We start from the raw sequence: 72089 nt of genomic DNA on the forward strand, positions 1-72089 counted from the left end.
CCAAGCAGCATCTCCAGTTACTCCCTTGAGAACCAGACCAAAAAAGTTATGTGCACCCCTGTTTATAATATTCTTTCTATGGAAAGAAAACGAGAAAAGAACGTTCAATGAAATACTAATGTGTTCAAACTTATCTAATGACCATTTGTTTCATTCATAGGTCTTTATTACCTGCAAAAAGACATGCATTGATCCATTCCACCAATAAAGCAGCTGCAACCAATATATGAAATCATCACAAGTATTCTAACAATAGATGTTAACAAAGATTAAGCACTCGAATCATCAGCTGAAAGTAGCACACAATTAACAGATAAAATTAAGCACCAACAAATTATCTTTACATATATTTACATATAAAGCTTTTTTTCATGCAAATGCTTTTTTATTTAAATGGTTTTAAATGCATTCATTGTTTGCATGTTTTGGTATGCTTCATCTCTCTTCAAATGCTATATTTTGCTATTTAGTGCAAATGAGACTTGGGACATGATGCAGGAGCTTCATTCGTTTATTCTGGGATGTTTACATGTCTATATCTTACAGTTTGGTTATAAATATGTATATCCAACATAACATCAATAACAATAAAAAATAAGATGAAAAAATGGAGAGAGAACAAAAGGCATTAGGTCGGATATTGTACTTTCTGGTCTAATTTATTTATCCTTCAATGTCTTTGTTCTAGCCTTTTTGCTCAAAACAGCAGATGTAGGTTAAAACGTTAAAACCTTATAACCAGAATATACATTGTGTGTGTGTGTTTGTGTGTTATATATATATATATATATATATATATATATATATATATATACATATACATATAACTTGCTGCAAAAATACTGCTTTTAATTTCCCATGACTTGTGAGAAATTTCACTACCTACTATACTTTCCTTTTCTTGCATAATTTAAGCATGATTCTTTCACTAATTTGAGACTTTAATTCTCTTAAATATCACGTTTTGAAATCTGTTTTTATCTTTTTGATAGCAAATGTAATCTATTTAGTAATGTTTTGATACCTGAGATTTTTTATTGTTGGTTTATCGTAGATGTGTTTCATCAAGTAATATCTTTGTGAGACCAATGCTGATGTTAGCAAGTCGGATATGCCGCTGAAATGTTGTTCTGTAACACCTAAAGCAAAATAGGCCAAGTACATGTTATTTTCTGCTCACAAAGCAGGATGTGTCTCTCGTTTTCATGCTCCATTAATAAAACAATGACAGTTTTCATAACTATAATACAAAGTTCAATATAAGATCCTACTCAATATGCTCTGAGGTGATGTATTGCATACTATAGCTCTATTTATAGGTTTTGGATTCTGCATCTAATGTGGCTTATGGCGACGACAATCTTCAACCTTCTTCAGATGAACAGGACTCTCTTTAGATGACCTCTTTAGACTGTCTCAACACATCCTATAGCTCTTATATATTGCATAAAACCATATGAGGGATGTGCACTATTTTTGCATGGCTCATCTCCTTACTTCAAATAGTGACCGGATAGTGACCTACTTTTCTGTCAGGATTACTATCATCCAAAATTATTTACAATTAGCATACAGTTTGGATTGGCGGTATGGTTCTGTTCTGGGCAAGAACTCCCTGCGCATCCATGCAGCCTACCATGTATTGCAGATATCATTAAAGTTCTTAATGACAATAATTTAATGTAACGACATAAATCAAGATAAATGACAATCTGATTCGAAGAGGAATATCAGAAGGTCAAGTCCTGACTGGTTGAGAGGAGAATAATTAGCTCCTGAGCAACATGATAAAGCTGCTTATAATACTGAATGGACCTTATACTGTATTGGGATGCTGTGATAGACTTTGTATTCCTATAGCTAGACATGGATCAGCTGATGTGAGCATGACTGGCATATTTATATCTGACCAGGAGTAACATTTCACGTGATTTGTATGAAATGTTGACAAATAACTGGTGCAACCCGAATGTGGAAACTTGTTCAAACAACCTCGTTTTGAATGCAGTCCCACATTTGGCTGTACTGTAACACTGAATGACAGTGACTTTGAACATTGAACATATTGACATTAGCAGTTCATGGGTCAGCCTCCAATGAAGTATTTTTGTGGTGAATCACTGGGGTGCTGCCTGAGGGTCTTCTAAGGAGATGAGATTATCAGTGGCCTTCTCTGTAACCAGAAATGTGTGCACATCACAGGATACAGAGCAAATGGCAACATCCAGACTACTGTTGTCTCTCTGTAGCTTCACAGTCTCTTCTGAAGCAAAAATGCCTCCTAGTTAAAAAAAAAAAAAAAAAAAAAAAAAAAAAGGATATAAGAACTCAGACAAAGCAGGTGGGTCAATGACATGACACTTTTTTTGGTCTGGATCTATTAATTTATTCAAAATAACATTCAAAATGCAATTCATAATATAATGACTTAAATACACCTCTTATCATTTTTTAATTTTGGGGGCATAACGTAAAATTTTTTTATCAGCAACTGTCCTGATATCATAAGAAAAAAAAATCATTATGATACCAAGACAATTGCTGATTTGTTTTTATAATTTAAATGATATTATGATATAATTTATCATTTTAAATCTTTGGCAATTTTTATTATTATTTAAAAATATATTCAAAAACCTTTTTTCATGCTAAACATGCTAAAGTTATGTGGTTCATACACACACACACACATATATATATATATGCGCGAATTTGTCATTCTTCCCATCTCTATCATGACTTCTAAAGATTATTTTAAAACAACTGAAACAAATATTTGGCTGTAATTTATGGGAGATGATTTTTTTTACCGGCATCTGAAGAGCAAGAGGGGCATATTGTTGCTCTGGGACACCCTACAACATGAAGGACCTTTTCATCACCGCAAGGAGAGGTGTCCAAAACCACATAGACCTACATACACACAATGTGCAAATCTACAATATTGTCCAATAAAAGCAAAGAAGTCACTTACAAAAAAAGCAAAAACTGACATTAGGAACAAGCATCTTACTTGTGGAGTGGTTGTTGTTGTCTCAGTGAAACTGTCCTCACTCATGCTTATGTCACCCACATCGTCCTCTGAGGGACATGTTGCAAAATGTCTTTTAGACCTGTTAAACAGTAAAACATTGACATTGTCTGGTTTAGTTATGAAGTCTGTAGATTCAATGACCTTTGAATACATTTCTTTTGTTTGCTTGTTTCTAAAAGGCTAAATGTCAAATTCATTGAACTGGCTCCTATGAAATGTATAATAGTCACATAACCCTCATATCTATGTAAATAGTAATCTGAGGTGTTTTGATTTTTTCCGTTCATGGATTGGCACCCTGCTAACTGACACCGAGGGCAAAACCAATCTCTAGATCCTGTTGAGTGAGAATGAAATATGAAGACCTGCAGTGAGACGTGAAGGTATAATAAGTAGCATTATTACAAACATGTGTATTTTATATGTGTGTCTCACCCCTACACCTGGGGCAATAATAGGCTTTGGGATAAACCAAACCAGTATTGTGTGTGTGTGTGTGTGTGTGTGTGTGTGTGTGTGTGTGTGTGAGTTAGTGTGTGAAGTTGATATAGATAGAAAAATGGAAGAAAAATAAAATGGAAACACGAGTAACCAAGTGAAAAACGCAATTTTAGACAGAAAAATTGCCACCCATGTAGCTTTTAAATAAGGTTATAGATCACTGAGTCCATTTTGGGGCATAGGAATGACCTATTTTGATGTGTAATTGCTGTAGTACAAGTTAAACCAAGCATGTAATTGAAAGTGTGCAATTGCTGCATTGAAGTGCAGGGGCCAGAGGAACCCGACATGAGTATGCTGCTTTAGAAAACACCACACCACGGCTCAATGTCACTAAACCCCCTAAACACAGGCATAGAGAATTAGATACTTAGCCAGGGCGAGGAAAATATCACCCAGCTGTTTTGATGTGTGTGTGTGTTTAAAGTCTTCTGACACATGCTCAAGGGGATGAAAACATCTTTAAATGTTTCATTGGTTTTGGCTCCAGCCTCCTCTGCTAATAAACAATTTAATGCCACTTTTACACGCTGTTCACCCGGTAAAGCAGGGAAATGAACCCAGACCAACAGCAATCGAACCATTACAGGTGTTTGATGAAACGGAAAAAGGCAGTTTTTGAGCCATTTTTATCACAGTCTTTATTTTCATCTTGTCCCTTGAATCCACTACAAATCTGAGGCATTAAGATTGAAAATGTGGCAGATGCTTTGGTTTTGTACCTTTTTCAATTTTATATTTTTAGTTTTTCTTGACCATGATACATTATATGGCAGGGTTGTGCACATTCAGAATTGAAGAACTCAGTCCCTTTAATTTGAACCATAAAGTTATAGAATTTAAAATTTTAATTCAATTCTTGAGGTGTCCACATACTTTTGGTCATGTAGTGAAGATATTATCTATTTCTAAATTAAAAATATATATATAAAATTTAGACTATTTATTATTTATTCTTTGAAAATCCATTGCCTCTATTAATTGCTGCCTATCACTCTCACCCATAGCAGTAAGTGATGCAGGCAGCGATGGACAGAAGAGTGATGAAGAGCACAATACACATTGCGATAGCCATATTCCTCCTCTTCTCTTCTTCAGCCTGCTGCAACTCCCACCATTCAAGATCACTGAACTGACAGCGCTCCCCCATGTAGCCTAATGCACAGCTGCAGCACACACACACACACACACACACACACACACACACACACACACAATCATTAAATGCAATATTGATTATTTCAGTCAGTGGACAGAGAGAACATAATATAATGATAAAATGGTCTATGGAATATGCTTAACGTACGTCCTTTTTGTCAAGGGCAAATGTTCAATAAAAAGCCAAATGATTTTTAGTACAAGACTGCCATCTACTGCTTATTACCTAAAGCCACATTTTAAAAATCAGCTTAGCTTTTAATCTTAAAAGGGAAATTGTGGAATATGCAAAAACAGATAATGATTATCTAAAAAAATCAGGTTAAAGTTTTTATGCATGACAAAAGCTAGAGTATATAAGCAAACACTTGCTTGCAGGCATAAGACTCCATCTCAGGGAAATAGAAGCACACTCCATCAGACAGACAGTAGGAGTCATGAGTGGAAGGGCAGCTCTGCACAACATTATTGTGTTGCCATGGGGATGTGACATCAAGTGGACTACCCGTACTCAGCCAAGAGGGGGCGCCCTTAGACTTCTCTGCAATGAAACGGAGCATGAAAATTAGGTCACTATTTCATTGCATCATACATTTCAGTGCATTAACTCAGATCAGCAGGTCCTATCAAACAACTGCTCATGGTCTCAAGCCATAACGGCACATAATACATAAATCATGTAGACAACTCAAACAAGAGCTACAATACATTTAAACATTCAAAAGATGAATCTTACCCTGACAGCTGAATCCAGTTCCTGTGAACCCAGATCGGCATCTACACTGATATTTTCCTACAGCATTCAAACACTCTGCGTTTACATCGCAGTCGTGCATATTCAGTCTGCACTCATCTATATCTGTAAAACACACATGCACACACACACACTCAATGATCTCTATATTTGGGAAAAATATGTACCGCATACTGTTCAAAAGTTTGAGGTCAGTAAATTTTTTTTAAAGAAGGCTCTTACGCTGACCGAGGCTGCATTATTTGATCAAAAAATACAGTAAAAACAGCAATATTGTGAAATATTATTATAATTTTAAAAAACTTTTTCTATTTTAATCATTTTAAAATTTTATTTATTTCTGTGATGGCCAAGCTGAATTTTCAGCATCATTACTCCAGTCACATGATCCTTCAGAAATCATTCTAATATGCTGATTTGCTGCTCAAGAAACATTTCTTATTATTATCAATTTTGTACTGCTTAATATTTTTGTGGAAACTCTTTGATGAATAGAAAGTTCAAAAGAACAACATTTATTTGAAATATAAATCTTTAGTAACAAATGTCTTTGACAATACACTTTTGAACGGTAGTGTATATCATAAATGTATAGTCATATACTGATATAGGATAAGGCCCAACGATTCGGCACGCATGTGATTCGCGGAGTAACTGCTAAGTTTAACCATTATAGAGGGAAAGTTTATCATTTGGACGTGTTTTGTCTCGCCAATTAACGCATTTAAATGATTTTAAAAGCAGAAAAGGAGGCGAATCTGTGCCACACCCGAAGCGTGCGCACGCAGAGCGAGAGTGAGAGAATGACAAAGACAGAGAGAGAGAGAGAGAGAGAGGCGCATTTCAGACAGCGCTCGAACACCGAATTGATACCTGTTTTGCGTTTACTTTCGCTTGAAGGGACACATACACACAAAATTATGTCAAAATACCTGTCTCAGAGAGTATTCTCTCCGTTATATCATTAGCGAACAGTTGAGAAATAAACCGGATGTGTGTCAGTATATTCGGTGCATGCATTTCATCTTAAAGTGACAGCAGCCTAATATTCTTGCTGTTGTCTGTGTCATTGATGTTAATTAATGTTAATTAATAAATGTTAACATTATCAATATCTACCATGTTTGAGAGAAAAGAAGATAGTGAGGAGAGCAAAGTGTGAGTACCCAGCAGCATCTCCAGGTGCTCCCTTGAGAACCAGACCAAAAAAGTTATGTGCACCCCTGGTTATATCAGTACATTTGGAACGCTTCTAGACCAGATTTGATGACCAAAACTAACTGTAATTTTATTTATATTATATTTATTTATTTATATATAATGTATTGAATGTATTTTGTCGTACCCATACAGTGCTGACCATCTCCACTGAATCCAGTCTTGCATTGGCAGAAATATCCACCTGCTGTGTTCATACACTCAGCCTCAGAAACACTACAATCTGCCAGGCCTGCTTTGCATTCATCAACGTCTGTGCGAACACACACAAACACATATTGTCAATACTGTATGTGCTCATCTAAACAAACCTAAATTTACATAAAGCCTGATCAATACATCCAATTACATGTGCATACCGCACCCACATACACATCAATATCCCTACACTCAAATTCAGTTTCACACATACATCACAAACCTGCTGCTTCAGTCTATACGAAATCAAAATCATCTGACGTAGTGCAAACACACACACAGACTTACACACTTACCCACACACAGTTCTCCATCTCCGGTGAAACCTCTCACACACTGACACACGGCTCGGCCCTCCCGCAGCACACACTGAGCGTTCACATCACATCTGAGAGAGTAGCAGTCATCCTGGTCTAAATGAAATGGACATCATTCTCAAGTTAATTTATGGAATACTTGATTTCGATTAGTTAATCATAGTATTCTGCGACCAAAATTTGTATAATGAAAATGAGAAATAAATATTTTGTCTATTATGAATGAATTAGTTGTGGATATTGTTCTACCTGAAATCATCTTCTCTGTGTAAAGCATGGCCAGCGGTGTGCTCTCATCATTCAGTGTTTTATTTCTCAGACGATCACTTGATTCACCATCATCTGATTCTATGTGGAAAAATACAAAAGTTATTTTTCAAATTGCTTTGATTGTTTAATGTGATTATTTAGGATTTCAAAAAAATATTTGTATTTTAACTTAAAGGATTAGTTCACCCAAAAATGAAAATTCTGTCATTTATTACTTACCCTCGTGCCGTTCCACACCCGTAAGACCTCCATTGATCTTCGGAAGACAAATTAATATATTTTTGTTGAAATCCGATGGCTCAGTGAGGCCTGCATAGCCAGCAATGACATTTCCTCTCTCAGGATCCATAAAGGTACTAAAAACATATTTAAATCGGTTCATGTGAGTACAGTGGTTCAATATTAATATTATAAAGTGATGAGAATATTTTTGGTGCACCAAAAAAACAAAAGCAAAAACAAAAACAAAAAACAAAAAAGGAAGCTTCGGAGCATAAATGAATCAGCGTGTCGAATCAGCTGTTCCGAGCGCCAAAGTCACATGATTTCAGCAGTTTGACGGTTTGACATGCGATCCGAATCATGATTCGACACTTTGATTCATAACGCTCCGAAGCTTCCTGAAGCAGTGTTTTGAAATCGGCCATCACTAAATAAGTTGTTATTTTGTTTTTTTGGCGCACCAAAAATATTCTCGTCGCTTTATAATATTAATATTGAACCACTGTACTCACATGAACCGATTTAAATATGTTTTTAGTACCTTTATGGATCTTGAGAGAGGAAATGTCATTGCTCCCTATGGAGGCCTCACGGAGCCATCGGATTTCAACTAAAATATCTTCATTTGTGTTCCGAAGATTAACGAAAGTCTTACGGGTGTGGAACGGCATGAGGGTGTGTAATAAATGACAGAATTTTCATTTTTGGGAACTAACCCTTTAATTCTCATTACACTGACCAGGGAATGATGTATTAATCGACAGACAGTCTTTTCCATCAGCTGAAAGAACGTGTGTTGAGTGACATGAGCAATGAGCCAATCCCAGTCTGCTCTCACACACTTGGGCACATCCTCCGTTTTCATGAAGACAAACATCTGCTCCTAGAAGATAAAAACATGAACTGCAACATAAGTGGAGTCATTCTAGTTATGTAGCATATGTCCCACTATACTGAATAAAATATCACAATTAAAAACAAAAAAAACACTTTATTTTATCACAATAAGTGAAAATTCAGTGGAATAATATAACTACATTGGTTTGAGCAGATGTTGCCATTTTTGTTTGTCAAACTGCCAATTTTTCAGATAAAAGAGTCAAAATAAGTAAAATAAATATTCCATCATAATGTTTCTTAATTTTTTTATTTTTTTATTATTGTGTAAATAAAGTTATTATTAACAAAGTTTACATGCCTATGCTTGACCAGAGCATATATCATATTTTGGTAGCAGTATATTTTACAATCCTTTTCCCCATGTACATATTATTATAGTAATGAGTAATAACTAGGTACTAACCCTTAACCTACCCCTAAACCTAACCTTAACCCATGTAGTTAACTTACATTACCCAGTACTTTCTTAGGTAAGTACACTGTACGTACACATAAGTGCATGTACTGTAAAATAAAGTGCAACCCATATTTTCATATATTTGGTGTACCCTTAACTAGAAATACACTAACGTTCAAAAGTTTGGGGGTCAGAAATAAGAAATTAAATACAGCAAAGATGCTGATCAAAAGTGACAGTAAAGACATTTACAAGTTAAACATTTGTATTTCAAAGAAATGCTTTCGATTCATCAAAGAATCCATGATTTCCACAAAAGTATTAAGCAGCACAACTGTTTTCAGCACAACAGACTTCTTTCAAAAACATTTAAACATCTTAATGATCCCAAACTTTTGAAAGAGAGTGTACTTTCAAAGACTAAAACAATGTTTTTTAAAATTATGGAGTTAAAGGGATAGTTCACCCAAAAATGAAAATTCTGTCATCATTTACTCCCCCTCAAGTTGTTCCAAACCAGTATACATTTCTTCGTTCTGTTGTACACAAAAGAAGATATTTTGTAGAACATTAGTAACCAAGCAGAACTCGCCCCCCATTGACTACCATAGGATTTATTTTTCCTACTATGGTAGTCAATAGGGGGTAAAATCTGCTTGGTTACAGACATTCTTACAAATATCTTCCTTTAGTAACAAGTAACAACCTCCATTTCCTTATGCCCTTACACACGCCAATAAAAACAATGGTTAAACACAAAGCAGATATACGAATAATGGGACACAGCATCCGTACCCGGTTTGGCAAGAGGGTGGACAACAGCCAGAGAAGCTGGTTGCATAGTGTCATCATGGACATGTTCAAGGTTTCGTCCAGTTCTCATGTCTAGCCGGTGAAGCAGGTGATCCTCCCAGTCACTGACCCAGAGTACATTCTCAAATACTGCAACGTCAAACGGGTGACCTGAGCCAAAGCAAAAATGATTAACAGAAAACATATTACACACAGAAAAGCATTTTGTCTATAGGGTGTTTTGTCATAAACTAGTATAAAATCAGGTTTATTTGCAATATTAGTTTGTGTGTGCTCACTTATTGTTTGTCTACTGAAGGTGTGTGCCTCACCTACTTGGTTTTCACTTAGTATATGGCGATTTGAACCGTCCAGCTTGGCCGACTCAATCACACCTCTGCTCAGGTCACACCAGTACAGACGCTGGGAGCCGTGATCCACAGTTACTCCACTAGGAGACACCAGACTGGTGCTGACCACAACTTCACGCATCTCTCTGTTCAGACCCGACCGCTCCACTGCAGGACGACTACCCATGTCTGTCCAATATACCTTCCTTCAGACACACAGACGAAGTTCATGTAATAACATGGGTTACTGGAATAACATGAGGGTGATTAAATAATGTAATAAATGTAATTTTTTTTTTTTGCTCAACTCTTCCTGGGGAAAAAAATATCCAGAATAAAATGGCTATGGCCACTGTACAATTTTAAGTTGACAGGATTTAGGCAAATTGCATAGAAGAAACATGCAGTTTCAAAGGTCTTACTGTGCCTGAGGATGTAGGGCAATGCCTCTGGGTTTCTGGATGTCTTTATCTATAAAAATCTCCCTGTCAAGGCCATTTAAACTGCTGCGGGAAATAGAGGATAATCTGAAAAGTAGAATGTTAAAGTCAGTTGTACAAATAAGTATGTTTTTAAGGAAGTGTGTCTGTATTCGTCTGCAGCCCACCCTCTATCAGTCCAGTACAGCTTGCGATGGACCCAGTCTACAGCCAGACCCTCAGGTGAGTCGAGACCAGTGGAGAACAGCATCTCTCTGAAGCCTCCATCCAGTGAAGCCCTCTCAATACGCTTCAGGCCTTTTTCTGCAAAATACACCTAAACAAACAAACCCAAGTGACTACTTCCATATGAGACGTTATAATTATTTGGTCAAAGAAAAATGAAACAATTATGTAAAAATCTGAAAAAAAAAAAATTGGTTCTGATTTGTAAAGAGTGGTTGGAAATATGAGTTTAATCCCAATAATTGTATTCTATTGATGACCACTATATATATATATATATATATATATATATATATATATATTTACTTTTTTAAAGTATATATACATGTATATTTCGATTCATCAAAATATCCACCATTAGCAGCTATCTGACCTGAACTGGTTTCTAATTGGTTCATTGTATTCTAAACTTATTTGGCAATCAATTGTTGAAGCTATTAAGGTTTGCTGACCCAAAAATCTTTTACAATCCTGGGCCAAGTATAAACCAGTAACCAGGCATCACAGCTGGCAAAGGGGCATGTCTGACTTTGACATGTATATATTGCCATTATTATGTAATCAAAATGAAAATTATTATTGCTGGTCTTCAATGATAATGTCAAGTTACTGTAATGTATTTGCACCAAAAAATGGTAAGGATTTATGCTGATATCGTCCAAAACCACATTTTGCCAGGGGTGTTTCCAAACTTTTGGAGGGCAGTGTATATATATACAGTGCCCTCTACAATTATTGGCACCCTTAGTAATTATGAGCAAAAGCAGCTGTGAAAATAAATCTGCATTGTTTATCCTTTTGATCTTTCATTAAAAAAAAATCACAAAATTATAACCTTTCATTTAAGGAAAATAATTTAAAGTGGGGGGAAACTCACATTATGAAATAAATGTTTTCTCCAAAACACGTTGGCCACAATTATTGGCACCCTTTTATTCAATACTTTTTGCAACCTCCTTTTGCCAACAGCTCTGAGTCTTCATCTATAATGCCTGATGAGTTTTTGGAGAACACCTGACAAGAGATCAGAGATCATTCCTTCATACAGAATCTCTCCAGATCCATCAGATTCCAGCTCCATGATGGTGCTTCTTCTCTTCAGTTCACTCCACTCATTTTCTTTAGGGTTCAGGTCAGGGGACTGAGATGGCCATGGCAGAAGCTTCATTTTGTGCTCAGTGACCCCATTTTTGTGTTGGTTTTGATGTTTGTTTTGGATCATTGTCCTAATGGAAGATCCAACCATGGCCCATTATTGGATTTCTAGCAGAAGCAGTCAGGTTTTGATTTTTTATCTGTTGGTATTTGATAGAATCCATGATGCCATGTATTTGAACAAGATGTCCAGGACCTCCAGCAGAAAAATAGGCCCACAACATTAAAGATCCAGCAGTATATTTAACCGTGGGCATGGGGTACTTTTTATCCATGTGTGCACCAAACCCATCTGGTGGGTTTGCTGCCAAAAAGCTCTTTTTTTAGTTTCATCTGACCATAGAAGCCGGTCCCGTTTGAAGTTCCAGTCTTGACTGACAACTGAATATGCTGGAGATTGTTTCTGGATGAGAGCAGAGGATTTTTCTTGAAACCCTCTTAAACAACTTGTGGGGATGTAGGTGCTGTTTGATACATTTTTTTAGGCTTTCTGAGACTCAAGACTCAACTAATCTCTGCAATTCTCCAGCTGTGATCCTTGAAGAGTCTTTGGCCACTCAAACTCTCCTCCTCACTTCACATTAGGACGATTTAGACACACATCCTCTTCCAGGCAGATTTGTAACATTTTTAATTGATTGGAACTTCTTAATTATTGCCCTGATAGTGGAAATGGGGATTTACAATGCTTTAGCTTTTTTCTTATAGCCACTTTCTATTTTGTGAAGCTCAACAATCTTTTGCTGCACATCAGAACTATATTCTTTGGTTTTACTCATTGTGATGAATGATTAAGGAAATTTGGCCTCTGTGTTTCCTCATGTTTATACTCCTGCGGAACAGGAAGTCATGGCTGGACAATTTCATGTTCATGATCACCCTGGTGTGCTAAGAAATGTAAATATGAATGGGAATATACTTCAGAGATATTTTACTCATAAGAATTTCTAGGGGTGCCAATAATTGTGGCCAACGTGTTTTGGAGAAAAACATTTATTTCATAATGTGAGTTTCCCCCCACTTTTAACTGTTTTCCTTCAATGAAAGGTTAGAATTTTGTGAATTTTTTGAATGAAAGATCAAAAGGATAAACAATGCAGATTTATTTTCACAGCCACCTTTGCTCATAATTACTAAGGGTGCCAATAATTGTGGAAGGCACTGTATATATATATATATATATATATATATATATATATATATACACACATACATAAAATGTCTTTTTACAAAGAATAAATGAAAAAAAAAGGGTTTTTTTGTTTGTTTTTTGCAGGATTCACCCTCTATAACTATAACATTGTGAAAAGCAAAAATGCTAAACTACATATAGAAATAAATTAAAGATTAAATATATATATATATATATATATATATATATATATATATATATATATTCATGATTAAATATGTGGGTTTAATTTGTATGAATTTATTTAATTGTTGTAGATTTATTTATTTACTATTTTTCCATGTTTCATCCCCACACTATTAAGCTTGGGGCAGAGAATTTTTTGAATGGGCCAGAAGACAGTCTTGAAAACATGTACTGTATAAAACGTGCAAATGAGTGAAAATACAAATGTATCTTCATGCACTTATACTCTGTGGCCACTAGATGACAGTAAATGCATTTTTAAACATTATTAACATGAGCCAAGATGTCCTCACTGCAATCTGTTCAAATCCAATACGTAGTCAAGGTGTGATTTTTTCTTTTCCCCAAACCAGGTTAAGGTTAGGGTGTAGGGTAAGTTTAGGGGTTAGTATTTGTTGTAGCACTGTGACTAACATACGTAATGAAATATTTTGAGCCCTACAGGCTTCTGAGAAAACAGTCTCACATGAGCGCTGAGCCCCTGAACATTCCTGTTTCCCTGCATCATCTGGCATTTACAATTTATGTCCACTAGATGGCAGTTATAGACACATCATAACTACAGTGGCCTTTTCAACCTGAGCAATCCATAAACTCTCACAGCCATGTGTGTGATTGTGTTTGTGTGATCTTTTACCCTTTTCTGCACTGGATCATAATCCACAGCAATGATAGTGCCTCTCGGTTCCTCCAGCAGTTTTCTGCTCTGTTTGCCATTTGTGTTAATCTTTCTTATATCCACTACATTGGCAAACAACAGGTACGATGGAGGTCCTGCTTGAAGAAAAAATAAAGAGATTCCAGAAGATTCCTAGGTCACTGGAAGCAAATGCACTTAAATACTGATTAACTACATGCTTAACCCAATAATTCTAGTAGACAAAGTGTGGGAGACAGACAGGCACCCTGGCAGAATGTAGAACATAAAGAAAGTTTGTAGGACTCGCCTGTGGCAGCACAGTGTTTACCATCGGGCTGTAGTTGGTATCCAGGCTGGCACTCACACACCCACCTGCCTGGAAATAAAGTCACACACAACTGACTGCAGCCCCCCCGATCCGCAGACAAACAGCCTGAAACACACAGGTGAAGAAAACAGATTTGCATCACTGTAAACCTGAACAGTACTATTAACTTACAAAGATTGAGAACACTGCAATTAAAGTCTGTTAAATCACTGATCCAACTTAAAACAATTACATTTTCTGAATGAGGAGTTTAGATTTATTTTTGTGTAGCTAAACATTTCTGAGTAATTCTTAATTCTTAAATTATACACTGAAGAATAGTGCTTAGGTCAGGAATGGGCAGCAAAACTTCAAGGCTATATACTGTATACTGAATGTTGATTGACAGTTCATGCAAGTAAATAGTGATAGTCTCTTTGATGGTTCCTTTAGCGCATGCTGCTGTGCTGTTGCTAACTAACACTTAACCATAAAAATTAGGTGTTAGATAATGTGATAGATAATGAGCAAGTTTGTGTGGTACAAAATAAATTTTTTAAGTTCTACTAAGATAATCTTTGAGTTGTTTACTTAAATGTTTTGAGTATTCTGAACTTACCGGGTTTTACAACTACTGCATCAAAATAATTGAAAAATGAAAAACATTACTTATGGTAAACAATAGTTTATTTAAACATTAAATTAAAAAAATAAAAAAATTAAGCTTTTCAGTTTCACTTATTGTTATTTATAATTATTTTTTTCTTTAGAAATATTTTGTTTAGGTAATCAGTGTCTACAAAAAATTGAGTATTCTAAACGTATGTGTTTTAAAGTGTGGCTTTCAACATAAACACACACACAAACCTGTGCATGAATGGCCATCAGAATTTAGCACAGAATCCTCTGGACAGACACACACATCTCCTTCTGCTGTGTGTACACATGCATGATCACAAACTGTACCATTCTCCACACATGGTTTAGTCTCTGCAGACACAGGGACAAAGGTAAGCAGGCCATTCATTCTGCCATTTACAACAATAATTACTAAAACAAATTCATTTTATCAAGTATATATATATATATACAAAAATGACCAAATTTGTATGAGTTTGTATGTTTGTAATAAATATATATAGTTGCAAGAAAAAGTTTGTGAACCCCTTTTCTGAAGAACAGAGCTCAGTTAACTGCTCAGAACAAACAAGTGACTCAGGGTCAACCATCACAAAACAAAAAACAGTTGTGGTTCATCCAGGTAACCACACACAGTATTAAAAATCAATGTTTTTATTTTAATAAATTCAGCTCTTTTTTTTCCCTGTCGACTATATATAAACATCTTTTTATGTAAAATATCTTACTCAGCACAGTACTAATCAAAAAATAACATGCATTTTGTATGATCTCTCTTATGTTGTTACAATTATTCACATTTTCACAGACTCTGCAAATGGTTCACCTTTTCTTGCAACTGTATGACCAAATAAATAAATATAAATTTTAGTTATTTTTCCACATGCATTTTTAGGCCATTTTATATATATTTAAAAAAAACCTTTTATATTTTCTAAAATATATTTTAAAATACAAAAAAGAGCATTTACTGGTGATGTATTTTCTAGCTCCTTGAAGTACATTTTGTAATATTTTGGAATTTGAAGGTTTAATATAATACTACATTTTACATTTGAATTTTTATACATGCAGGAAATTCTCACATGAACAGATTTTGTTTACTGTGTATTTTTCTACAATGCAAATTAGCCATGAAATTGACCCCAAACAGAACAACATTACTTGAATGGATACTGGATATCTGTCTACCATTATAATAAATAACATAGTGAATAGAAAGTCAATTTCAAAATTACTGTTATTATTTTACACATAAATCATTAGGATCTCTGGGACCCCAAACATAACAACAGTAAAATCAATATCAACTGTTAGGGTTTAAAATGTCCTTTTCATAACCCTGCCATTTCAATTTAATTGTCACTATATTCTTCTCAGACCAAGCATTAATAGGATGCCGTGGTCACTTCGGGAAATGGAACGACCTGTTGTTGGCTGAACAGCCGGCTGCTGGATGACAAGATAACGCAAACAAGTCTAAAGCTAATGGCCTCAATCTTTCATTTTATAAAAGCCCTGTCCTCAGATGATCAATTCTCACCTCAATGTTTCCATGAACACCTCTCAGTCTGTACCAACAGACCTTGTGGCACTGTGCCTATCAGAGAGTCCTTATTTTAACACCTAACAATCCCAAATCCAATCATCCTATATGTTTATTCTTATTTATTCAGGTTAACAACGGATACATATAAAAACATTAAATAATGGCAGCAATTAAAACAGATATAAATACAGATTTAATTCCAGAGAGCTACAGAATAAGAAGCTATTTTTATCCGGAAATGGGAATGGTACTGTCACCAGTGCCAATGATAGGTTTTGAAGAAGGCATATGGTGGGAAACAAGCTTCTTAACGGGACACTCTCTCCAATCCTGTTATGATGTCAGGACCATAATCCCACCCACAAAGGTGAAAGTGCGAAAGGGGTCCATCGTGAAAGCATGTGACGCTCAGAGACAGTTAACAAGATGATTATGTGACAATTTCACTCTCAAACTAAGCTTGAAAGAATGAAATCAAAATTTACCATTTCTATTTTTTATGCAGTATTGCAGTATCTATTATAAATGATTTATAAATTAATGAGCCCTCATAATCTTTCATCAAAATAACTTGCCCTCCCTCTTGCAGCGCCATCTCGTCTCTTCTCTGATGATGCGTTTACTGGCGTGAGGGTGGGACAACCTATCACTTACATGACATCACAGCAATAGCAAACCACAATCATCCAATCAATTCCCAATGGACAAAATCAAATCCCGCCCTACATTCTTTTTCTTGTTCGTGCAGCTGTTTCACTCAATATATGTCAAAAGACTGTCACAACTTCTGTTTCGTGATAAAATCATTTAAAATATTAAAATAACCTCCTTTTTTTGCACAAATTTACATTTTTTTCTGCATTCAAAACTTGAATGTATTTATTATCCTATATTAATTATTAACAATAAATAAAAATCTATTCCATTACTTATTTTATAATTCTTTTATTGTCATTTTCTCATCACTGATCATTCTGAATATTCTGACAGCCAGAAAACATGACAACATACTTGATCGCGTGTGCGTATGAGTATCCGATGGTGCACAAGGGTTAATCTCGCTGTTGCTTTGCTACTGACCTGCTTAGCAAGGCAAAGCTGCTGACTAAATATGTCCCTTATTACTGATGTCACCTCATTATCTTATCGCACAGCGCTGTCCGGTTCTGCCTCAGTGCACAATTAGAGCAGAAACAATGTCCAGAGATCATCTATGCCTCTTTCAAGCCCTTTTTGTTTCATAGTTCTCTCTCTCCATGACCCATGTCTTCAAGCTCATTGACATGTATTCTACTAGTGCTAGTGTTTCATTATCAATCCCCCATTCTCCCCCCAGTCCTACCTTGGCAGGTCTTCAAATCGGGCAGCAACACATAACCCTTAGGGCAGGTGCAGAAGTAAGAGCCCGGAACATTCTCACATCCCAGTGAGCAGCCGTGATTCCACAGGGCGCATTCATTGATATCTAAACGAGAAGGAGAGAGGTTTTTTTTTTTTTCAGACAAATACATTTTGAACAAAAGAAGAAGACAAAACGAAAAACGTAGGCTGTACCTTCACAGTAGTTGCCTTGTTTACTGAGGGAAAAACCATCCCTGCAGCGGCAAGGACCCGTGTCACTGCGACTGGAACACACTTTCACACACTCTCCTGTGTGTCGATTGCAGCCTGCACAAGAACAAACAGCCATGCACAGACCACCAATATGTTATAAAGTTGCTCTTTATGTGATGTTTAAGAACTTTTAATTACCTGATTTGATACAAATTGATTATAGGTAGTATGGTGGAATAATTGGAACAATTAAATAATTGTTATAAAATATTATAATGAATATTTAAATATGCATTATTTAGATATTTTGAATGCAAATACCTATATTTTATTAAAGCAATTAACTCTATTTCCGTGTTTTCACTATTATACGGTAGGGAGCATCTTTTGAAAATGTACAGATCAAAACACAGGCGAAAAAGAAGCAGAAAAAAGCGATAGCATATGTAAGCAGATGCATATGTAAAATAACGGGATCATCAAACATTAAAAAGCATATAAATCAAAACGGCCAAACTTTACTGAATGAAATGTCAACCAATCCACAGAGTTAAATCAACTCTGCTCAGAGAACATTTGGTCCTTCTCTAAATAGTGTTAAAATAACACTGAAGCAGAGTTAAAGTTAATGAGATAATTAAGATATTAATTCAGGGATGATTGAACATTAATGATGAACACCTGCTGTTAACAAGCAGAATAACTGCTCCTTTAGTCTTTTGATTCGGCAATGCACAAGTGTTTGCTGTGAAATACTATTGCAATTGCTCAAACACAAATTATTTTAAAAACATAAAAAGGTCAAGAGCACACCAAAAACAAACCCTGTCCACCACGATGATGGCATAATTTATTGACCAATAAAACACCAACATTTAAACCTCTGTTAATTCTCAATAAGAAATTATTTAGACATGTGACAGAAATAAAGTCAATATGGTTAGTAATAAGTAAATCATATCTTGAGAGATTTAATGTCTTTTACCTTCAGTTGATTTCAATTAAATGGTTTTGGCTGAAGTCAATTGTAGTTCTTGTGTTTCTCTTTTCTTCTGCTTGTTAACAGCAGGTGTTCATCATTAATGTTCAATCATCCCTTAATTAATAGCTTAATTATCTCATTAACTTTAACTCTGCATCAGTGCTATTTTAACACTATTCAGAGAGGGACCAAATGTTATCTGAGCAGAGTTGATTTAACTCTGTGGATTTTACTGTGCAGGAAGTGGTATAGGACTGTAATTGGATATTTAATTAAACATAAATTTACATTTAGTTTTAGACTGCTTCCATTTAACATTTGCTTAAAGTAATTATCACATGGATGACTGGAATACTTATTTTTATTGGTCAATCACCACAGTTTGATTATTATAGATAGAAGGGTGGAATAATTGTAACAATTATAAATAACTTAAGTAATAATTAAAATATGTTTTGTTTAGATATTTTGCATGCAAATCCATCATATTTTATTAAAGCAATTAAGATAATGTGTAATTTTATTACCAACCTGGATTAAATGGAGTTGGAACTTCCACCACTGGCTGATTGATGGGATGTACCACTTTGACATCAGCAGGGGGGTGCGGCATCCTTTTGGAATTGACGTTCTCCCCTCGGCCCCCTGTGTACTTGTTTACTCGTGTTATTCTTTTTGACTTAAAGTCTGTTAGGTACACATAATCCAGGAAAATCGTCATCCTCAGAGCCTGTGGTCTAGAGGTAGAGCGGGGAAGACGTCTTTACTGTAAAAATACTTATTTCTTTAGTAGAAAAGTAGACTATAATTTGTGAAAAGTTAAAGTTTTTGATATATAAACATAGGAAGGCACAGTATTCACACACTTATTGGTTGATTTTTTTTTTTAATTATCAGTGTATATTGTATATTTAATTGAACATGCTCATTTCCTATATATTTACATTTAGATTTAGTCTTTTAACACTCACTTAAAGCATTTATTACATGGATGGCTTGAATACTTGATTCTGATTGGTCAGCTGCCACATTTTGAATTCAAATATTATTACATAATGACTGCAAAACTATACAAATGACTGCTGTCTGAGGAACACTATTTCCTAAATAGTTAGGAACTCAGACTGAGCCTGGTTTCTCTCAAGGTTTTTTTTCTCCATTCTGTCACCCAGTGGATTTTGGGTTCCTTGCCTCTGTCGCCTCTGGCTTGCTTCGTTGGGGACGCTTAATATTCAAAAAATAATATTGATTTGCCTGCACTGGCACTATTGGATAAGAACTGAACTGAGCTAGACTGTATTTCTGCAAAAATGCTTTATAGATTAACTAATTTAGTAATTGAAAATCTTTAAAATGGAACTGAATCAACACTGAACTGACTTCAGCTGGCACTATTTTCTTTTTAGAGCTGCTTTACAGTTGAAATGAACTATGTTCGCGTCATTAAATAATTTTCTTGTTATCACTATAATGCTGCTTTGAAACAATCTGTATTGTATAAAGTGCTATATAAATATCTCTGCAGTAAGGGAGATCATTTACTTTCAGGCTATATCGCAAAATAATCCCTGATGGGTGATAAAGAGCTATTTATTACTTACTTACTTACTAAATAAATAAATGAATCAATGAATCAATGAATGAACAAACATGTAAGGTGTACATTATCCTTTACATAAAGAATAAATCTCAATTTTACCTAAAGGGGTGATTAAAGACGTTGATAATGTTGCCATCGTAGTTGCAGGAGCCCATTGCCGTCAGCCCTCCTTGGCCTTGCTGAACCCAGAACAGTCTCCTGTCCCGGTGGTCTATAGCCAGAACCTTCAGTCTGTCTGCAACTTTCAGCACTGTTGCCTTCTTCCCACCTGTCACGTCTGAACGCTGGATACTGGGAGTCACCCCATCTGACAACCAGAAAATATATCTGGAAAAAAAGTTGTACATATCAGTGTAGCATTCTTATACATCATTTGCATAGATCATATCGCATCTCTGTAACTTACTGTAAAGGACTCATTTAGATTAATTCAGATTATATGCCCCTGTGAAACAATGGGACCAAAATAAACGTAAAGTGAAAAAATCTATTGTTTTTTAATATATAAATATAAATTATTGATGCACAATATATTGCTATAGGAATGTCTATTTAACACGTTAACTTAATTAATTAGTTATGGGGGAAAAAAAATTTGTTAAAATTATTAACGCATTTAACACATGCCCCGCCCCAGACTTACGTACTTTATCTTACATTTCATACAGTTGATTGATGACAAACATGAAGCAGGACAACAGCTCACTGCATGATGGAGCCTATAATACAGTTAGAATGCCCCTAAAATTCAAGATATTGGGGCAAAAATGCCCCCGTATGAGTTTTTGTCTCATATTTATATCAAGACATAGTTAAGCAATATCACACGAGTGCTGTTTTTGTCCCAAATACCACGAGCGCAAATGTGATATTGATTTTATACAACAGTTCAATAAACAAAGTAAATGTTGTGTTATTTTTGACACAATATTGTCTTCTTTTGCTCAATTTTACCAACGAAAATATTACCTATAAAGTCAGAGCAGAACTGTTGTGTGTCTCCGACCAACACACAGCAGTGTTTCCTTTCTGAATGAATCTGTTTTGAACGAATCACATTTTGAGTGAATCAAGGGAATCAATAAAAATAAATAAATAAATAAAAATCTATTGAGCCATTTAGCCTACTTAATTCCTGAATGAATCAGCTGTTTGAACAAATCGAATGAATGAAAGACTTGCAGTTTTAGTTTCTTATTTAGAGTATAATTTCTTTAAAAAAAAAAAAAAAAAATCATATTTCCATATTAATAAAAGAACATTAAAGGTAACGTTAGTTCACCCATAAATGAAACTTCTGCCATCATTTACCCTCATGGCTGTTGAAGCCTAAAAGTTTATGTGTAGCCTAATAAATTCTATATGTTGAATACATTTTTTTATTTAAATTTATTTTTTTTTATTACAAAAGCATCAAATAGACATTACAAAAAGTAGCTTTAGAAAAGCTACTTTTTGTAATGTCTTTTTGATACTTTTGTCATTTAAAGGATTAGTCCACTTTTAAATACACTTTTCCTGATAAATTTACTCACCCCCATGTTATCCAAGATGTTCATGTCTTTCTTTCGTCAGTCGAAAAGAAATGAAGGTTTTTGAGGAAAACATTCCAGGATTTTTCCCCTTACAGTGGATTTCAATGGCTACCAACAGATTGAAGGTCAAAATTACAGTTTCAGTGCAGCTTCAAGGGCTTTAAACCATACCAGATGAGTAATAAGGGTCTTATCTAGCGAATCGATCAGTCATTTTCGAAAAAAATACAACCGTTTATGCTTTATAAACAAAATATCGCCTTGAACGTACTTTCCGCTTCCACATTCTTCATGTCCTACGCCTTCCCTATTCAAGTTACGGAAAAAAAATACGAAACTGGCGCCGCGTTCGTTCCGTAAGTAGAATAGGGAAGGCGTAGGACATTCAGCGTAAGCGTTATGAAGAATGCGGAAGCGGAAAGTACGTTCAAGGCGATATTTTGTTTATAAAGCATAAACGGTTGTATTTTTTTCGAAAATGACCGATCGATTCGCTAGATAAGACCCTTATTTCTCGTCTGGTATCGTTTAAAGCCCTTGAAGCTGCACTGAAACTGTAATTTTGACCTTCAATCTGTTGGTAGCCATTGAAATCCACTGTAAGGAGAAAAATCCTGGAATGTTTTCCTCAAAAACCTTCATTTCTTTTCGACTGACGAAAGAAAGACATGAACATCTTGGATGACATGGGGGTGAGTAAATTTATCAGGAAAAGTGTATTTAAAAGTGGACTAATCCTTTAACACAATAATATTTTTAAGTTATCTTTTGGGGGTAATTTGACAGCCAAATTTGATGTGCAATTAATTTGTGACTAATTAGATTAATTAATCCACACATAGTGTAATTAATTCGATTAAAAACTTTAATCACATGACAGTCCTAATTGCTACCATATCACTTATCGGCTGAATATATTAATATTATATCAGTGTAAATTGTATATTTAATTGAACATGCTCATTACCTCTATTATTTAGATTTAGTTTGCAGTCACACTCACATAATGTTACTGTTAAATGTAATCTTTAAAAAATCTCTAAATGAATATCCATTTTTTTCTGTACATTATAATGTTGTGATGCATAATGTCACTTAAAATCACAAAAAAATTTAATATAAGCCATAACATGAAAAAAAGTTTCTGCATATCAGACATTTATATTGGTGCATCCTTAATATATAAATATTACATATAATATATAATATAAATATTATATAAACAGTATTTTTAAGTTTTAATATATAAATTAAATGATCCATTGTGCATCAATGCAAATACTGAAGTCCGAATATCAAAAAAAAAAATATGAATATCAAATAATATATTCAAACCAAAATGGTTGCTTTATTAACACTTGATTATCTCTTCAGACTAGTCCTTTGACTGAGAAGTGAGGTCAGTGTGCATCTGTAGAATGCTGTTGGAGACACCCTGTTAAAACTGCACCTATGTGCCAGCCATGTTCGAAAGAATGTGAATGTCTGAATGCTCCAGCATTTATAGCTAGCAAGCAAACTAGGATTTGAGCAACACAGTCCAGAAAAGAACTGTGAAAATGACAAAGTCTTTAGTCATCCTCGCTCTCCCCGAGAGTCACACTACTGAGAGAACAGAGTAAAAAATGTAAAACATGTTGTTGTGGGTAACAGGTCTGACCTATTGCTCCACAAGCTCAATATGCTAACAACTTTATTGCCATTGATGTTTATGCCCCCCTTTTTTTTTTCAAGTACAAAATAAAATATTTTTAAATATTTGTTTAAAAATAAAAAATGTATTTAATGCTATTGTTACTAATATTGTGCATTTTAATTTGGAAAGATCAATCTGAAATGAGTAAATTATTCCAATTCTTGCATTTTTCTTTTCCACGAATGACTGTATAGTTTTGTATTATACATATTTTTACCTCTCATTTGGATCAACAACAACACTTTTGGGCTGAGAAAGGTCTCTCAAGACAGTCTTTTCATTCCTCCCATCTGTGTCCATTCTGTGTATCGTTCCTTTATCTGCATTGCTCCAGAGGACTGAGTTTTCAATCCAGTTCACAGCCAGACCTGTGATTCTTTTCACTGATAAGAGAAGTTTCTGAAAGAATAAACCAAAGGCTTGGAACAGGCTACAAACAATCACTGTTGACATTTAAAATGAAAATACTGTATTTATAGTATTTTTACTGTATATGTAAAAAATCAAATACCTGTCTGCCTGTTCCATCCAGTCCTGCCCTGTTGATTTGTCCTGCATGTGTGTCAGCCCAAAACATTGTCCCCTCACTTAAATGGAAGTCTAACAAGATAGACCTTCCCACCCTAGATGCGATCCTTCTCTGGTCCCCACCATCAAGGTTCATCCTCTGGATGCCATTTCCAAGGCCAAGTAACAGATAAGGCTCAGGATCTTTGAAGACACAAATACAAGCTCTGACAAACCTAATCAAAACGATACAGACTGAAAGCAGTGAACACAGACATCATCTCTAATTTGATTCTCATTTGAAGTTAACCATTTTAACAAGTTTGTGTACACATCTTATTTTCCTGTTCAAAACTCAATTCAAATCAAACTAATACTAAATCCAATCTTAAATTAAACAGCATGGCCACAAATAATATATTTACAATATCAATATTGTTGACTAATAAGAAGCAATTTGGCAATAATGGTAAAACATGATTTACAAAAGCGGGATATGCTTACAGATCTTTGTTTTTCCTGGGACACCATTTCTATCAGCCAATCACAGCCCTCTGATGTTTGGGGCAGGGTAAGAGGTTGAGGTCAGGGCTCTGATTGGTTGGTAGGAATGTTGGTCCAGAAGGTCCAGAAACAATAAAGGATGTAGACTTGGTTAATCCTCACGAAAAGGACTCCTGCTGTCAAAATTAACACATTTAAAGGTGCCCAAGAATGCTTTTTCACAAGGTGTAATATAAGTCTAAGGTGTCCCCTGAATGTGTCTGTGAAGTTTCAGCTCAAAATACCCCATAGATTTTTTTAAATAAATTTTTTTAATTGCCTATTTTGGGGCATCATTAACTATGCACTGATTTTTTCAGCGCGCCGCTCCTTTAATTCGCGTGCTCCCTGCCACAGGAGCTCTCGACTATATTACAGCACATTTACAAAGTTCACACAGTTAATATAACCCTCAAATGGATCTTTACAAGATGTTCGTCATGCATACTGTATGCATGCTTCGAATTATGTGAGTAAAGTATTTATTTTGATGTTTATATTTGATTCTCTATGAGTTTGAGGCTGTGCTCCGTGGCTAACGGCTAATGCTACACTGTTGGAGAGATTTATAAAGAATGAAGATGTGTTTATGAATTATACAGACTGCAAGTGTTTAAAAATGAAAATAGAGACGGCTCTTGTCTCCGTGAATTCAGTAAGAAACGATGGTAACTTTAACCCTTAACTTCATTTAACAGTACATTAGCAACATGCTAAGGAAACATTTAGATAGACAATTTACAAATATCACTAAAAATATCATGCTATCATGGATCATGTCAGTTATTATTGCTCCATCTGCCATTTTTCGCTGTTGTTCTTGCTTACCTAGTCTGTTGATTCACCTGTGCAGATCCAGACGTTACTGGCTGCCCTTGTCTAATGCCTTTCATAATGTTGGGAACATGGGCTGGCATATGCAAATATTGGGGCGTACACCCCGACTGTTACGCAACAGTCGGTGTTATGTTTAGATCTGCGTGTTTTCCGGAAGTCTTTTAAACAAATGAGATTTACATAAGAAAGAGAAAACAATGGAGTTTGAAACTCAATGTATGTCTTTTCCATGTACTGAACTCTTGTTATTCAACTATGCCGAGGTAAATTCAAATTTTGAATCTAGGGCAACTTTAACACATGCAATTTTTTATTTTTTATGTTTTTCAGTTTAACGCAGCATCCGTTTTTTTCTGTCATTCTTTGGTTGCACTACAGTATATGATCACATTGTCTGTGAAATGTCTCTCCGTGAACAAACACGCGCACAGATAGCTGCTTCAGAGCGCAAGCTTGAGTTCTCTAAATTTATAATTTATTCAGTGAAGACTATGCAGTGTTTGATTATTCAATTTCCTGTTAGTCCTACCTGAAAATCTTGAAGCTGTTTGCAAGGTTAAATGGTTCAAAAACAATGAAATCAACTTTTTTGTGTGCATTTTAGCAGGGCAGGTAAAAATAACCTTAGTGTTGAGCCCTGATATATTAAAGGCACAGCTAAATGTGACATTTATTATAAAGGGTCTATATGAAGATTGTTTTAAGTGTACTAAAATTATTTATATTGCCTTTGAAAGGGGGGGGGGGGGGATAGAGACATCAGTATGAATCATTACAGAGATTCATCGTGCTTAGTAAAAAGATGTCATTAAATAAATATTAAAAATATACTGTGATAATCGCTATTAATTACAGAAAATGTGTGATTTGTGATATATATATATATATATATCAAGGCCATAGCCACTATGCATTGGGGGGGGTCAAGTCCCCCCAATAATTGGAAATGGCCAAATTGATCAAAAAAGGGGGGGCTTACAATTCACTTAAGATGAGTGTGAATTCCAACGCAACTATTTTAGTTTTTACAGTGAAAGAGTGTGTGCGTGGTAAGATATAAGTAGCTGAAGATTTAATATTTGACAACAGTTTTACGATGGATATGTTTAACGATCCACAGTAACATACAGTGATGCAAACTGAACTGATACTCAACTTTTTTATGAAATTTCTCCATTTTGAATTGAAAATATTCTATCATTTAAATGATGTCATTCATGTGATGACACAAGAGACGTTTTTTACATATTAGACATATTAGACATACAAACATGAGTGAATGTGTGCATATTTTTAAATAAAATATTATTTGCAAATAGTTTAAATGGATTACTTCACAACTAAGCTATAATTAGACTAGAACTTATTTTAATCTTTTAATCCGTTTTAATCCTTTAATTAATTAAAAAACAACAATAGAAATGTTCAAGACATGGTTACAGCCTTGATATACATATACATACATATATATATATATATATATATATATATATATATATATATTACAGAGCAGTATATTATATCATATATATACAGTATATGTAACATATTTTCAGATGTGTTAGCCTACAATGTTCTGCAATAAAACGTAGTACTTCATTAGGTTGGTAAATTAACATTATATCAGTTAATGAAATATGTTATTTTACCGTGAATTTAACAGATTTTTTTTACGTTGCTACTGTATTTTTTACGGTAAAGTTCTGGCAACCACAGCTGCCGTTTTTTTACCGTAAATTTTACTGGGATATTTTTTACAGTCTAGAGTCATGAACATATTTATTTGTTTAAATAATATAGTGGGTCTAAGTAAATAATATAGACAAATTTCAGCAGAAATTCAATTCTTACTATAGTACTACTTTGAAGGGTTAAATATTGTCTCACAAGTTAATAACCTGATTTAACTGTGGTCTGTAAAGATCAAAAAGTTTTCATTTTCTGTTAAAAGATTTCCTAACTTTGAATTAGTAAGCTGCAAGCTGTGAGGAAGAAGACTTATGTTGATTTGATTGTATGTTAGTGTCTGTATTGACTAAATGAAATGAAATAACTTAAACATGAAACCTCCCTGAAACCTTATGGTGTGACCCTAAAATTAAGCTTTTTGATAAATGAGGCCTGTCGGCTAACAAATACATTCTTTGTTGGTCATAAAATTGCTAATTGTTTTCTTTTTATTCCCTACCCACATTAGCACCAATAATGTCATTCAGAATGTGAATTAATGTTGCTTTGTGACAGGTCTTTTCATGCTTTAATGGGGAGAGGTTCACATCTATCTCACAGATGCCTGTAGAAATAAAGCATCTGTATCCTAGCAACACACCACAGTGGAGGCCTTCAAACTTGTTTGAGTGGATTTCACAAACATTCAGCCATGTTGCTAGGATATGTAGAGACAAATAACAGAAAAAGATTATGTTTTGGTTACAATCAATAGCCACTAATTTACAACATTTAGATGAGTATATTAAAGCAACTGAATTCTGATGTTCTAGTCAAACACATCAAGCAAAGTGAGGGAGTTTTTCCTTTATATTAAGGATAAACTCTGATTTAATAGATATTTAACAGACGTGTATACAGTAAATTTTATGATTCATGAAGGGAGGGTCAAGTTATTTTCTCACTGCAGCAAAAAAAACTGGGAAATGTGTCCAAAAACCCTTATGATTTAGTGTTTCCTAAAATTATTTGTTTCCAAATAAGATTTTATCTCTTCATAGACATGTAATGGCCACCCTTTTAAATATGAAATAAATTACAAGTCATCATTTACTCATCCCTATGTCATTCATAACTTTCATTCTTAGCAGTTTAAGGAACTTTTTTTTCCCAACGGCTGGTGACCACAATTAAAGTGCCATAAAAAGCTTTATTTCAAGTCTTTTGAGACCATTTGTATGAAAAAAAATTAGCTGAAAAACGTGCAAATAAATACAAAATAGAGATAATATGAAATAAAAGGTCACTTAAGTGTACTTAAAGAGAGTACACTTTCATGGCTGTTTCTTACTACACTTCAGTAAAAGTGCTCTTTGTAATAAAGTGTCATTTGTAGTTAATGGACGTTTGAAATTATTGTATTGTAAGTACCCATATTTTGATGTGTTGACTAACTAAAGCACATATTATTAAAGTACTTAATAATTGTAACTGTATTGTGTTAACTGTAGTTTATCATAAATGCTTGTCAATATATTTGTCAGTATACAGTTTAACCAACTAATAGTTCAACTAATTTCATATAAATTCAAACTATAATACATTTTAATTTTATTGTAAATAACAAGCAATCAAGTGTCCGAAAACATTACATTCAGTTCACACTTATGTATAGTCTTTTTAAAGTAATTATTTCCATAATAAGTACTCATATGCGAAAGTGTCTATAATGCATAACCTGTTCATGATACAATCTCACATTCAAAACTTCAATGAACACATGATGCACTTACCCACACAGCTGAAGTTCCCAGCAGCCCAGGGTCGTCCACCCCAGCATAATGCTCCTTCAGCAGGTCCTGAAGCTCTAGCAGGGCCCAAACTCACCATCCAGAACCACAAGTGAAAGGTGGCCGCTATCGTCCTCCAGAACATAATCCTATCTGTTTCTACAGGGCTCTCCTCTTAGGTATTTCCTCGATCACTGCACCACAGCATGCAGCCGTAACCCCCACACATCTTACACACACAGCCAACCAGCTTCAACTAAATGACAACCTGGGAGAAAAGACTCCAAAAAGTGCATCTATGTCCCAGAGGTGTCCTTTTGGCACAGAGCTGGTTGAAATTGAGAGTCCTGTATGCCGGCCAGATTTGTGTCAGGCACACACATACACACAGAGCCTCAATCTCTCCGGTCCTCCTGCTCTCTAGCTGTTTTGGAAGCAATGTATGAAATTCCTGACAGTCCCATGGTAAATTTGACACATGGTGAGACCAGCAAGTGCTCAGAAGAGGGTTTTCCCTGATGTAAGGGAACTCAAGCAACACAAAAACTGCACTTCTACAACTTAAAAGAGTAATACAAGTCACCCTGAGTTCACCTCCTGGCCTTTCTCAGTTGAAGCATGTGATTTAGTAGGAGTGGACACACCTTTTTGTGCTGCTCATGAGTAATGGGATGCTCCCTCACACACACACACACACACACACACAAAAACCATTAAACTAATGTGTTGTGTCTGTCTGGCCCCCAGAATGAAGAATCACAGGGGTTGGCGATGGGGGCGGAGCTTGCAAATGCCGCTACACGCAATCTTATTATACGAATAACTGTCATATTGTCACAGGAATTAGAGGCACTGCTCTGGGAAATATGCGGCAGGTACAGGGACAACAGCTGCTCTGTTCTACTTAAGCAGGACAGGAAATGCAGCACAATGTCCGCTCTGATACACGCTCACAGGACCTGGTATGACGTCACGCAGGACAAAATTCACTAACTAATTGAACTGACATTTAAACCTGATAGAGATAGACTAGTACTGAAAAAGATAATAATGCTTTTCTGATCACGTAACTAGAGATCAATATTAATGAATTTATGTAATGATTTTACATTTACATTATAGCTTTTTTAAATGTTTTTTTTTTTTGCAAGAAGTACCTTATGCACATCAAGGCTGCATTTATTTGATCAAAAATACAGTATCTATTTGAATATATTTTCAAATGTAATTTATTCCTGTGATGGCAAAGCTGAATTTTCAGCATCTTCAATCCAGTCTTCAGTGTCACATGATCCTTCAGAAATCATTCTAATATGATGATTTGTTGCTCTGAAGGAACATCATTACTATCTTATTGCTGTCTTATTATTATCATTGTTGGAAACTGTTTAACTGAAATACCATTTCAGGATTTTTTGATGAATAGAATTTGAAATAGACTTTTGTAACAATGTAAATGCATTTAATGTCATTTTCTTTTATCAATTTAATCCATCCTTGCTATGATAGTTGTGTAGAATGGAAATGTAGGCATATACTAAATTGTGCATATCATCTTTCGAATTAAAGAATTTACAAAGAAATGAATATGTAAATTATTTACACAGAAATGCATCAACATGGGAACAGACCTAAAAATTCTAAATAAAATCACACATGAAGGGCCATTTATAATTGAGATTATGTAAGCCTGCATTAGATGATAATTGATCATTGTTCTGTTTGTATCATTGTATCATCTTGCTGTTTTTTTTTTCAGATTCTTGCCTCATAATTTAATAGTCAAAAATTATTTTCATGATTTTTTCTTTTATCAAATCAACTTATAAGTAATGTAGTTCAGATAACATAATATTTTGAGTTTCTGTTGATTAAACCAATCGCCTTCATTGTATTAACCCAAGTTTTTAATTTTTAATTTCAATGAACTCAAAAAGGCAACCAGGTAACTTACTTTTTTAAGTTAAACCAACGCAATCTCATGACCAATTCGTATGTATTTTACGAGGTGTCTAATTTGTACGACCTCACTAGTACAAATTCATACGATTTGTCTAAACCCCAGTGATGGGAAGGTTTAGGGGCAGGGTTAGGGTTAGGTCATTCGTATGAATTCATATGAATTTGGCAACTCATAAAATAAGTACAATTTAGCAAAAAACATACTACGAGTGAGGTCGTACGAATTAGCCACCTCGTAAAATACGTACGAATTCCCATGAGATTGGGTTGGTTAAACCAACAACCATCTTGAAAACGAGACACAGCCTTACATTAAAAACAGTTACACGTTTCAAAGCAGGTCTCAGGACTGTGCTGCATTCAGGTCTCATGCTGTGCTGTATACTTTGTGAATGGCCCCTGACGCTAATTTCATGCTAATGGAACAACGTGGGAATACGGATATTTCATTGACATGCATGGCACACATACAGATATAAAACGCATAAACACATACGCGAACAGTGCAAATAAATATGTGTAAAGATAAAGATATAGAGAAACATAGAAAGAGGCAAAAAAAAAAATCAAGAGAGAGAACAGCAACATCAAATGCACCTGTTGCATTTAGAGGAATGCATAATATAATCATTCAAACTAACACACATCACCTCGACTTTATATATTATCCTTGTAACAAAGAAAGTGATTGATTTGATCCTTATCTGACATACTTGAGATACTAGCCATTTTAAATGTAAAACTGAAAGAAAGAGACACTATCTTAAATTTGGTATATTTCATTGCCAGTCATCAACTGCATGCACATAATACCAAAAAAGACATACACCTTCAATGGTTTCTAATGAGCAAAAAATCAAAACAAAAAAATACATACATTTTAGGCAGTAAAAATGTTTAATAACATTTATCATAAATCTATATAACACTATTTCATCATGTTGGCATACACAATAATACACATTTATGTACACTGCATTTCATAAAAAGAAATACAGAATTGTGTGTGAAGAATATGGCTTTTAAAAATTGGAAATGGGACAGAAAATGCAATGTGGAGTCAATATAAGTCTTGTAAGGCAATGAGTTTGATAGCATATCAAGAGATAATCTTTTAAAACCGATGTTGCCACAGCTTGTGCGTGGAAAGGATAACACACAAAGCCGATATGCCATACATTAGCACAGGTACTCAGATCTAGAGCTGTCACTCTTGTACGTCATCTGAGAGTCAATGCTCGAACGTGAGCACAGGAGCATCCTCTCCGACTCCTGAGTCTGCCTTCGTGCCCACAAATCATTCGCCTGCCCGTTCAGAGTCCTTTGTTTCATGGTGAGCGTCTCAAACTTTACGTATGTCTCTTTTGAAAGGTCATCGTCTGGTCCATTGTTCCTACTACTGTTTCCTTTACAGTATAGACACAAGATCTTATAGAGCAACACCACAATGAGAGGCACCGCAACTGCGCATGCGATCGCGCTTGCGATCATCAGGACTTTGTTCTGCCCATCGTCTCCGCCGTTATCTAGAGTACTGAAATTCACACATTGCTCTTTCCCAGACACCGAACCCTTAGTAACCAAACACACCGTGTAGAGCTGGTTAGGCATCAGATACTCCAAAAGCAGCTTCCCTTGACCAACTTCCGTATCAACCGACTCCTTATCGTCTTTCGCATCGTATGGAAAGTAGACCACTGTTAGGGGCGCATCGCTTGGGAAACCTTCAGCGGTCCATAATAAGACCGCAGTGTCACTTGTCTCCTCCACTACCGCAATGTCTTTAAGGTCAGCTTTCTTTTTGAACTTGTCACTCATCATTAAACCTTTGCCGCCCTTACTTTGCTGGACCTTAGTTGGTTTGTCTCCAGCAGGTGGGGACCTCTGAACTCCCTCGCCTGGTCCCAGACTCTTCCTGGTTGGCAGCGGTGGCATTGTGGTCATGGCAGCTGTGGTTGTAAGCACAGGGCTTAAGGAAGTATACAATGGCATCTTAGTCCCTGCAAAAGAAGTCATGGGTTGACCATCGGGCAGCTTGGTTATGTTCATCGGTGGGGACTGCGTCGTGGACTGCATCCCATCCACAGACAGGGTGATGGATGCCTCGGCCTTCCCTGCGACATTCTTGGCCTTGCAGAGGTAATCGCCTGCATCCTTAAACATGATATTGTGCAAACTGAGGATGGACCAATGAACCCCCTCACCTGGAGATTGCTGCACAACTACAGAGAGATGAAATGGTGAGTAACATCCTAAACAATAAGTTCATAAGGAAAAGGTGAAAGGATGCTTTATATATAGCAACTAAGTAGGTTTACATTAGGGATTAACCAATATTACTACTAAATACAGAGATGTAGATCTGATGAAATACATATACTACCATTCATAAGTTAGGTCGGTAAGTCTTTTTAAAGGATTAGTCCACTTTTAAATACACTTTTCCTGATAATTTACTCACCCCCTTGTCATATAAGATGTCCATGTCTTTCTTTCTTCAGTCGAAAAGAAATTAAAGTTTTTGATGAAAACATTCCAGGATTTTTTTCCATATAGTGGACTTCAATGGGCACCAAACAGTTGAAGGTCAAAATTAGGTTCACTGCAGCTTCAAATTGTTCTACACGATCCCAAATGAGAAATAAGGGTCTTATCTAGTGAAACCATTGCTCATTTTCTGAAAAAAATTGAAAATTATATAAGTTTTAACCATAAATGCTCATCTTGAACTAGCTCTCTTCTTCTTCTCTATTAGAAATCCGGTGGTGTAGACACTGCTAAGTGTATTACTGCCTTCAACAGGTCAAAGTTTGAACTAATTTTTATATGCAATATGCTAGTTCAATAGTATATAACAATTAGTTCAAACTTTCACCTGTGGAGGGCAGTAATACGCTTAGCAGAGTCTACACCACCAGATTTCTAATAGAGAAGAAGAAGAGAGCTAGTTCAAGATGAGCATTTTTGGTTAAAACTTATATAATTTTCAATTTTTTTCAGAAAATGAGCGATGGTTTCACTAGATAAGACCCTTATTTCTCATCTGGGATCGTGTAGAACAATTTGAAGCTGCAGTGAAACTAATTTTGACCTTCAACTGTTTGGTGCCCATTGAAGTCCACTATAAGGAGAATAATCCTGGAATGTTTTCATCAAAAACTTTAATTTCTTTTCGACTGAAGAAAGAAAGACATGGACATCTTGGATGACATGGGGGTGAGTAAATTATCAGGAAAAGTTTATTTAAAAGTGGACTAATCCTTTAAGGCTGCATTTATTTGCATTATTAGGGATGAACCGATATTAAAATTCTGCCAGTAACTGTTTCATGTTATGGCCTATAACTGATAAATATGGATTTATCAGAATTAATTCATGTATATATTACCATGTAAAAATAATGTTTATATAATATTTATATTAGGGATGCACCGATATATGTAAAAGTCTGATATGCCTATACTTATTTTCATGTTGGCCAGTCATTAAAATTCTATTTTATTTTGTCTAAATAAATAAAATATAAAACACTAAAAACTAAAATCAATCATTTTAAAATGATACTAATGTATATAGATATCACAAAACTATACTGTTCAGTATGAAAACAGGATAATTTTTGTGAGATTTGCTAAAGGTTACATTTAACAGTGTTATTAAATTATTAGTGCTTTTAAAGATAAACTTTAAATGAGCGTTTGATGACAGAAAGGTTATCAAAAATGAGTATGAACAATTTATTAACCAATATCAATAACACATTTTTATTAATCTAATATCGTGCAGTCCTAGGTTACATGCACTTTAGACTAACACAATAATTTCACACTTACATATAATTAATTAGAGTAAAGGTTATGCGTATTTGGCGTGCTGTCTGAGGGGAGGGATCCGAACTCTGAATTTGGCCCAAACCCAGAGTACTTACCCCATCCCAGGTTGGGATAGGAATAGTTATAACAGAGGAGATGGGGTGATGGAGAGATGCTGGAAAACTGTCGTAGAACAGAGGCAAGTCTGCTGAATATATATATCAATTCCTGATTCTAATTGAGTTGATTAAGTGAATAAGCTCCTCCCGTGTTAATAAGGTTAATTATCTGAACATGCTCCTGCCAAACTTTGTTAATAAAACCTAATTTGTTTGTATTTGCATTTATTTCAATCTCCATTAGCTGTGAAAACACAGCTATTCTTCCTGGAGTGCATTTACATGGATATTATGACAAAAGATAACAATAATACAAATTATAGATAAAAGAAAATAATACATGGATCTGTATTTTACAGTGCTTTTTCCATGATTTGTTTTTACTTTGGGTAATTTGAATCTGCCCTCTGTGGCATGTCTGGTTTCATGATTGTGCTCCTCAGAACTAAAACATAGCTCCTGATAAAGCACATTTGGTAATTTAGTTACTACAATATTTCTTGTCAAATTAAGCAATGAGGCTTCAAATCTCTCCCTTACCTTTAACCAGGATAACATAGCATGCATCCAATTTACATTTGTTCTATACAGACATCGAAGAGCACATCGAGCTGCCTTGTTTTGGACCATTTGAAGCGCCTTGATATGAGGAACAGCAGCACAGGACCAAATCTCAGAACAATAATCTAACTGTGAGAGTACAAGTGTTTTTATGACATTTGCCACCATATTAAGATGTAACAAAGTTGTTGTTGTTTTTAAAAAAAAATAAATTCAATTTCGTGTAAATATATTAGGCCCCGTCCACACGGAGATGAGTTTAACTGTATATGCATGAGTTTAGCTTGTATCATATAGGAATTTTGTCCAGACGGATCCGGCGTTTTCAGAAGGTGAAACCTCTATTTTTTGAAACCGGGTAAATCAAAGTTCAGCATGTTCAGATAATTAACCTTATTAACACGGGAGGAGCTTATTCAGTTAATCAGCTCAATTAGCATAAGGAGGTAAATATATTATATATATATATATATATATATATATATATATATATATATATATATATATATATATATATACAGCAGACTCGCCTCTGTTCTATGACAGTTTTCCAGCATCTATATTATTAAAATAAAGCTTTATTTTATTTGCAAGGTTTATGCACATGCTCCAAGACTTATTCTTTGTTTTTAGTGTATCTCTATTGCAGAATTACAGCACCACATACTGATCTGGCATGTATACTACATCATTTTAAATCGTTTCAGTGGTTTTGTGTGTATGCAGATATTTCTTGAGACGAGGAAAAAAAAAAAGATCGGATAAAGTAAGCTCTGGCTTCATGTGGACGTGGCCTTAGTCCGATTGCAGGCAGTTGTTAAGTTGTATTTAATCATACTGTGAGACCTCATACCTGTGTTGTTGAATGCGGATCCATCAGCTCTGGTCCAGGAAAGGGTGGGAGTAGGGAAACCATTGGCGTCACACCGCAGAAGCACATTGCTGCCAAGTGATGAAGTGATCTTAGTGGCTGAAGTCATAACTGATGGCTTGAGGCACTGATCCAGTTCAGCCCGCTGGAACAGAACACCAGCTAAGTTCTCTGGTCCACTGCATAATAGAAACTGATCCATCAACACCACAGGTATGCTGGTCATCTTAGATAACTCAATGAGCTTGGAAATCCGACAGTCACAGTACCAGGGATTGTCCTGCAGACCTGCAAATATTGAAAAATAAGAATATGTTTAAGAATGCAATATGTTAATTCTATCTATCTATCTGATTCCCATGGGAACGCATTAATTGATAAAATGTATACCTTCAATGCAATGTCAAAGTCACTTTAGATAAAACAACAATGCATAAATGTAAATGCAATGGTGAAGGACATCTCAACATACTGAAATAAAGACCACAGGTTTACTTATTCAACTACTATACTAAAACAGCAGTTTGATGTCATCAGATACGAAAGTTGTAAATCTTTCTGTAAATTCTAAAGCTAGGATGTCTTGTCTGGCTCGCACGCATACATCAGGTGTTGGACATTAACACCACAGTCCACCCATAATTCTGTCTATGTCAGGATGAAGATCAGTTGACTATAAACAAGGAATTAGACGTTCCACTGATGCAACTCAACAGCTGGATAGTGGTAACTGCTAATATCCTGATGATACAGAGTAATGCCCGGTCACATTGTGCTTTTGGTGCTCATCTTTACACTTGTATGGCCTCTGGTGAAAGTACAGAATATGCCGTTGCAATATCACACAAGCAAAAGTGCTGTTGTACTAAGTCGTGCCTTAGACAAAACCAGTCACACTGTCTATTCGGACAAACCGACATGATTGTGACTGTGATTTTGCTTTTAAACAGTTCAATAAATAATTTTATATTAAGTAACTTACAATTTAAACACAATACTGCCAATTATATCACCTAAGAAAATTATATCTCCAAGCAAAGCCCTATAGCGGCATTCTTAAAGGTGCTAAAGATGATGTTTTGTTTTATACATTTTTGCAATATTACTTGAAACTGTCTTTACTAACTGATAAAAGACTATTTATTAGGTGCACTGAAAGGAATAATATTAATATACATCATCTGTGCACGAGGTAGGGCCTTAAAAACATCAGCCAATCGTTTACGCGATCATCGCGTAAACGATTGGCCCTCTGGCTTGTCAATCACTGCCATGACGTTCCTTGTGAGAGACGTGCGCAGCTGCGTGCTCCAGTAACTTTCTACACTCTACAGGCGCCGCATGCAATGTTTTTGTCAGGAGACAGGAGTAACAACTGCAGATTATGAGTTACCTGCGGTGAGTCCGACATAATGAATCCACTAACACGACACGGCGAATGCCGGTGGTAAACACTCGTGTTCCAATACTCTTGCACGAGTTTTGGGAGGTGTTCCCTCGAAATGAGCTGTGAAGGAGGGGGGTTGTTCTTACGCATGCGCTCATTTCAAAAACTCACTAACAGTCTTTGGTTTCTCAGTCGACAAAAAGATCCTCTTTAGCACCTTTAAATGAACCAGTTGATTGGATGATTCAATGACTCAGTCATTAAGAGGGATTCTGAATTTAGAACAGCATACTGACATATTACAGTTTCTAGATATTTCAGAAATACTAAGTGTTGTAGGCTATGATAGTATGCTGTCCAGAATTCACTTGTGTCATTATTGCACAAATTGGCGAATTGAATGATTCATTAAATCACTTATGAGGACAGTCACTTCCTGAATGTTGCAGCGTTTTTGAAGGAATTGGTTGAATAAATGATTGATTGGTTGATGTGTATGTGTGTGTGTGTGTGTGTGTGTGTGTGTGTGTGTGTAGTTATTGTGTGTAATGTGTGTGTGTATATATATATATATATATATATATATATATATGGAAAATAAACTGTTCTATTTTATATATATATATATAAATACATAGAAAAAATAGAACAGTTTATTTATATTATTTTATTTTTTTCTCGAAATAAACTTAATCAATCCATGTAGATTGGTCAACCGTGATCAGTGTTGTAGCCTAAAACTGTAAATGAAAACTTTGACAAAACGTTCACCATTATATCATATCAACTACAACAACTACTAAAGTATTCTATACTTTCACCAAGTGTCATACAAGTGTACTCTCACAGTTTTCCGCAAAAACACATGAATCTATCAAACTTTCTCTTCGGCTGGAATCTGTTCTTTAAATGTCACTGAGCAAATACATGAGTCATCTTCTTCTCAGATGAGCTCTTCAAAGAAACTCAAATCTCAAGCTTCAGACACAGCTGGGAGTCCCATTAGAAGATTAGCTTGTACTTAACTTGGGAGAGCCCGTGAAGACACAAGAAAGATTTAGATATTTAAAGATCACACTTGGACTTACTATTAAAGACATGGTGAATAGAGGGACATTGTTGAATCTTGCTTTCAGTTTTACATATTGTATGTACAGTATCCACTCAGATTCTTTGCATTTTAGCATTTTAGGAAGAGCTAACTGTTGTAAAAGAAAAACTTTAGCATACTTTTAAAAATGTAATTATTACAGAAATAATATGATTAAATGCAAACTGAATTTTCGGACACTTAATTGATTGCATTTTACAGTTAAATGAAAATGTATTATAGCCTGAATGTATATTAAACGCAAGTGGTTGAACTTTTGGTCTGATACTTTAAGATATTAAGTACATTACAAGTGTACATTCAATCACTCTAAAAAATGCTGGGTTAAAAACAACCCAAGTTGGGTTAAATATGGACAAACCCAGCGGGTTGGGTTAAAGGGCACCTATTATGCCCTCTTTCACAAGATGTAATATAAGTCTCTGGTCTGGTCAAGTTTCATCTTAAAATACCCCACAAATTTGCCCCTATTTGGGGTTGAGCAAAAACATGCCTTTTACTATATTACTATATTGCTGGCTAAAAAAATAAATCCAAAATTGGTTGAAAAAAATGGCTGGGTGAAAACAACCCAATCCCTGGGTTTGTCCATATTTAACCCAGCATTAAGCACACTTCTTTTTTAAAAGGGAAAGCTCATACCAGTAATGTGAGTTTGTTTTGCTGACTCGTTTTATGTCAACAAAGTAATCTAAGGTAATTTAGAATGATAAATTAAGACCCCTTAAAATAAATATTTAAAAACAAATTGCAAATGCAAATTGAATAATGCGTGTTCAACATCATTTTACATCTTCAACATTTTTACCCACCAAGAACAGTCTTTTGCGAAGCATTGGCACTAGGCAGGACGCCTGAAAATGGAGGCCAGATGTCCACCAGGTCAGAAGGGAGGGTAGTTAGCTTGTTACTAGAAATATCTAGGTAGGTGATGTTAACCAGGTAAGGTGCTGCCTCCACAGGAACACTAGTCAAGCGGTTATTGTGCAGGTCCAAGGTCCTCAGACTGGGCATCTCTTTCAGAGACTCCCAGGGAAAGGTAGCGATCATGTTCCCATCCAGCCGTAGCTCATGAAGAACTTTCAGATTGTAGAAACTGCCAGGATCCACAGAGGTGATTGAATTGTAAGTTATCCACAGGTAGCGCAACTCCGACAGGTAGTAGAAGGCCTCAGTGGGCACTCGACGCACAGCTGTCTTCTCCACCCGCAGCTTCACCGTGTCCACGGGGACGTTGACTGGAATATCTGACATGTCAGGGTCATTGCATAGAACAGACCTGTGGCAGATTTTTAGAGCAGAGATTAATCACTTTGATCAGTATGAGCCCTATGTGTGGTGATGTTCATTGTGGGTTTTTATTAGTCTATATGAGGAATATAGCCTCTTAAGGAAAATTCAAGGAATTATTTAACATGTATAATTACGTTTACACTAGTCTGAGTTGGTTATACCCTTTACTAAACATTTTGATGATTCAAAATGGTTTCCAGTAACGTGTGTTCACACTCTCAAGCTAAGCTCTTAAGATAAACACAAGCTAATACTCCACGTGAATCTATTTTTATTTTTTATTTATTTATGACTTGTTAGGATGTTTGAAATTCAATATATTTATTTAAATGTGTGTCTATACATTTACATATTAGACCGTAATAAAATGAAAATTTTAAATTCTTTAAAAGACTTAAAAATATCATTACAACAATGTACAAATAAAACATTTAATTTAGCAACTGCTTCAGATTAGGAAGCTTACATTAGGAAGTAAACAGATTTCCCTTCAATGCCAGTCAGTCAAAACAAGATTAACCATCTCATTTATATACATATGAAACATCTGGCTGTGGTTTAAGAACGTTTCTAAAAGTACTTCATTAAAAGCCACAATTAAAACTTATATTGATATTTTTCCAAATGCTACATTAATTTTCAGTTTATTCCAGGACATCCTGTTTCTTATACTGTATGTCTGCCTACTATTTTTATTCAAGAATTTCTATGATGAACCTAAATTATGACTTTTGCAAGGCTATAAATATCTTACACAAAAAAAAACTTAAAATTTTATTAAACTTTATTATATATGTTTATTCTATTTTTTTTTATTAACTTGTGTCATTATTATTATAGTAAAATAGTGTCCTTACCTGCTGCCAGTGCCATCGCTGCGTCCATGGTACACACAAGTGCACTGGGAAGGACAGAATGGTTGTGCCACACTCCAGCAGCCCAGGAGAACCTGGGCCACCAGCAGACGATACATCCTTCAGTCAGACGAACCAGCACGGACACACACACTCACACTCACACACATCAGATCCCACTTGATCATCAGTGAACAAAAAGCCCTTTAACAGTTCGCGCCGAGAACGAATAAAAGCAAGAAAAGTGCATTGCCGAATGCATCCTGTTTAGCATGCTAACAGGTGAGAGGGGCGCAGGAAGCTGAGAAGAGTGGGAGGATTGGGAGGTGCTCGGGCTGAGATTAGAAAGAGGATTTCTCAAGGCTGAGTAGGTCACTAAAGTTGAACAGTGTGGGATGGGAAGTGTGTACGAGTTTATTTGTGTGTGTGAGTGTGTGACTGTGTTCGAGGAGGAGGATAAGTCCTGTAGGCACACACTAATCGGCTAACAGCAAGAAGGTTCTCTCATTTCATCATGTGACCGCACGCTCCCAGACACTTTACCAACCTGCACCTCCTGTATGAGAGTGATTTTGGCTTCCGTCACCTCCCTTGCCTGGCGCTGTTAAGTTGCGTGCATTGAGGGTAGATGACACCTGTGTGTAAGCTGAAGTACAGGTCATGATTTACTAATAGTAGACCAGGTGGCAGACAGGCCAAACTGTTCTGTCTGAGTTGAGAGAGATATGAGCTGCCAACTTTTGAGTTCAGCTTGGAGTGAGAATTGGGGGATATAGCCTTTGATACATCAAAATCTTTCTCAATTAATGTTGTAAACTAGGCAAACCTGTCAGTATTAATATTAAAGGTGCCCTAGAACTTTTTTTTAAAAGATGTAATATAAGTCTAAGGTGTCCCCTGAATGTGTCTGTGAAGTTTCAGCTCAAAATACCCCATAGATTTTTTTAACTGCCTATTTTGGGGCATCATTATAAATGAGCCGATTCAGGGTGTGTGGCCCTTTAAATCTGGTGCTCCACGCCCCAAGAGCTCGCGCTTGCCTTAAACAACATAAAAAAAAAGTTCACATGGCTAATATAGCCTAACCCTCAAAATGGATCTTTACAAAGTGTTCGTCACACAGCATGTCTAATCGCGTAAGCACAGTGTTTATTGATTCTGAATGAGTTTGAGGCTATGCTCCGTGGCTAACGGCTAATGCTACACTGTTGGAGAGATTTATAAAGAATGAAGTTGTGTTTATGAATTATACAGACTGCAAGTGTTTAAAAATGAAAATAGCGACGGCTCTTGTCTCCGTGAATACAGTAAGAAATGATGGTAACTTTAACCACATTTAACAGTACATTAGCAACATGCTAACGAAACATTTAGAAAGACAATTTACAAATATCACTAAAAATATCATGTTATCATGAATCATGTCAGTTATTATTGCTCCATCTGCCATTTTTTGCTATTGTCCTTGCTTGCTTACCTAGTCTGTTGATTCAGCAGTGCACATCCAGACGTTCTGCCCTTGTCTAATGCCTTTCATAATGTTGGGAACATGGGCTGGCATATGCAAATATTGGGGGCGTACACCCCGACTGTTACGTAACGTACGTAGTCGGTGTTATGTTGAGATTCGCTGTTCTTCGGAGGTCTTTTAAACAAATGAGATTTATATAAGAAGGAGGAAACAATGGAGTTTGAGACTCACTGTATGTCATTTCCATGTACTGAACTCTTGTTATTTAACTATGCCGAGGTAAATTCAATTTTTGAATCTAGGGCACCTTTAAAGTTAATTTACAACTGATTTGTAAAATTACACATTTTTTTCTGAGGTAAATGTTAGGCCTTATGTGACATTGTTTACAAGCTGTTTTATCTGCGGTTGAAACACTGATTGAGCGATTACATGAGAGATGATATTCTTTCAACACCCTCTGATCATTCATGTTTATTTTGTTCTGTAACTAGCCTAGTAAAGAGGAAGATTGCGCTCCTGCTTCGCTTGAACTGAGGCGATACATACAGCAATTTGACCCGCCACATTAAAGGCACAATATGTACATTTTCGCCGCTAGAGGTCGCTTATTCAAAACAAAGGCATAGCTTGATGAAGCCTTGATTTCGTGGAATCATGGGAGGTGTTGTCTTCACGTTTACAGCCGGTGGAAAAGAATCAGGATGGGACTTGGGCAGAAATCATGTTCATGGATGAGATTATTAACGTTACTCTATGAAGCAGCGCAGGACTGAGTGCTGTGCGAGCAAACAAGGCCGTGGAGCGATTGCTAATGCGAGACGAGCGCAACACATGGCTCGAGAGCAGCAGAACTTTTGGTATGCTGCAGTCACCGCTTCCGCTTCTTCTGGTTAAGCGTATGTGGGGTAACGCAGCACTGTTTTATCATATTAGATACATTTGTGTTGAAAGTTGTTATTGTGCTACTCTGCGTTCGCTCGGTGGTTGCACACTGCAGTAAGCTAGATCGATGCATGGTAAAACATGGTACTCGCTGTAAATCAAGAAAACGAGATTTAAACAATAAGACTTACTGTGTTGAGCTACATAACATGATTAGTTTTCTGTCGATGAATGCATCCATCCAAACAGCTGCTCACCTGTCTAATAAAATACATAATAAATTAAAGTGTCTTTGGTGTTTCCGTGGTTTCTACAAAATCGAGGGTAACACGGGTATGATGTTATTGATGATCCACGGACACATTCCGTGTCCTGGTTAAAATTGCTTATTTCTCTGGATTTAAACATTCTTGAAAACATTTGGGATAATGTAAGTACACAAGTTAACAAAATATATAACACTGTTCTAGTGTTTTTGGATATTTTAAAGGTGCCCAAGAATGCTTTTTCACAAGATGTAATATAAGTCTAAGGTGTCCCCTGAATGTGTCTGTGAAATTTCAGCTCAAAATACCCCATAGATTTTTTTAAATTAATTTTTTTAACTGCCTATTTTGGGGCATCATTAACTAGAGCCCGACCGATATATCGGCCGGCCGATATTATCGGCCGATATGAGCTAATTGCATTTAAATCGGCATCGGCGTTTATAACGGCCGATGAAACATGAGAAACAGAGTCTCATGCTTCACTCATGTTATGAGTGTTGCATAGTTTGCCCACCAGAGGGAGCTCTGCAACTCCCCAGTTGACAACAGCGCCAGAAATCCACTACAGAAGAAAGTATTGTTGTACTCTTTTGACGGTGAGTCTGTCGTTCGTCATGTGAAATGATTGTAGATTTAGTTCATACACTGTATATAAAAACAGTGTGGTAGTTCTAGCTAACGGTCCTATCATTATCACTTATAAATATTCTGTAACATCACTTACAGCCGCTAATGCATTGCTATATTAGATTACCCACAAAGCTAATACCATGTTTATCAGTGGAAGAGCGCGAACGTTAATAAGAGGTCAAACTATAACGTTAGCGTTTAACTTATTCTAAATATATCTGCAGTGTTTCCCATTTAACTTATTTTAATTTTATTTTCAATTCATTGACATGGTTTTGTGGAATATTGAATTTGTTTGGTATAGCTCTTTTACTTTAACTTTAGTATTATAATTTATTTACAGTACACACACAGACTGTTAAAACCAGCTTCAACTGGAAGTAAGTAAAACTGTTAAATGTTTAAAACCAGACTGTTTTTTGATCATTAAAAAATATATACTTTTGATGTGCAATTGTTTAGTCATTGAGACTGTAATCTAAGGCTTTTTTTTAACATAATCCCTTCTGGAAAATGGTATACAGCCCACATACATAGAACAGGCAGATATTTTGCTATTGAATGTTGTGTAAGTGTAGTTTATAGGAAATGGGTCTAATATCCAGTTTATTTTCAAAATCAAAATATCGGCTTATAAATCGGCTCTTTTTGAGTTAATATCGGCATCGGCCCCCAAAAATCCATATCGGTCGGGCTCTATCATTAACTATGCACTGATTTTTTCAGCACGCCGCCCCTTTAATTCACGTGCTCCCTGCCACACGAGCTCTCGATTATATTACAGCACATTTACAAAGTTCACACAGCTAATATAACCCTCAAATGGATCTTTACAAGATGTTCGTCATGCATGCTGTATGCATGCTTCGAATTATGTGAGTAAAGTATTTATTTTGATGTTTATATTTGATTCTCTATGAGTCTGAGGCTGTGCTCTGTGGCTAACAGCTAATGCTACACTGTTGGAGAGATTTATAAAGAATGAAGTTGTTTATGAATTATACATCAAGTTTTTAAAAATGAAAATAGCGACGGCTCTTGTCTCCGTGAATTCAGTAAGAAACGATGGTAACTTTAACCTCATTTAACAGTACATTAGCAACATGCTAACGAAACATTTAGATAGACAATTTACAAATATCACTAAAAATATCATGCTATCATGGATCATGTCAGTTATTATTGCTCCATCTGCCATTTTCGCTGTTGTTCTTGCTTACCTAGTCTGTTGATTCACCTGTGCAGATCCAGACGTTACTGGCTGCCCTTGTCTAATGCCTTTCATAATGTTGGGAACATGGGCTGGTATATGCAAATATTGGGGCGTACACCCCGACTGTTACGTAACAGTCGGTGTTATGTTGAGATCCGCGTGTTTTCCGGAAGCCTTTTAAACAAATGAGATTTACATAAGAAAGAGAAAGAAATGGAGTTTGAAACTCAATGTTTGTCTTTTCCATGTACTGAACTCTTGTTATTCAACTATGCCAAGGTAAATTAAAATTTTGAATCTAGGGCACCTTTAATCCAAAAAATCCTACATATTGTGCCTAAAAAGGAATTTTGTAACACACACACACAAAAAAAAAGGTTAAGATTGTTTTATATCAAATTATATCAAATAACCTGATAATAATCTTATCTGTCAGCACATTGTCCGTGTCCTCTTTGTATGGTTGTGTGGCATGAGAGTGTAAGAACAGTGTCAATTGTGTGAGTCCTGATAATGATCTCAGTAAAATTGAGAAGTGAATAACATAGGCCTACTGACTATCCAACAATGCATGAATAAAAAGTTGCTGAAAGACTGCGTAAGGTAGGGAATAAACACATTTCCCTTTAGTACCAATTTGTCAAAACAAAATTATTCCCAAGGGTGTGTTTATACATGCCTATGCTTAAATTAACACCGCTTGAGGATGAATGGAAAATATGCATAATTAAAAACATCACTATGAAATGTGTCCATCCTTATGTTGTAGCAACATCTGGTTTGCATGCATTTATCTTAATCTCAGTCATTTCTTCTGTTTTTTTAAGTGTTCTGTTTCCTTTTCCATCAGAAAATTCTTTTCTGTTTTTTTTTTTAAGCTTTTCTTCTTTTTAGTTTTAGTAAAAAAAAAAAATAAAAAAAAAAACTTTAATTTTCATTTTCAGTAGGTTGGGAATCGTAAAATATGTATATATGAATCCGTTTTTTTATGTTAAATGAACATATACATTTATAGTCCACTGTAAAAAAAAATAAATAAATAAAAATAAAATAAACATAACATGTGACGTAGAAACAATTGTTGTGAAACCATATGGATAATTAAAATGCCTTTATCAAGTTTGCTACAGTTATCCAAGACAAGAGGGATATGTCCTTTTGTAGTCTGCCTCCATGTGGTTTAAATGAAAATAACAGACAGGTAGGAACATTACCATCAAAAGTGTGGGGTATAGTTTAGGTTTTGAAAAAAAAAAAAAACTAATACTTTTATTCAGCAAATATGCATTAAATTGATCAAACGCGACAATGAAGACTTACATTGTTATAAAAGATTTCTATTTCAAATAAATGCTGTTCTTTTGAACTTTAATCAAAGAATCCTACATTTTTTTTACTGTTTCCACAAAATAACAAGCAACTCAACTGTTTTTAACATAGATAATAATAAAAAAAAATGTTTCTTGAGCACCAAATCAGCATATTAGAATAATTTCTGGTTGGAAAATGATGCTGAAAATTCAGCTTTGCCATCACAGTTCTTTTAAATTATAACATTCCACAATATTCCTTTTTTTTTGGTCAAATAAATGCAGCCTTTGTGGCTACAAGTGGCTTCTTTCAAAAACATTTAAAAACTTTACTGACCACAAACTTTTAAACCTGTCAGTTCTAAATATTTAATGTTAATAGTGGCAATGCATACCACAGCATTTTTTTTCTGATATTTTTGTTTTAAGTTCATGAAAACACCTAAAACCTATTGCCATATACAGTATGTTAAGCTGTCATATAACATGCAGTATATTGTAGGCCTAATATAAAACATATACAACACCAGTTCAAAATACTGTAAAAATGCAATTGTTCCCTCAAAGTGCTTTATTTTTTTTTCTCATTTGACCTTTACAAATGACTTTCATTTGTGTAACCCATTATAGTCAGATTATTTTATTAAGTAAAACCAATTAATTTAGATTTTACCACAAGGTAAACTGAGGAAATGTTTTAGAGTGCATTTAAATTCCAACATAATACACAGATTGTTAAGAACAACAACAACCATAGAGTATTTATTAACAAGTACACCAGTGTAGTTTATTTATGCAAGCAGTTTGTCCCTACAGATCAGAAAAGCCACTGTCAAGCGGTTGGCACATTTATGTACAAAACAAATTAATGGAACAGCTTTCTACTAAGCATTCTTTAGTGAGAGTACAAAAAGACTATACGAGGACAGAGAGAGTGAGCCAGAGTGAGTGAGAGAGAGATAGAGAGAGAGAGAGAGAGAGAGAGAGAGAGGTAAGGGTTAGAGAAAGCATTAAGTTAGGGGCTCAACAAGCAATAGTAATAGAAAGGTGAGAGGAGGACTTGGAGGGAGTTAGAGAGATCACCACAAAGTAAACAGGCACAAATCAAACACTATACCATCAAAGAGTAGGAGTTTCAGCGCAATGTATTCAGCATAGGATTCAAATTACTGCACGTTATGAGAAAGGGAATGACCCAGCAAGACAGTCGCATATATCAAACTCATAAAAAGATGAAATGAAAACATTTTTCTTGTTTTTTTTCTTTGATTTTTTTTTCATTATTATTATTATCATCATTATTATTTTATTTTATTTATTTTTTTTGATCCAGTAAAAACGATTACCATTGAATGCATGACCATGCCACAAATAACACTTAGGTTCACAGTCTTTACCTAACATTACAGGGGTGTGACCTGGCAGCCGGCACCCCGATGCACTTACACCAAGAAAGAGCTCACAAAATGGTCAAATAAGTGCACGAAACTAGCTCTTAGAAACACTGACGGAACATGACTTGCCAGGCATTAAAAGAATGAGAAGACATCTCCATCATCCAATATAATAATGACTTGTTAGCAAGACAACGAGTAACTGTCATTGAGATAGTATAAGCTCTTTAAATATTTGTTTTCATCGTCATATTCCCCTTTGTAAAGAAAAAAACCCACCGAAAGAAAGTGAAACTGTCACAAAACATTACTGTGTCTCACCTGGATTTTGCTCCACCTCTTGTCTTTTTTCGCTTTCAGAAGAACACCCTCCCTCCGCCCACCCTATATCCGGTCATGGAATGTGTTTTTCAGTCTAAAACAAATTCACCTGAAGTTTAAGTGCTAACATACAGTACATACATTTACACATTGATTTTGTACAAAAGCTGAAAGTAAAAAGCGTCAAATAAAAACCCTGAAGGATTTACTGTCTATATCTGTTTGTGTAGGAAAATAAAAAAGAGGGGGTCATAACGCTGTAGGGTTGTGCATGTGACGCTTGCTTCCAGTAAAGGGAGAGTTGCATTGTTGCCGAAGAGGGGGTCGCTGACACTACAGTAAGATTTAAATGCTTAACGTCCACTCAAAAGTGGTCAGAAAGTTCCTCTCCCTCTCAGAGAAGTTACAACGCCACCTACTGGCACGATGCGGTCTGAAAACTTGACTAGCGCGGCAAGCAAATAATAACCATTTTGTTCTTTTGTAATCATCTTGATAAGCTATGCAATGACATCTGTAGAAAAATAATAAATAAACACTTTATGGTACATCTGTTATATCTTAATTTTGTTTTTTGTCTTTTCTGTCTCAGTTTTTGAGTTTTCTTTTACCAAAATAATGCAGAATGAGCAAGCCATCTGCTGGTATCGGGCTTCATACCTTCTGATGATTAAAAAAAAGGAGAGAAAGAGAGGGAGAGAAAGAGAGAGAGAGAGAGAGAGAAAGAGAGAGAAATTTTTTTACCAAATTTTTTTATCATGATTTAAGTCTATGATAATGAGACCTTAAAAGACAGACACACATGAAAAAAATGTGCTTTTTCCCCCAATAACCGACCCTCTACATAAGAATGATTCATGTATTGATGCTAAAATGTTTTAAAAAGAAATATATTCAAAAATTGTAATATGTGGTGGAAAAAAGAACCAGCACAATCTCTTAAAAATGAAATACAATAATGTGAAAAAAACTACAACACTACTTCTAGCACTAATAATAATAATAATAATAATAATAATAATAATAATAATAATAATGTTTGTGCGAGAGGTAATGGGTTGGCCATGGGGTTGGTCATACGACACACCACCTGGACTGCACCAGTGCCAAAACTCCCTTCAACAGGAAGTGAAAGCACCGAGGGTCCTCTCGCCCCCGCTGCTGCTTCCTGTCTTATGTGTAGGCATTGAGCCGTTCCTTGGAGCGTGTAGAGTGGATGTCATGCAGCTCCTGTTCTTCCTTGGACTTGCAGTCCTCATATTTCTGCATTTTACATGCATCCTTCACATAGGCCCAGTTGGCAGACAGCACCATCAGGTAGTGGATCTGAAACAACACCATAAATAGCGTCAACACGGAGTCAATTAAACCTTTGCATTTATACTATTCTAAAACAATTGTCTATTTATTAAATCTATTTATTATTCAAATAACATCAACATAAAGTCAACTAAACATTTTCATATCTATTTTTCAGACACTTTTTTTTAGTTTACATACATGGCCAGATTGAATTTAAAGGATTAGTCCACTTTTAAATACACTTTTCCTGATGAATTTACTCACCCCCATGTCATCCAAGATGTTCATGTCTTTCTTTCGTCAGTCGAAAAGAAATGAAGGTTTTTGAGGAAAACTTTCCAGGATTTTTCTCCTTCCAGTGGATTTCAATGGCTACCAACAGATTGAAGGTCAAAATTACAGTTTCAGTGCAGCTTCAAGGGCTTTAAACGATACCAGTAATGAGTAATAAGGGTCTTATCTAGCGAATCGATCTGTCATTTTCGAAAAAAATACAACCGTTTATGCTTTATAAACAAAATATCGCCTTGAACATACTTTCCGCTTCCGCATTCTTCATAACGCTTACGCTGAATGTTCTACGCCTTCCCTATTCTACTTACGGAACGAACGCGCCGCCAGTTTCGTTTTTTTCCGTAACTTGAATAGGGAAGGCGTAGGACATTCAGCGTAAGCGTTATGAAGAATGCGGAAGCGGAAAGTACGTTCAAGGCGATATTTTTTTTCGAAAATGACCGATCGATTCGCTAGATAAGACCCTTAATACTCATCTGGTATCGTTTAAAGCCCTTGAAGCTGCACTGAAACTGTCATTTTGACCTTCAACCTGTTGGTAGCCATTGAAATCCACTGTAAGGAGAAAAATCCTGGAATGTTTTCCTCAAAAACCTTCATTTCTTTTCGACTGACGAAAGAAAGACATGAACATCTTGGATGACATGGGGGTGAGTAAATTTATCAGGAAAAGTGCATTTAAAAGTGGACTAATCCTTTAGGGGAGAATTTACTGTAAACCTAAAGGTATCCTTATTTTGAAAACAAATTTATGAAATAACTAATTAATTCTATTATTATTTGTACATTTCTAATTAATATTCTTAATTTTGAAATAACATATTAATATAAAGACCATGTTGGATGACCAGTAATTTTCTTCTATTAAATTCTGATAAGACTGAGAAAAAATTATTATATAACCTCAATTCTATCATCTCTGCACTGGTTACCTATTAAGTTCCATATCGATTACAAAGCCTAAATGGTTGTGTATTCCATTGCCATAATCCATCACGCTCTTTAAGGTCACAAAACCCTCAATTTTTGGTAGTAGCTAGGATATTTAAGTCCACTAAAGGAGGGAGAGCATTTTCGCATTTGGATCCTAAACTCTGGAACAGCCTTCCTGATGATGTTCAGGGCTCAGAAACACTCTCACAGTTTAAATCTAGATTAAGGACATATCTCTTTAGCAAAGCATTCACATAATGCATCATAACGCTCATCCCGAGGTAACTAGAGATTACGCCAACTCATTTGGATCCAGCCTCTTATGAAGATTTCAGATGACCCAACACCTGTGAAGAGATGACGCAAACCTCTGCCAGGACTTCAGATGATGATAACTCTGAATCAGCATGCGTTGTGTAAAGCTGCTTTGAAACTATACAGTATGTATTGTGAAAAGCGCATTACAGATAAATTTGAATTGAATATATAGTTTTTAATACACTACCAATCCAAAGTTTGGAATGACTACGTTTTTTTTTTTTTTTTTTTTTGTTTTTTTACGTTTTTTTGAAATAAGTCTATTATGCTTACCAAGGCTGCATTTATTTGATTAAAAAATGCTAATATGCTCATTTGTATATTTCAAATAAGATAGATCTTAGCAGACTGTGATGACGCATGTTTGTCACTCTAAAATTAGCAGTGACACCAGCAGGAGGCAGCATTGTAAAGCAGCCAGACTCCTCTCATATGTGTGCTGGCAGTGTGCCTTGGTTAAGAGGAAATTCTACAGTCTACTTCAAAAGCCTATGCACAAAATACCTTGATGAAGGCCCTGTCCAAATTCTTCTTACTAGCAAAACTAGCAAAAGATTTTACATGCATGTATATTGTTGGGGGAGCTATATATGAAATCAAAAGAAGTGTGTGGTACTAGCAGTCTTGATTTTAAATATTTTATAGATGTATATGTAATAGGTTAAGAGTGAACTGTTTTCCTGAACGAGAGAAAACACTATATGTTGTTTACTTCAGTGCACCATTATGCAAATCAGATTTACATTATGCATGCTCATTTGAATAGGGCCACACCCTGAATTTCTCTTCTTGACAAAGGAAAAGCTTGGTTATTATTACCCTTCCCAGAGAGCACAAGGATGCATTATGTTTAACAATCAGTTAAATTTGCTCTTCCACAGTAGGGGACAGAAAAGCTCTTTCTATAATTTGCTACATCATACCAGACTAACAACCACATTCTCTTTTTCAGAAAATGGTTCCTCGCAAATTACTGAGTGCTGCTTGCTACAAGCTCTAGGGCCTTTCTTCTCCTAGTTTCCATGACAACAGAACGACATGCCCAGCGTCTCTCCATGTATGTGTGTGAGAGAGACGAAGAAGGGGGGGTGGGCAGGCACAAAGATGTTAAATAACAACAAAGAAAACGCAATAAGAGATAGCTGACAACACCCCCAATACTCACCCCCCGCTCCCCCACCCTAGAATGCCCTAGGAAAACAATGACAGTAATTCATGACTTTATCCCATTTCAGTTTAGACCTACATGAAGGAGCTGAAGCAGGTGATGTCATTAGTTTAGCTCGCATCACACAAATAAACACACTGTTGCCAGGAGGAAAAAGGAGGAAATTAAACTTTTCCCTTAAACATTGTTTTGTTGTCAGCTTTAGGACTTTCATCACCATTATATAAAATGTTATGTTGAAAGGGAAAAATTCTTTGCATTGCATGCATTTAAAAATGCCAAAAAAAAAAAAAAGAATTAATTTATTACCCTCTATGCAGGGCTCGACATTAACTTTTTTGCTTGCAGCCACTGTGGCTAGTGGTTTTCCCAAGTTACTAGCAACTCAGCGTTTTCAGTGGCCACAATTTTGACATCGATACCATGGGAAAAAACTGCCACATAGATATTTTTAATATTATCTCATAATTTGGCATCAGGTACATTAGACTGCTGTCACTTTAAGACTTGACGCATGGATCCATTATACTGTTACATATGCGTTTTCTTTCTCAACAGTTTATGTTCACTTAAAACATAAGTGTGTTTACATGAATAAATATAAATAAAGACCCGGCATTTTGACATTATTATCTGTGTATTTGACTCTTTAAGTCCAATAAGCAGCAAAAAAGAACTCAATTTAGTACCGAGAGGCAGCTTTATGTGCGCTCACTTTGGGTGCGAGCACAAAATCTGCGTGAATTAGTAAAATTATGCACAATACATTGCTATCCCATGGCAAAATTCAAGCCCTGTAACACCAACAATATTCATCCAGAGCAAATAAAACAAGTGAGTGAGGGGAGGCGGGTTTGTGTGTCAACTTGCTGTCAGAGAGATGAAAGAGCAAGAAAGCGCAGCTGGTATTGTGTACCAATTCCGCGAAAAATAAGTATTGGAAGCGTTTCAGATATTTCTGTGTCGATATGTAGTGAAAAATTTATATTTTTGACAACACTACATTGCATTTAGTTTATTATTTCAGATGCCCAATTGAAAAATTTATATATATATATATATATATATATATATATATATAAACTAGCCCTGCCACTATGATTAAGCAAGCAATTGAAGAGACTTTGTAACAAATTTTAAAAATATAAATGAATTCCCAAAAAATATGGTGCAAGTTACATATTATATAATTAAATTTTTATTTATATTAATAATATTATATAATTATTTTATAAACTGTATAAACTGTTATATAGTTAGATTATAAACTGTTATAAACATATTTGTTATGATCCATACTTTAAAGCTCCATTAAAAAAAATCATGATTGATGTACAGAGTGATATACTTTAAATTTTACATTTAGGTAGTTCATTTTAATGTGCGAGGAACATAGAAACATTTAGTTGAACTTTAGCGGATAACTAATTTTGTTAAATGCATTATTTTCGTAAAAAAATTTGTTTAAGACATTAGTTTCAGTACTGAATACATATTTGACCCTGGAACACAATTTGTTTTTAAATTGAGCTTTATACATCATCTGAATATATAATCTTTCTATTGATATATGGTTTGTTAGGATAGGACAAGATTTGGCTGAGATTCAACTATTTGAAAATCTGGAATCTGAGAGTGCAAAAATAAAAAATAAAAAATATTGAGAAAATCGCCTTTAAATTTGTCCAAGTAATAAACAATAAGTCCTTAGTAATGCATATCCACTCACAAAAATACATTTTTGATATATTTACAGTAGGAAATATCACATTTACAATTTTCATTTACAATTACAAAATATCTTCATGGAACATGATCTTTACTTAATACCCTAATGATTTTTGGTATAAAAGAAAAATGTATAATGTTGATCCTTACAATGTATTGTTGGCTATTGCTACAAATATACCTGTGCAGCTTACAACTGGTTTTGTGGTCCAGGGTCACATATGTAAAACCACTTTCTCTAAAGGCTAGAATACACTACATGACTTTTGCTCAGATTTTTGCATTGATCTGCAGTCTAGATGCAATTATAGTTGCAGAAAGTGTGTGCCAGTCTGCAGATTTTGGACAGTTGACAAATTTAACAGAAAATCGAATATTGTATAATGGGCACGGACTATGAGTTTTGTAGCTTCAGACTACTATTTCATCCATTCAGAGAATATCAAAACATTTTTGATTTTTTGAACACATATCGTAGTGTATGACGCGTTGCTACTGAAACCTAAGCTGTCCTCTATCTCCCAGTGTTGCAATAAAATACAATACAAATACAATAACAATACCATAGCAAATTAACAGAACACGCATAACAAATCAGCCTCAATATTTATCTTATCAGCACAGATAAAACAAGTGATTTGACCACTCACCTCCCGTTATATTTTCTAAAGTCCATATTAAGCGCATCTACCCACCCAAGACTGAATCCAAATGCGCTTGGCTCATTTTTTTCTTTTGCGACTCAGCACACAGAGTTGCTACAACAACTACAGCAGTCTACTCCTGCACATCCACGTTTGTTTCATCCGTCACGCGTCTGCTAGCAACGAGGCACGTGTTTCTGGATGAGTTTGTTGTGTTCAGAACAATTTGAAAGTCTGGTAGTGTATGATCTCAGTTGATTAGTGTATGATGCCCTGTTATATCTCTGTAACCATTTACAAAGACGGCAAGCAGGGATGGGCAGTATTTATGATACATGTATTTTATGATACATAGTATTTTGTAATTTGTATTTGATAGGGTTGATGAAAATGGCTTCATACTTTGTATCAAAATACTTTAGTGTTTTGTATTTTTGTATTTTAAAAATACTTTGTAAAAAGTCTACATGATGACATCATAAAATTGCGACCTCTGATTGGTGCCAGTAGTTTGAAGAGACTTTTTGAGATCAGAACAGAAAATTGATCCATATGGAAGAAGGTGGTCAAGGTAAGAAATGTGCAGGCTGCCAGCTTTCCATCATTTTTTTGCGTAAATTGCTATAATTTTTAACAGTTCATGTTAAGTTTTGGTGTTCGTTTTGATAGCCTAGGCTAAATAGTTTACCAATTTACAAATTACATTCTTGAAAACAATTATACCGCGCAGCAGCCCCCTATATTGTCAGAATTGCTGAGGCAAAGTAGGCTCTTTGTTACCAAACACCAAGTGACTAAATTAGGAAACTGTTGGTTACTTTAAACTAACCTTCATCTGGGAGATCACAGGGATATGTTAATATTTGATCTGTTAAAGCCACAATATGTACATTTTCGCCCTAGAGGTTGCTTATTCAAAACAAAGGCGTAGTTTGATGACGCCTTGATTTCACAGAATCATGGGAGGTGTTGTTTTCACGTCTACAGCCGAGCTTCCGCTTCCTCCGGTCAAGCGTATGTGGGGTAAAGCAGCGCTGTTTTATCATATTAGATACATTTGTGTGTTGAAAGTTGTTATAGTGCTACTCCATGCATTCACTCTGTGGCTGCTGTAAGACACTTGTTGCACACTGCAGTAAGCTAGATCGAAAATAGTCATGGTAAAACATGGTACTTGCAAATGTAAATCAAGAAAACAAGATTCATACAAAAAGACTTAATGTGTTGAGCTATATAGCATAAGTAGTTCTCTGGATTTTAACATTCTTGGAAACATTTGTGATAATGTAAGTACACAAATCAACAAAATATATAAAACTGTTCTAGCGGTTTTTAGACATTTTAATCCAAAAATCTTACATATTGTGCCTTTAACTGGTTGCATACTGGTATGTCAGATTTATTGCATGACTCGGGCAGAGAAAAGCTGTTGCTATCAAACATTGTTTACTTAATCAACTGAGTCAGTGTAATGGTGAAGGGATTGATCAAATAGGCCAATTGATGGAAGGTTTGCGAATAAATTTCATGCTCCCTTGTAAAAGTATTTTTAGTATTTTTAAAATACAAAAATACAGTAGTTTATTTTGATACATGGTGTGGCTGCTGTATTTTGTAGTTTATTTTGATACACTTAAAATTAAGGTATTTGGTATTTTATTTTAAAATAGGCCTACATTTTGATGTATTTTTGCCCAACCCTGACGGGAAGTGTATGATGCCTAGTGTTTTAAAATCTGTTCAGATTTTAAGAGTCGTGTAGTGTATTCCAGGTGCAGTGTAAGGACTAAATATAATCGTAGGTATTAGTCAAAACTCACCATAGCAATGACTGCAGCTCCAGCCCCAGCCAGCGCACACACAAACAGATGGAAAGTCATATCCAGCTTTCAGAAAGAAATATTGAGACAGAAATGAGTCTTGGATTGCTTTTCATTGTGGAAATGATTTATACAACTATCTGAAAACATTTGAGTCCAGTGAACCCCTCTATACTTCATACAGACGTTTACTCACCTCATTTGATCCACACATTTTGTTGAATTTATCTGATCCTGAACATACAGTCTTCTCCTCTCCAATGGGCACAACACCTAAAATATATAGTTTTTGTCATTCCTCAAAAGCAATCTGTGTTTTTAGCCTATAGGAATGGATATTTCATACTTTTATTTGGTTATTTGGATAACCAACCAGTTAGAAAGAATAAAATTACATCAACAAAACAAATTATCACTGAAACTTCTTCTTAACCACACCTAAACATTTGGAAAACATTTGAAACCCACAGATTTTGAAACATACCAAACTGGCGCGGGTCAAGACATAAACTTGCTCCCTCCAGAATGGTCGTGTTTTGGCAAATGGTCCAGATGTTGAAATACATGAAGACAGGCAAAGAGGTGAACGCTGTCACACCCAGCCAAGCCAACATGAAGATGTACGTCAGCATGATGAACTGAAGGAAAAGAATTATTAAGACTAAAGTCTAAATACCCAATCAAACACTAAATTAAAAAGAATCAAGAATTTTATATATATTCTCAGAAAACTCAAACAAGGTAAAATACATAGAATGGAAAATATCTATTAAAGGAAAATTAAACAAAATCTCGAACTCCGATTCACTGTGTAGAGTTTAGCTCTCAGTGTTATAAATTAATCACAATAATAGCAACCACAGCATATCTTTCTTGTTTCACAAGTGAGAAAATAACTCGCAGAATTCACTATGTTATCTTTTATTATAGCCTATAAACGGATGCCATCTTTATGTGCGGCAGTTAATCTTAGTGACTTTGTCATTGCCCTTCTCTACATTACTATGCATGAAGTTCTCCCAATGATTTCTCACCCATGCACTGACGCAGCGTCCACAGGTGGTGATCTTGAAGTCTCCATACAGGTCCTTGATGGCCCCACTGGTGAAGAAGCCTTCGACCATCAGAAGAATGCCATACACAAAGAACGCTGAGGCAATGCCATAGATCACATACTTGATAATGTCAATGCTGTGGGAAACAAATAGGAAATAAAGTCAATAATTATGTATGTGTGGGTAAAAAAATGTTTCACATAAGCAAACCAAAATAGATAATTGGGACATTATTACATTACCATTTATGTCAGTGTAAACTGCAAAACATGGTCATAAACTTAGCATAATTGTGGATCTGAGCCAATGTGTCAAAATGGGTGGCTTAATTTACACCCTAAAATGTACAGTAAATAGGCTGTGTATATGTGTATAACTGTGTACTTAAAGGTGCTAAAGAGGATGTTTTGTTTTATACATTTTTGCGATATTACTTGAAACTGTCTTTCCTTAAAAACATCAGCCAATCGTTTACACGATCATCGCGTAAACGATTGGCCCTGTGGCTTGTCAATCACTGCCATGACGTTCCTTGTGAGAGACGTGCGCGGCTGCACGCTCCAGTAACTTTCCACAGGCGCCGCATGCAATGTTTTTGTCAGGAGACAGGAGTAACAACTGCAGATTATGAGTTACCTGCGGTGAGTCCGACATAATGAATCCACTAACACGACACAGCGAATGCCGGTGGTAAACACTCATGTTCCAATACTCGTGCACGAGTTTTGGGAGGCGTTCCCTCGAAAGGAGGGGGGGTTGTTCTTACGCATGCGCTCATTTCAAAAACTCACTAACAGTCTTTGGTTTCTCAGTCAACGAAAAAGATCCTCTTTAGCACCTTTAACAGTGATTTTTTTAATATTTATTCTACAGATAAGATCAATATGGCAAAGCAGTACAAAAAAGACAAATAGAGAGATTATCCACCACATAAATACATTTACACACATACACTTACATGCATATGCACTCGTGCTCACGCTCACACACACTCTTTTGTGTCACCATTACATACAAGTTCACGGTGATGCTCGCTGTTATTAGTGTTGCAATACTGAAGTAACAAATACGTAATTATTTACAAATGTCGAGTTTAAAGGGAACCTATTATGCAAAATTCACTTTTATAAGGTGTTTGACGGAAGGTGGAGACGGAATCTGCCCTATTAACTCCTCCCCTGAGTGAGCTGGACACAGTCCGCTATGTTTATCTCCTCGTCAGAGCATTTAACAGCAGCATTCAAGTAAGAAATGTATTCTTATTAAAGCTACTAAAGATATTTAATCAAGAGCAGTGAGTGATTATCTATTTTTCTTTTGTTGTTTGGTTCATATTAAAGGGTTAGTTCACCCAAAAATGAAAATTCTGGCATTATTTACTCACCCTTGTGTAGTTCCATATCTGTAAGACCTTCAAGCATCTTTGGAACACAAATGAAGATTTTTTTAATCAAATCCGATAGGTTTCTGTCTCTTCATAGAGATTCAACACAGCTACTACTTTCAAGGTCCAGAAAGGAGGAAAGACATCATTAAAGTACTCCACGTGACTCTAGTGGTTTAACCTCAATTCTATGTATGTTTTTTTCCGCAAACAAAGCACTCATGTCGCTTCATAAAATTGAGGTTAAATTATTCGAGTCACACGGAGTACTTTAATGATGTCTTTCCTCCTTTCTGGACCTTGAAAGTAGTAGCTATGTTGGATCTCTATGGAGGGACAGAAACCTCTTGGATTTCATTAAAAATATTTCCATTTGTGTTCCAAAGATGAACAAAGGTCTTACAGATGTGGAAGGACATGAGGGTGAGTAATTAATGCCAGAATTTTCATTTTTGGGTGAACTAACAGCATATACAGCAGTAAGTAGCCTACTGCATATTACGTTGCTGTCACTTTAATAAACAGATCTAATATACACATGTGATTTCTTTCCCTGCCGTTTACGTTCACTGACATAACCGACTGTGTTTGTGAACTTTGTGTGTCTTTCACATAACCTTGTGTGTATTTGACAGTTTAATAAAAAAATCAGTTTAATATTTATAGGATGCGCCATCTGACAGGCAGCTTTCTGTGCGTGTGCTTTGGATGTGTACACTCAGAAAACCATATATCAGAAATTAAACTGTTATTGCTGTAAAATGCATGCATATAATTAACTTTCATGATCACAAAGAACTGCAATGTTATGTGATCATGGCTGTGATAGAGATGATAATCAAAACAGATGTTTTATTCGTTTTTGGCAGAGCTGCACAGACTCCACACTCTACAGGAAAGTGAGGCGGGGAGCAGAAGCTCATTTTAATTTAAAGACACATGCACGAAAACAGCATGTTTTTCCTTCCACTCAAAAATAGGCATTTACAACATGGTATAATAAATGATCTCAGGTGTATATACAGTATGAGTTGAAATTGCACAGACACATATTGCATTTTACATATTACACAGACTTATATTATATTTTGTAAAAAGGGTGCTAATAGGTCCCCTTTAAAGGTGCTAAAGAGGATCTTTTCGTCGACTGAGAAACCAAAGACTGTTACTGAGTTTTTGAAATGAGCGCATGCGTAAGAACAACCCCCTTCCTTCACAGCTCATTTCGAGGGAACGCCTCCCAAAACTCGTGCATGAGTATTGGAACACGAGTGTTTACCACCGGCATTCGCTGTGTCTTGTTAGTGGATTCATTATGTCGGACTCATAACTCATAATCTGCAGTTGTTACTCCTGTCTCCTGACAAAAACATTGCATGCGGCGCCTGTGGAGTGTGGAAAGTTACTGGAGCGCGCAGCCGCGCACGTCTCTCACATGGATCGTCATGGCAGTGATTGACAAGCCAGAGGGCCAATCGTTTACGCGATGATTGCGTAAACGATTGGCTGATGTTTTTAAGGCCCTACCTCGTGCACAGATGATGTATATTAATATTATTCCTTTCAGTGCACCTAATAAATAGTCTTTTATCAGTTAGTAAAGACAGTTTCAAGTAATATTGCAAAAATGTATAAAACAAAACATCCTCTTTAGCACCTTTAAGCCACACACAAACATGCTATGTATTTGTGTGTATATGTGTATGTACACACATCCTTTCTGTAGTTAAATAAAAATAAATTGAATCTTAATCTTAAGCATAAACACGTAAAAGTATGAGTTTTTAAAGTCAAAGAGAGTGGGGCTTCCTTTGAACACACACACACACACACGTACATACACACACACACACGCGCACAGACACTTTCCATACCACAGCAAACCTATCCTTATATTTAAGATGTTCTTAAGCAATTATTGAAGTAAACAATCAGTAATAGAATAAGAAAGAAGCAAATTATAAAGACGATTACAAGCAATAGGACAAATAAACAAATACTAGTAAATACTAGTAAAATACTAGTTTTATTAGGCTGCTCTTTTTATACAAATAATTTACACATCAGTTTTCTTTCCCAACTCTTTACGTTCACTTAAGACATTACCGACTGTGTTAACGTGATTACTCACCAAGACAGACATTTTGACACATAAGTGTTTATTTGACTGTTCAGGCGCAATAAGCCACGGAACTCAATTTGGATTGCACATTGTCTGGCTCTGAGAGGCAGCTTTCTGTGTGCATGCTTCAGGTGTGAGCACCGAATTCAGTTCTCTTGTGCAGTTTATTGCTCTTTTAATAACTAATCAAGTTCTGCAATTTATTTTTTCTCATTTATTTCTTTATCAATCTAACATGTCAGTAACTTCCTGCGCTGTGTGGATACATTTACATACAGCGATATAAAAGAACAAAATCTCTATCATTTGACACTTGTCGCCAGGATGTATAGCCCTACCTGGGGGGTGCGACCCACACTTTGAAAACCTGTTCTACTTGTTTTTGCGTACACAACAACCTGAGGTACAATAATAAAACATGTTTCTTGAGCAGCAAATCAGCATATTAGAATGAGTTCTGAATGATCATTTGACACTAAAGACTGGAGTTATGATGCTGAAAATTCAGCTTTGCCATCACAGAAATAAATTAAATTTTTACATTTATTAAAATAGAAAACAATTATTTTAAATTGTAATAATATTTCAAAATATTAACGGTTTTACTTTATCTTTTATCAAATAAATGCAGCCTTGGTAAGCATAAGAGACTTCTTTCAAAAAAAATAAAAATAAATAAATAAAATAATAATAATGTTTCCAAACTTTTCACAGGTACTGTAATAAAAAAAAAAAAAAAAAAATTATATATATATATATATATATATATATATATATATATATATATATATATATATATATATATATATATATATATATATATATATATATATATATATATATATATATTGCTTTACAAATAAGACATTTTCATTATTTATCCATTTTTAAAAAACAATTTTGCTGTTGTTTTTTAATAATATATTTTATATTTTATCACTGACAGACTAACTAACATTATTTTAAAAGAATTAGCTCGATACATTTTTTTCTGCATACCAACATTACTACTTTTTTGCGGTGTGTATGTAAAATTTATATATGTGAGATTTATAATCTACAGTGAAAATTGGCTGGTTCAATGTGCTGCTCTCACTTACATTGTAAACACATCCAGACCATCTCCAGGTCCCCTGATCACCTCAAAGTAGTTCTGGAGGATGGTGACCGTTCCAGAAAGAGCTTCATGTCCACATCCACAGAAGAGCGCCACTCCAGCATACAGCAGGATGGTGGCAATCAGGGATGGATAAGGGATGCCTCCTAGACATTTCAGACAACACTCCATACATCCTGAGAGAAGAAAGAAAAAAAGAGGTCATGTTATTCATCTTGAAAGGTACGGTTGGGGAGAACAAGCTGATTTTTGTTTTGTTTGACTGTGTTTGATTCCATTGTTTCATTAACAGTTTAATTTCAGCAGTTTCTACATCATTTAAAAAAGTAGTATTCTTGCACAGAAAGCAAAGCTAGTGTAAGTTGTCTTCTGTGCTCTTCTTAGTGTCTAGCCTCTGCCTGACAAGACTAACAAGTACCCAGACGGTTGGAAGTAAATCCTCAATCCATTCACTCTGACGCTCCAGTGAGGTCCAGTTCATTCTCTATGTGTGTGTGTATTTGTTACTCTCCAATGATGTGCAAAATTGTCCCTGCAGCAGACTATTTTAAATTCTCCCCTTGGCATCATATATCAGAGTGAATCATAACAGTATGATTCATGAATAACAAAATGGATGGGAGGATGAAAGGATGGACTTTGACACTTAGTCATTCTGATTGAGTTTTTCCAAATGATTGCCTTCATGTGTTTCCTTTCAAAGTTTCATTACTTTGAGTTTAGATCTCACGCAGACAAGTGTGTTATGTTTAGAACAAAACAAACTTGCAGTTAATTTTAAGTTTATGACACTTTCTAGGGAGAGTCTTTTTTTAAATAAGCATACTTTATACTCACTTATATGTTCAAATGTATGAAACTGTATTCATTATTCCATTATTTCACTGTATGAAATGCTAATTTCATGGTAAAAACGAGGCAGCTGTAGTTTCTAGAAAGGTACTGTAAAAATGCAGTAAATATGCAGTCTAATATACATTATAAGATAAGATCATTTGCAAAAAATACTATTTTTTAATTTTACTATATATTATTGTATTATTATATTATTACTATATATTTATACTATTACTATATTTTACAGTAAATTGACATGCATTGTCTTTTTTTACAGAGCATTTATCACTTAATTAATTAACAGATTTTTTTTTACTGCAGCATTTCTACATCATTTTTCCAAAAAAGAATTTTCTACAGTGTGGGTTGTTTGGAATTTGTACTTCCTGAGGAACAATAAACTTTAATTCAGCTTGCATATGTTCCCACTCAGTGTTTGTTTGCCAGTCCTTATGAAACGAGTGCAGGAACTTGTGAAAGAGTTACAACCATGGATTGGTTGAGGCTATTGCTCCCATTTCAGGCCTTTGAATGTGAATTATTGAATACTGTCAAACACCGCTGCTATAATGAACCTCAGACCTGGCTTTACAGTGGCTTTGGCAAGGGACCAACTTGTTGCCATAGCAACTAGGAGTGAGAATATATACAGGATCTGATTCTTTGTAGTGTTTAATAGAAGTTGTTGGCAATTTTTTTTAAAATAGTTTTTAATAATAATATATTTTAAATTTTATCATTAACAGACTAACACATTCTATGCAGAACAATACATTATTTTACGTATAACATATGTTCTTTTTATTCTATAATTCTATAATTACATAACCGTATTAGAGTTTACACAATATTGCCCTTTTGATCCTGTTATGAGATTCTTTGCACTGTTGAATCCACTGCATGTCTCCTGGTTGGTTGAGAGTATCACATGTTCTGAAGCCACCACAAATTGCATTACATTACAATGCAGCCTTAAATTCATCACTCAAGGGTGTTAGATGAAACAGCATTACAAATGCATGCAGATTGCACACTTTGTTAATACAGGACCTGATTTACAATACAAATTCTCACAGGATAGCCTTGCTGGCAAGATTCAAAACAGATCACATGCAGACATAATGTTGCAATCTCATGTTCTTGTAAAGTGCAGCCAAAGACAGAAATGGTTTACCAGACCAATGCAACTCTCCATTATGAAAGCAACCAAAATGCAGCCCAAGATCCTAAACTGAACCATAAAATCAGTGCAAACATGCTTGAATATTAATGGATATGTTCACCTGCCAACTACTGGCACAAAAGATGCAGTGAGTTTCTGAACAAAATACCTTTGTATTTTTCATCCATTTAGATCATGAATATTTTTAATATATTTTTATTAGCTTTTTTTTTTTTTTTTTTTTTTTTTTTGTCATTAGATCAAAATTTTCTTTATTAGCTTCTTTTATCATTGGAAATTAGAACTTTAGATTATAATTTTGATACGCTTAATGTAATTATCACATACGCAATTTAAAATGAACAGTTTGAGGAGAAAATTTCATTAATTAATAAGATATTAGATATACATAAATAGATATACTTAATCTACTACACAATTAAACAAAACAAACTTTTCCAGATCAACTTCACTTTAATGCATTCAGCAGTGTTAACTAAAACGGTAAGGAATTTAATTTAAATAAGTAAGGAATAAATTGAATAAATAAGTTATACCTCAGGTGTGCATTATTTTCTAATAATTCAACAAACTGGAATAAATTATTCCGCTTATAGCCTATGACGGTTACCACACCTCAAGACACTGTTCAGATGTTGTATTTCAAGACAGAGAGAGAGATACCTGAGTCTGTGCATCTCTCAACAGTGTTCGGCAGCAGCATCTCTAATAATAGCGAAACTGTAAGTTTATCTGCTTCAAAAACAGCACTGTTATTACCTTGCTAGTGAGAAATGTCATATAGATTTTAAGTTGCTAACCTATTTTATTGATAAAATTGTCAGAACACATTTCTGTGCATGTGTGTTTCCATACTGTATGTATGTATGTGTGTTTGAGTGGGAGTGCTTTCTGTACATAATAAAACGTAATTGTGTGGCAAGAACATGGAAATAATTTGTTGTTTTTAACTTATTGCTTACTATATTCATTTGCTTGGTCAGTGTCATTGTGGGTTTTGGTTCTTTTGCTGTTGTAGGCTGTAAAGACCTTCAGTTTGAAATAACTGGTGAAGTGATATGGACATGTAATGAGGTCAAGACCTGCCTGGACCTACTTCCGCCGTGCATTTCCCTGAAAATCAGATTCAAGCATTTAACAACCCTGTAGCAGAAATAAAAATATAAAATAAAAATAAAAATTCAGGAAAAAAATGAAAACAAAAACGTAAAAAAAAAAAAAAAAGAGAAATGTTGCTTTGGCAGCTAACTGACATTAAATATGTTGAATACTGAAATTACTAAATCTAAAACTGAAATAAAAAGAAATAAGCTAAATAGAAATGTTTGAGAAAAAAAAATGACAAAAAATAAATAAAAATATTAAAAATTAAACCAAAATTCAAATGAAATATTAATATTAATAAGTATTATATTAATAAATACTACAATAATATATAAATAATACTAAAATAACACTGGCAGTTGGATATTGTTTTCAAATGTTACAGTTTAACCAAAAATGATGCACACAAAAGAAAGGCTTAACCCGAACAACATAAACAAAAGCATTATCCCGGAGGGTCCTCTAATCATAAAGCAATGGCCGCACTCACCCCACAGCCCCCATACCTCTCCCTTGTCCCTCGATCACCCCACCCAACCCCAACGCCCATCTGTCAGTCTGACAGCCACAGTGCCACTCCCGCCTCGCCCCACCCCCAACCATCCAATTAATCCCTGGAACTGTGGGGTCACTGCGAACCAGTGCTCACCCTGAAATCCAGGCATGTTCAGAGGGGAAACGTTCTCGGGACTCTCAAAGACCGTGCAACAAAAGGCTGTAGCCGCTAACGCTAATCCACACCACAGTGGGGAAAGAGAAAGGGAGAGTGAACGGATAAGAGATTGCGACAGATGAAAGAAAAAGACAGTGGGAGTCAGAGAAACAGGCAGATGGAGAGGAAAACAGATGCAAGTGTTGGTTATCATGTAGTAAAATAGCTTTTTTTGCTATTTATTTTTACCTTTTTACACGCACAGTCAAATATCCTCCATTCATAACCAGCTCAATCTGACCCTCTTCGGCCTTTTTTTAAAACATAATTTTCAAAAAGATTTGAATAATTTGTCAATTTAAAGTGATTAGCATTTCATTACCCTCAATGCCATTTTTCTGTTCAGATAAAAAGAATTCAAATTCAATTGAACTCAATCACATCAAGTGGCTACATGAGGGGCGCTGTGTGTCTCTATCACTGGCCCCTCCCTGAAAGAGAGCGGGTTTTCATCACCGCACGTCTACGCGACTTCTCTGCGCATGTTTAATCAACCAGCAGGGTTGCTATGGCGATAGAGGTGCGGGCCCTGAGAATGGGCCGGGCCTTTGCAAGCTCCATGACCCACTTACAGCACCGTGTGTCAACACATTCAGCGGCAAACGGGCTGAATGGGAGACACATTCACAAGGATTACAGGGAGGAAAACACAGCTCAGCGCCGAACGCAGGGTGAAGATGACACGACTTCATCCCTGATGGGGCAGCTAGAAGGTTCTAGTACTTCCGACATCTTCCTCGATACCTTCACTCAGCAGAAAATAACCCATTTAGACTCCTTTGTATGTAGCTTATTTGAAATGCACCAAACGTGTAGAAAACGGCAGTCTTGTGAAATATTAAATAATTTGAAAGACACATGCTTCATGTTCCACTCTCTATTCTCATGGTCATTTGACCTGCTGGAAACAATAGTGAGAACAATAGCGCACTGAATTCACTTTCTATTGATAGCCATGACTCAATTTTAAGGACAATTAGTGAAACTTCAGTGTCCTTGAGAGGTTTGACCAGAGTGTGGGAACAATAGGAGTGTCCAGATTAGAGGGATCACACATGGTCGTGTATTTGGGAGAAATAAAAAAACAGAAAGGAAACGAGATTGCCAGATGTATTCCGCAGAGGTATAGAATTCAATCACGCTTTCATTTCTATTTCAACATCGCAGTTTAAAACAATGTGGTGCTTTGCAGATCCATCACACCTTAGAAAAAAAGAGAAGTATGTTTACATCACAGGATTAAAACTGAAGACAATTCAAAAAATATAAATGCTCTCAGATGCGTAATGCATCTGACAAATCAAATCAAATAACTATATAGATTTGGACATTAATAATTAGGAGTTTGTTACAAGCTGGGCTGCTAAAGATCTCCAAGAGGCATAACAACATGCTCTCTTATAAATGAGTGTTTACATGTACAGTACAACAAAATACAGGTAACTATCAAAAATCAGCTCATTACATCTGACTATGCAAACAAATGTTACCATTAGATTTTGAAAGTGCCCAGTTTTTGTCCATTTCTGACGTCAGAGCGTAAACACATGCGCAGAAGACATGGGTGCACTGACTTGGCAGACAAAACACCTGTGAGGTAATGAGCAAAAATCATCTTTATTTGAGTTTGAAGCATGGCTACACTTGAATGCCCTCACACTGTATAATTTTGTGAGATTCTATAACACTCACTTTATGAACACATCCTATCAGAGGATGATGTTACACAGTCTACTAAGAGCCCATCTAACAGACTGTATTCTGTCAACAGTGGCGATGACATAAATTTGGAGGTAAAAGCCATAAATAAAAGATGATGAGTGGGATGGCATGTGTGTGTGTTAACGGCCTAATGTTCTCTAATCCAATAATCATGAGAGGTAATGAAATGTCCACTCTCCCATGAGGCCGCTTAGTTCCCTACTTCATCTATTGTGCAGCGGTAGGGTCAGAGCACCGGTCAATGCACGTCTGTGTATAAACTACAGATGATTATCGAACTTCAGCTTTTCTTTTATTGAGTTAAGGAACTAGTGTTTTGCAGTTACTGTAGCACTAGTAAGTATTACTTGCTGCATTATATAAATTTATTTTTTTTCCCCTAAATTGTAAGGTATTTCTGTAGCTCAAATGGGTTTGATTCCCATGGAATACATGAATTGATTTTTTTAAAAAAAGAGAAAAAAAGTATAGGCTACCTTAAATGCAAAGTTATTCGCTTTAGATAAAAGCATCTGCCAAATCCATAAACGTAAATGACACAATGCTGAACACCTCAAATGTTTTAATAATAATAATAAGAAGAAGAAGAATATTTATGGATTTATAAACCAAACTAAATTGTTCACAGTCAAAGCTCTTGTGAAGTTCTCATGTAGTCTCACTTTTTGGGATTCCCAGATTCAGATCAATTTGGGATTCTTACTCAGTACACATGAAAAGATATTAAAAGAAAACCAGGTCAAATGAGACATACATCATATCTTAGACTTGCATTTTTTAAATCAGGAAGTTCATCTGGTGCACTTTATGGACAATAAGTATTTTCTATATAAAAACACAACGAATGCTATTAAATGCAAAACAGCTTAAAAATACAGAAAAGAGAAACAAAACAGATCAGGCTTTATGCATTTGTGATTCTTAGATTAAACTGCTAGATCCAGCCAATTGTGGCATTTATTGGTAAAAAAAAAAAAAAAAAATGAAACAAACAATAAATATGAAGATAAAATAATAAAACACCCTGGCAGGTTGAGCATAAATCAGTGATCCTCCCATATTTCATGTGCTTAATATGACACAAGCTCACTGACAGTCTAAGCACAGCAGACCTGACATGGCTGCTATCATCACACTGCTTTAGAAAGGAGGAGGGGGGGGGGGGGGGAAATCACTTAAATATAAAGAGCCGTCATAGATGGAGCGAGAGGAGGAGGAAATAGTTCAGAAATTTTTTTTTTTCGATTATTTTTATTCCCTTTCTTTTTGCTTCTCTCCATACAATTATGTGCAAATATTTTCTCTACAGACCACCAAAGAAGAAAAAAAAAGACAATGATTTCCTCTCCGAGCTCGAAATCCAGCCCCTGCAAATGGTGGTATTATAAATAGCAAGCTCCCTCTCACACAAAGCAAACAAATGCTCCTGCACACAAATGAAGGAGCAAGGAAATGAAATTAAATTAAATGAAAGAGGGGGGAACAATGACTGAATTAGGACGACTATTTAAACGCCACTGCAACTAGAAGACGAATCTCCTGTCTGTCTCAGCCTCCTTCAGACAGACTGACAGAAATGCGCGGCAAACAAAGACGGACTCTTCAGATGGTCCACACACACACACACACACACACACACACACACACACACACACACACACGCTCACGCAGGATCCATCCCCTGCACACACCCCTCTACACAATCACTCTTATCTAAAATCTATCAGTCCGTTTTTTAAAAGGATTATATTTGCTCAGTCAAGTTATTTTCACAAATTCATTCAATGCATCACAGTGCATTAAATACATCATCGGTGAATTAATTAAAAAAATCTTAATAAAACTATGGCAGAAAACACTTCTTCCTGCACAAAAATATACATATATAATAACCTATTCGGACATTTTTCATAACCTCATAATCCACAAGATCAGAGACAATGAAAAGCAGTGAGGGATTAGGCACAAAGGTAAACACCACAATCGGAAAGATGGATGGGAAAACAATGGAGATAAAAAGGCATTCCTTTACCCTTCTGAGTCTGTCCCTCATCCATGTCCTCCTCCATGTTGCCTTGTCCTTTGATTTCGGGGGTCTCTACAGCGGTGACCAGTGTTGCGCCTGTGGGTTTAAAGTCCGCTCCTTAAACGCCTTCCCTTGCCTGCTTACCACAATAGAGGCTGAGGCTGGCTCTCAGTGCACAAGTCTCTCTCTCTCTCTCTCTCTCTGTGTCAGACTCGCTCTCCCTCCTCCCTCTCCTCACTCTCTCGCTCCTGCTACTACCCTGTTCCTCACAGTGGAGAGCTGCTGTCAACACTGATTTTTTTCAGTTGACTTCTTTTGTGTAAGGAGGTTCAGTGTGGCATCTCAGTGCAGGCTTGTGCAAACCAGTGAGTGTTAAGACATTCAGATCTCTATTTACACTATTTATGTGTTTATACGAGGTAACACAAGCTCAAGTGTGGAATACAAAAACATCAAATCGACAACCACCCAAAACATGGATCAGCACACTAGGCGGACAGAGAAAGGTGGGTTTTTGGGGGAGTCAAGCTGCAAGCCAGTAAAAGCCTCCACTTTACACCCCTCCTCTAAAAGAATGAATAATGCTGGCTACATATCTGCTGCATTAAACTCGAGATAAAAACAAATAATCAATTTATCAATTAATTTTGTCTGACATTCCGATAATTACTATATATATATATATATATATATATATATATATATAGATAGATAGATAGATAGATAGATAGATAGATAGAAACTGCATGACAATATAAAATAGTAGTAAATCTGAGGGCTTGAATTATAGTGATGACATCTTGAGTGGTTTTTTTTCAGCTTCGCTGCTTCTGTGTGCAACATGGATGAAATATAAATGCTTGTGATGAATATAACATCATATGGCATGCTCACGTGATTCTTTATACGTGTGTGTGTGTGTGTGTGTGTGTGTGTGTGATGAAACATAAGGCATTAAAAAGCAGTAATTTTTGTTTTGTCAAATTTTACGCACTTAATCAGCCACATTTGTTAGAACATACAATTTGGCATAGAAGTGTCATTAAAATTTAATTAAAATTTGTATTACCTCCTCTGTACAGCCAGAAATTTGTGCAATTAATCAGCTGTTGGTGGTTATGTGACAATAAGTGATCTAAGACAGCCAAAATCAACTAAAAGCATGCTCATCTCCAACATAATCATCAATTTATAAATTATTAATCACTAGAAAATGTATTTAAACAGCTCTTTTAAATCATTTCTAAATCATTATAGATCTAGAAATGACTATTTGTGTTGCACTTGAGTTTTCACTGGCCCCATTACTTTAAATACTGGTTTATGATCTGCTGACACTTTAAAAGATACATCAACATGTCCTGGCCAAAATGCTGACAGATTTACTTTGTACAGGCAGTATGAAGTTCTGAAATTGTGAAGGCCGACTTTCTTATTTAGAATCCAAGAATAGCATTTAGTATGCCACTGGGGTGCAGTCACTACTGAAAGTGTCTTAGGGGCCGCTCACACAGGAGGCAGTCTATGTGAACAGCCCCTGACCCCCCAAATGCATGTCTTATGACAATAACAATTTGTCTGATGTGTTGATACTGCTATGCCATGTTTAACATTCCTGCCCTGAGTGCCCACATATATAGTGATCTATTTCAAGAATAGCATCACTGCACAGGCACAAAACACCAAATGTAGACTATAGCATTTGACACTAAATATAATAGGATACAAGGCTTTCTGTGTTCCATTATCACACAGGGCATTCAAGGCGGAGGGGTCTTGTATCAGCTTGAAGGGGTTTATTCTGAGATAACAACCGGATGGATGTACATTATCCCACTTATTACATGGCTACTTGCCACATAAGTAAATAATTAGACACGAAATATTGATCCGAGTCCGCAATTAGGCCTACGTTAAAAAGGTCACGCTTGACATAGGCGGAAGTACAGAGTCGGTGTTTACAACTTGAACGTGCAAATACTAACCCTGCGTCTCAATCAG

The 72089-nt window shown here is 35.6% G+C and overlaps 3 protein-coding genes across 3 annotated transcripts; all 3 read right to left on the reverse strand.

Moving 5' to 3' along the window:
• Positions 1-493: 493 nt before the first annotated feature.
• egf (epidermal growth factor) lies at positions 494-30032 on the reverse strand. The gene is made up of 24 exons (XM_048177040.1): positions 29160-30032; positions 24323-24522; positions 24029-24210; positions 20680-20907; positions 19512-19717; positions 17999-18112; positions 17787-17909; positions 15124-15246; positions 14257-14382; positions 13947-14083; positions 10719-10867; positions 10534-10638; positions 10094-10317; positions 9765-9932; positions 8412-8555; positions 7430-7528; positions 7160-7276; positions 6793-6918; positions 5430-5552; positions 5066-5234; positions 4537-4701; positions 3014-3113; positions 2811-2913; positions 494-2281 (listed from the first exon to the last, which is right to left on the reverse strand). Exons 1-24 carry the CDS (start codon positions 29299-29301, stop codon positions 2118-2120), a joined length of 3537 nt encoding a protein of 1178 aa, XP_048032997.1. The 5' UTR covers positions 29302-30032; the 3' UTR covers positions 494-2117.
• A 1849-nt stretch (positions 30033-31881) lies between these two features.
• On the reverse strand, positions 31882-41999 carry lrit3a (info leucine-rich repeat, immunoglobulin-like and transmembrane domains 3a). The gene is made up of 4 exons (XM_048177089.1): positions 41130-41999; positions 39792-40258; positions 36464-36769; positions 31882-33340 (listed from the first exon to the last, which is right to left on the reverse strand). Exons 1-4 carry the CDS (start codon positions 41243-41245, stop codon positions 32298-32300), a joined length of 1932 nt encoding a protein of 643 aa, XP_048033046.1. The 5' UTR covers positions 41246-41999; the 3' UTR covers positions 31882-32297.
• A 5664-nt stretch (positions 42000-47663) lies between these two features.
• Positions 47664-70315, reverse strand: gpm6aa (glycoprotein M6Aa). Its single transcript, XM_048176509.1, has 7 exons — positions 70095-70315; positions 62488-62680; positions 57861-58017; positions 57311-57464; positions 57023-57099; positions 56827-56892; positions 47664-49945 (listed from the first exon to the last, which is right to left on the reverse strand). The coding sequence occupies exons 1-7, from the start codon at positions 70129-70131 to the stop codon at positions 49793-49795; spliced, it is 837 nt and encodes a 278-aa protein (XP_048032466.1). The 5' UTR covers positions 70132-70315; the 3' UTR covers positions 47664-49792.
• Between the last annotated feature and the right edge of the window lie 1774 nt (positions 70316-72089).

Source organism: Megalobrama amblycephala, linkage group LG23 (genome assembly GCF_018812025.1).
Source record: "Megalobrama amblycephala isolate DHTTF-2021 linkage group LG23, ASM1881202v1, whole genome shotgun sequence".
Lineage (NCBI taxonomy): Eukaryota > Metazoa > Chordata > Actinopteri > Cypriniformes > Xenocyprididae > Megalobrama > Megalobrama amblycephala.

Coding starts and splice junctions, on each gene's coding strand:
- egf (XM_048177040.1), bottom strand. CDS start 29,301: ATGTTCTGGAGGACGATAGCGGCCACCTTTCACTTGTGGTTCTGGATG. Junction 24,523..29,159: donor TGGGAACTTCAGCTGTGTGG/GTAAGTGCATCA, acceptor GTGTCTTCAAAG/ATCCTGAGCCTTATCTGTTA. Junction 10,639..10,718: donor CTGTACTGGACTGATAGAGG/GTGGGCTGCAGA, acceptor TCTACTTTTCAG/ATTATCCTCTATTTCCCGCA.
- lrit3a (XM_048177089.1), bottom strand. CDS start 41,245: ATGTATCGTCTGCTGGTGGCCCAGGTTCTCCTGGGCTGCTGGAGTGTG. Junction 36,770..39,791: donor TTCGCAAAAGACTGTTCTTG/GTGGGTAAAAAT, acceptor CAATATTTGCAG/GTCTGCAGGACAATCCCTGG. Junction 33,341..36,463: donor ATCCGCATTCAACAACACAG/GTATGAGGTCTC, acceptor ATCTCTCTGTAG/TTGTGCAGCAATCTCCAGGT.
- gpm6aa (XM_048176509.1), bottom strand. CDS start 70,131: ATGGAGGAGGACATGGATGAGGGACAGACTCAGAAGG. Junction 58,018..62,487: donor GGTCTGGATGTGTTTACAAT/GTAAGTGAGAGC, acceptor TGTTTCCCACAG/CATTGACATTATCAAGTATG. Junction 57,100..57,310: donor TCTTGACCCGCGCCAGTTTG/GTATGTTTCAAA, acceptor TATATATTTTAG/GTGTTGTGCCCATTGGAGAG.